The sequence below is a fragment of the Nicotiana attenuata genome, unplaced genomic scaffold, assembly GCF_001879085.1.
Source record: "Nicotiana attenuata strain UT unplaced genomic scaffold, NIATTr2, whole genome shotgun sequence".
In the NCBI taxonomy this organism is placed as follows: Eukaryota; Viridiplantae; Streptophyta; class Magnoliopsida; order Solanales; family Solanaceae; genus Nicotiana; species Nicotiana attenuata.
The window spans coordinates 29343-93829 of NW_017670413.1; the positions used below are offsets into that span (position 1 = coordinate 29343).

Sequence of the window (64487 nt, forward strand, 5' to 3'; positions counted from 1 at the left end):
CCATCCAAAACCTAAGAGCATTGCCACAAAACACTTGTGGAAACCCACCGCTTCATAAGCACCCAAGAACCGATCATATCCATTACCATGCCGATCCAGCTTACTACCAACTTGTCATAATCCTCTGAGTTTCCTTCCGAATTACCTTCAAATTATATGTTTCCTTGCTAGTACACCATTATACTTAACTAAAACTTGCACCACAAACTTTAACGTAAAACCATACCATCTAAGGCTCAAAAGCCACTGAATACTTTCTCAGATATTCCCAAGAGCACCACATTCAAAATACTTTTACTCTGAAGAGACTTCATGCGAATCTAAATCCGTTACCCTTACCTTCCTGATACGGATACATAGAATCCCATAATCAATATAGAAAATACCACAAGTCTTGACATCTTCCAATGAAAACTCAGTTTCTAACCACACATACAACTTTAAAATACCCAATTGTTACATGTAGAATCTCAAACACATTAGAACCATTCTCGATAGTCATTCATTTTATTCAAACTGCAATTATCCTGATCAAACGAACAGAACCACCTATGCCTCATTAGCACTCTGACACCGCAGGATGCGACCTCATCCCAATACAAACAAGCATCTTCCTGCTCTATGCACCGAGCATTCTTTACTAACAACAACTTAAGACATCCTATGATTCTCACACACCTACGAAGCACCATATAACCTTGTCAAAAAATTTCCTTCACTCGAGCCATCCTCGACTTCAATCTCCGTGAGCCATCACTAATTCACCAACACGCCTCAAACTGGAACCAACATAGCACCAACTCGTGCAATCAACTACTCACAGCAGACTCCCCCACTTGGCTCGGAGCCATAGATCAAAATACACTCAATAACTCATAACACTTATTCTCTATTGATGCCACAATACCATAGTGAGATTAAACTCAAATCCCTTTGTAAGCTTGTGAAAACATAGATCATATAGTACTTTAAATCTTTGGCAAATCTCGCATTCACCCTCACAACAGTCAAGCTCACTCTCTAGGCAACCCAATTTAGATTTCAACACATATTCTTCACTTGTAAATGAGATCTTCTAATAGACAACATAACGATTGCACAACCTTAGAACACTCCGCAGGAGATAACCCACCTGCTTTGCCTCCAACTAACATTTCTGTATACCTTCCACCGTCACAAGCGTTACGCAGTTACTTAGTCTTCCTGAGTCTGAACTCATACCGCAACATGAAATTTACTTCCCTCGCAATTGGGAAACATGAAAAGATCATTAACACGCCCATAACTCGGGGTTATACCTCGAATCAAGATGGAATTCCAGCACCTAATAATTCTTCTATCCACCAGCAGGCCTTCCTCGCCACTTCCAAGTTATATAGATATATCTCTCAGTACTAACATACTCATCACATAGTTACCCAACCGTCACTCCCACTAATAGGGACAATACCGAACATATAAGTTCAAAAACACTTGTTCACACAATTAGCACCTCGGTGCTCAAGCCTAGTCAAGGATCCGGCCGCAAGTCCTCCAAACTGGCCCAACATAAACTCACAGAGATTACATATCCCCCCTCGATCGGGGAATCACAAGCCATCAAGGCACATCTGATACTAGGCGCCCATGCGCGCATGCGAATGCGTGGAAGGAATTTCAAGAGTTACTTTTCAAGCTGAACCAAGGACGCACGATAAGATTCCAAGAATGTGAAGTTTTTCCTAAAGGTTCTGCAGCCTCTCGAGGATAAATACAGACGTCTCCGTACCGATCCGCGAGACTCTACTAAACCTGCTCATGACTCGTGAGACCTATGTAACCTAGGCTCTGATACCAACTTGTCACGACCCCAAATCGGCCCGGTCGTGATGGGGCCTCTCGTGAAGACAAGGCCAGCCGACAAAACACTCACATTAACCCCTTAAGCATTAAGAGTCATTTTTTTAATCCTTTAATTAAACAATGTTTCATAATAACTTCTGAAATAACAGTAAGGAAAAAAAACACAAGCCCGACATCGGGGTGTCACTAGTCATGAGCATCTATAAAGGTCTGAATACAAACAGAAGCCCAAAATAATGTACTAAATACAGTAATAGCAATGTGAGGAAGGGAGCAGTGCTGCGAACGTCATGCAGCCACCTGCTAACTCTGATGACTCCGCTTTTGAGCAAATCAACACCCGCTACCGGGTTCCGATATACCTGAATCTGCACACGAGGTGCAGGGAGTAATGTGAGTACTCCAACCTAGTAAGTAATAAGAGTAAATAAAGACTGAGCAGTAGAAAACAATGAATCCACATTCACGTATGCTCAATAAACACAACAGGCTTTCAAATCATAATACGAGTCAACCTTCCCTTTTAAAATCCAGCTTTTAGTAAAAATCATTTTGAAATACTTTCCAGCAGTTTCAATAGGGGTTCAATACCATTTAAAATAATAATAGAGACTAAAGCCATAATCGGCCCCTCGGGCAAAGCATAGTTCGCAAAATAGCCCCTCGGGCAAAACAGTAATCATAAACACTTCATAACTTGAAAATCTCGGTGGAAATAACCAAATGCCAAATCAGTGATTAATTTCTGAGCATCTCATAAACCCCAGTTTAAATAAAAGTTGTTTTAAAACATTTGTTCAACTTTCCGACAGAGGCTCAATATAAAGATGAGTGAAAACAGTCAATAAATCAACATATTCGATAGAAACTCACTTTAAAGAGGAGTGAAATCAATAAATTCATAAACAGGCCTCTCAGGCAAACATCACTCGTATGCATGTATATATATATATATCGCCCCTCGGGCTAGCCTCTCTGTCACTCGTGACTCAACTCTTACCAATCAGTACTCGTACTCAGCATTCACGCTCAATAGGTATCATATAGTAACCGCTGCGGCGTGCAGCCCGATCCATATATCGCTGCGGCGTGCAGCCCGATCCATATACTTTGTCGACGGCGCTCACTTGGGGGTGTGCAGACTCTGGGAGGGGCCCCTTATGGCCCAAGCGCAATATTTCTGCGACGTGCAGCCCGACCCATATAAGTATTGCTGCGGCGTGCAGCCCGATCCGTATCCATATATGTATATATATTGCTGCGGCGTGCAGCCCGATCCATAGATATATAATCCTCACAACTAGGCCCTCGGCCTCTCTCATTCATTAACCTCACCATCAGACTCTCAGTATATCTCAGTCATTAATCTCACAATAACACCCTCGGTCTATCTCAATAAAATAGGGAACTCAGCCCAAAACAGTTTTCACATTTTAAGAATATAGTGATAAAGCCAGATTTGAGTTATAAACAGGTAACACATGACTGAAGACATGCTTTCAAACAATTAGAGTGAGGATAGATAGTAAAAATGCCCTTAAGGGTCTCAACAAGTTGGCACAAGGCCCCAAACATGGCATACAACCCAAAATATAATAACATCAAACAATTAACTATCAAATACGCATTAAAGTACTCGTTCGGGATGGACTAGGTCACAATCCCCAGCGGTGCTCTACCCCACGCTCGTCATCCAGCGTGTAAGTCACCTCAAAGTAACACAACGATGTGTAATCCGGGGTTTCAAACCCTCAAGACAGTATTTACAATCATTACTTACCTCGAACCGGCAAAATCTCTAGCTCGCGACGCTTTTCCCCTCAAATCGGCCTCCACGCGCGTCGAATCTATCCAAAATCAGAGGGAATACATCACAATATGCTAAGGGAACAATGCCCAAGCGAAAGCAATCAATAACGGGCACAAATCCCGAAATTATCAAAACCCGAGCCCCGGGCCCACTTCTCAAAACTCAGAAATTTTTACATCACTAGATTCCTCGTCTTCTCACGAGTTCAACCATACAAATTTTACCAAAACCCGACAACAATTCGGCCTCCAAATCTAGAATTTTCGTTTTTGAAGAGTTTACAAAATTTTCTCCAATTTCTTTCATTTGATTCAATAATACTTGATGAAAATAAATCATTAAATATAATCACTTTTGGATATAGAACACTTACCCCAGTCCATATGGTGAAAATCGCCTCAAAAATCGCTTCAATCCGAGCTCCATAGCTCCAAAAATGAGAAAAATGGCCAAAACCTCGAAATAAAGCTTCTGCCCAGGTATATACTCTTCGCGATCGCGGAAAATGCTTTGCGATCACGAAGCACAACTTTTCTTAGCCCCATATTTTCCCTTCGCGAACGCGGACAACGCTTCGCGATAGCGAAGAACAAGTTCCATCTTTCGGACAACTTCCAGTATAATGGTCATAACTTTTTACACACAACTCCAAATGACAAATGGTTTAATATTATGAAAAATAGACACCAAGGGCTACAATTTGATAGGTTGCTCATTTCCTGAGTCATTAAATATTGCGAGATATAAGCTTACAATAATCAGCCCCGTGCAGCGGAGAGATTTCCCAACTCTCCCCGGACAGCCTGTAGTGTAACTACCATAACTTTGTGTACACAAATCAAAATTCCAATTAATTTATATTTCTGAAAACTAGACACAAAGGGCTACAACTTTTATTTTTGGATCATCTCCAAATTCCTTATAGATTGTGAGATATAAGCTTCCAAAATAGGATAAGTGCAGCAGACTATTTACTCTATGCGATCGCGTGATCGGAAGTGATTTTGGAGGTCCGGTATAGAATTAGGCTTGAATTGGCGAAGTTAGTATTTTGGCGAATTCCGGTTGGTGGGTGAGATTTTGATCCGGGGGTCAGAATGGAATTCTGAGAGTTGCAGTAGTTCCGTTAGGTGATTTTGGATGTGTGTGCAAAATTTCAGGTCATTCGGAGATGTTTTGGTTGGGTTTTTGATCGAATGCGTATTTCGGAAGTTTTTAAGAAACTTAGGCTTGAATCCGATGCGATTTAGGGGTTTTAGCGTTGTTTGATGTGTTCTGAGGATGGGAACAAGTTTGAATGGGGTTTTAGGATGTGTTGGTATTTTTGGTTGAGGTCCCGGGGGCCTCGGGGTGATTTCGGTGATGGTTCATCCGCGATCGCGAAGCACTAATATTTTGTTCGCATTTTACTCACCGTGATCGCGTCCTATTCCCCGCGATCGCGTAGAACACTGCTGTAGCCAAAACCCAGCAGCTAAAAATAGCTTAGAAATGGTCCGGAACCACCCCGAAACTCACCCGAGGCCCTCGGGACCTCAACCAAACACGCCAACATAACCCATAACATTATTCAAACTTGTTCCAACCTTCGGAACACTCAAAACAACATCAAAATATCAAATTCTCATCGAATTCAAGCCTAAGTTTTCTAAAAACTTCCGAAATACGTTTTCGATCAAAAACCCAATCAAACCACGTCCGAATGACCTGAAATTTTGCACACGCCTCCAAATGACATAGCGAAGCTACAGCAACTCTCGGAATTCCATTCCGACCCTCGGATCAAAATCTCACCTATCAACCGGAAATTGCTAAAATACTAACTTCGCCAATTCAAGCCTAATTCTACACCGGACCTCCAAAATCAATTCCGATCACGCTCCTAAGTCAAAAATCACCTAACGAAGCTAACCAAATCATAAAAACTCCGATCCGAGCTCATATACAAATAAGTCAACTCTTGGTCAAACCTTTCAAATTCAATGCTTTCAACTGAGACTGTTCTTTCAAATTCATACCGATTTCCGTGAAAACCAAAACCAACAATCTCCATCAGTCATAACACATTACACGGGGCAAGTCATGCCTGAGAACTGGCGATCAAAGCGCAAAAGCTCAAAACGACCGGTCGGGTCGTTACAGAAGATCAGGTTTGAGGATGTTTAATCAATTGAAGTTTGTTGGAAAGTTTGTCACTAAGGGATGAAAAAATGTCTTGTGACCACGACACACCATGAAGACAGGCATGTTGTCAATGTTGTGATCGCGAAAAGATACCATGTTTGACGTTCTCGAGGTTGGGAGGCCCTTTTTCTGCTATCCAAACACTTTATATCCTTCGCTACCCCCTTTTGAGCCTGTGTTATTTCCTTTGACTACCCTCTTTTGAAATGAAGTTTAGAGTATTAAAAAAAATCCATGTCCCAAGAGTACAAACTGGGACAATTCTTAGAAAGTTCAAAAAAAAAAAGAAAAAATTTGTCAAAAGTCTATGCCCTAAAAAATCGGAGCTGGGGCAACTTGTTTTGAAAACAAAAAGAAAAAGAAAGAAAAAAAAAGAAAAGAAAAGAAAAAGAGAAAAAGATATAGAAAGAAAGATGAAAAAAAAATAGTTAGGTCAGATGTTTGAACTATGTTCGACCTGATTCCTTAAAAATAAGGATACGTAGGCAGCCTCACGGTTCGGTCCAACCAAATAAGAATTCAAAAAAAAAAAAGAAAAAAAAAATCCCCAATAGCTGAAACTGGGACAGAGATTTTATTTCACTTTTGAAAGAGTCGATTCCAAGAGTTGTAAGTCTACAACCCCTAATTTTGAGTCTACTTTGAGCCTTCATGCCGACCCTTCTTTCCAACCCTGTCCAAAAACCTTCCAAATAAAGACCTCCTGATCAGCCTTAAAGAATGTCAAGAGACGCATGCAATGAGCAACGGTTGTCACACGACATAGAACACGGTCAAGTTGCTCACAAAAGAAAATCAAAAAGAGGAAAGAAAAAGAATAAGAAAAATGAGAGAGTCTTACTAGTGAAAACCTTCACAGGCACTGTAAGGCGACGGTAAGTAGAGATAAATAAATGAGAGAGACTCGTTGGTGAAAATCACTCGGGGCACCACTAGTCGAAAGTGAGTTGTGAAGCTGATGCAAAAGATTGGCACGAACAAGCCCGACTTCAAAGGTAATAAGAATGATAAAAGGGAAGATTGGATCAGTTTGATAGATCAGACCGTTGAGTCCAAAATGCATGTCATGACCATTAAGGCTATTTATTGGAAAAAAAAAGGGAAAAAAAACTCTTCCTTCTGTCCTTCCGACAGGGGCATTTTTTTGTTAATACTTGTTTCTTTGCATCATTTGTATCCTTCACTCTGAGTCAGACCTTGTCAAAACAAGCAAGAAAAGATTTTAAAAAATTTGCTACCAGCTTTTCAGTTGCACAAAGTAAATTTGGATAGCACACTCGATTGTTATTGTCAACGTACCTTGAGGACTCATGCAGAGGCTCCCCCAAAAGACTCTTGTCAACCTACTTGGCGCAAGCAAAGACAACTGCTGATTCTCTTTGATAGACAAATTGCTCAAAAGCAGGAAGTCATTCAAGATATCGGAAAAGGTCACCTAAGCAAAGATCTCCAATTGGGATAAGGCTGTTTGAGCTGCAAATACAAATGGTACTAGATGTGAAACAATCAGAGTTGGTGCAGAGCAAAAGTCTCTTGAAACTGACTCCAGCTGATTGAGCAAAAGTCAAGCTGCCCAAGGACAGAAGGCCACGAACCGACCACCACTTTCAAAACTGACAAATTTTTTTTTGTTTGAAACAGGAACAAAGCAGTGCAAGGAAAATGATTCAACAAAAAAAAAAGAAGAAAAAGAAAAACAGAGAAGAGCCGACAAAGGGAAGTTTCTCAAATCTTTGCCTTTATTTGTTTTGCTATTGTGAATTAAATCTTGCCATTGATCTTCACATTTTTTCCCTCCTAGGATAAAAAGTCCTAGTCTGATGGATTTTCCTCCCAATAGAAATCTTAGTCTGATGAATCTTTCTCCTAAGATAACAAAAAAAAGGGACCTAGTCTGATGAATTTTCTCCTAGGATCAAAATCTTGGTCTGATGAATTTTTCTCCTAAGATAGAAAACCTAGTCTGGTGAACTTTCTCCTAGGATAGAAATCTTAGTCTGATGAATCTTTCTCCTAAGATAACAAAAAAAAGGAACCTAGTCTGATGAACTTTTTCCTAGGATCAAAATCTTAGTCTGATGAATCTTTCTCCTAAGATAAGAAACCTAGTCTGACGAATTTTCTCCTAGAATAATTTGAAAAAGAAAAAAAGGGGGATGTCTCGATTAAAAAAAAAAAAAAAAGAGGCGTTGGTGCAATTTGTTTAAAAGAATGATTTTCTCAAAAGAAAAAAAATGAATGATGATTTTTCTAAAGAAAAAAGAAAAAAAGGAAAAAAAAATCATTCTTGGTTCATTTTAGCATAGGTACATAATTCAGTAGTCGCCTCTTGCCAACATAGGGCTCCAATCCCTAGTTGAGATTTTAGACATAGGGCCTCCATTCCCTAGTCGCCGTTTGCCAACATAGGGCTTCAATCCCTGAGTTGAGATTTTTAGACATAGGGCCTCCATTCCCTAGTCGCCTTTTTTTTCCAACATTAGGGCTCCAATCCCTGAGTTGAGAATTTTAGACATAAAGCCTCCATTCCCTAGTCACCTTTTTTGCCAACATTAGGGCTCCAATCCCTGAGTTGAGAATTTTAGACATAGGGCCTCCATTCCCTAGTCGCCTTGTTTGCCAACATTAGTGCTCCAATCCATGAGTTGAGAATTCTAGACATAGGGCCTCCATTCCCTAGTCGCCTTTTTTGCCAACATTAGGGCATCAATCCCTGAGTAGAGATTTTTAGACATCAGGCCTCCATTCCCTAGTCGCTCTTTTTCCTTTTCAAAGACACACCATCCTTATTTTATCGCTTTCGAAAAAAAAAATTAGATCTTACTTACAAATAACTCACGAAATTTTCCTAGTGAAAACTGGGGCATAAAAATTTCGTTCGTTTGTCTGTTTTGGTGTCTGAGCAGGTTTGACCTCGAGGCATAGGGTTCGAGATGACCAAAAGAATGAGTCTCAATCCAGAACAAAGAAAAGAAGAAAAAGAACAAAAAAAAAGAAGTGAACTCAAAGGTTGAAACGGAGAAAGATGCGGACTGCTCAAGATATGATTGAAGTCACAAGCATTGCATGTCCCGCCTTGATCCAAAGATGAAGAAAGAACCAGCACCTACAGCTGACGAGCATCAAGATTCAGATCAGAGTCTACAGCAAGAACCAGCTAAGACTCAAGATCAAGCTTCAAGAGATTTATAGATAGGGATCTTGTAACTCGTAGGTGATAGGTTTTAGCTAGTTTAGCTCTTTTATTTTCCATTTTGGTGTAATAAGGAGTTCAGCAAACAGTAGCAGCAACAGCAACAGTGAAATCACAGCTTTCCGGTAGTCCCAGCTACACAAACTTCCAGAACTATACTGACCTGATTCCTTTATAGCCAAGGATATGTAGGCAACCTTTGAAGCAAGGTTCGGTCAGACTCTTTTCAAAAAAAATGCTTCTCGTGGAGTGTCAAAACGTGGAAAAATCCCTCATAATTGCTCATTTTATCTTTGCCCGAAAACCCTTCGTGTCTCAGAGCAAAGAGGGGCAGCTGTAAGCACGTGATTTTTGCCTCACATGAATTACTCTTACAAAATTCCAAAAAATTAGATTTTTTCTTTTAATTATTTTTTAATTTAGGAATTATTGTAGAATTTTTGCATTTTTTCGTGTGCATGTTTAATCTTGTTTAAATCATGAAAAATACCAAAAATATCACGCATGGCATTTAGACTTTATTTTTACATTTTTAGGATTAATTGGTAGTTATTTGTTTTATAAAATAAAAATCATAAAAAATGCTTCATTTTTACACTTTTTCCTTTTTAGATTATTGACTTTTTTACTTTTAATTTGGTGATTACAACTTGAAATGTGGCTTCAGGTTATAATATATATTTTGCAGCATTATTAATTAAATGTATTAATCTTGGGCATGTTAGATTTGCTTGAGCACGGTTCACCCGAGCAGCAGTCATAAAGGGCTGAAATTTTCTCAACAGTGTTATATTGTCAATTTCATCCTTAAGGACTTCAAAAGATAAGATAAGGTGTTCCAGTAGTCAGCCCCCATTCATTTAATTAGTATTTTTAGTATCAGTTTGTTGGCAAGATATGACTGGTATTTGGGTAGCATTAACTTGTTTATATGTTGCGTTGGGGATGGGGAAAGATCAAGCTCCTTACTATTTAATTCACCTACAACACTTCACAAAATAATTAGTAAGTCATCAATGCACTTGTTTTCTTCAAATTAATCCAAAATCCATGGCCCTCACTTAACTAATTCTAAATCTTTAGAAATCGAGGTGTGCCATTAGTTGAATTTTCCATGGCCCTCGCAAACTTGAAAGTGCGTAGTTGTTTTAGGCGCGCTATTTAAATTAATTTCCTTAAACCCGGGTGTGTATTTCATGTGACCCAACTCCAATTCTCAACAACGTTAGATAAGATGTGTCGTGGACCGCCGGTGCATTTTCATGTGACGTGTTTTAAATAACGTTGAATCTTCCCAAAAATTAATTAAAAGCAGTTTTAATAAGTTAAAATGTACCATAGGCTATAACATGCATTAAAATCAGATAATAGGCTAACTGTAATAGCTTAAGCGACCGTGCTAGAACCACGGAATCCGGGAATGCCTAACACCTTCTCCCAGGTTAACAGAATTCCTTATTCAGAATTTCTGGTTCGCAGACTTTAAAAGGAAAGTCAAAGTTCCTCGATTTGGGATTTAATATAAACCGGTGACTTGGGACACCAAATAAACTATCCCAAGTGGCGACTCTGATTTTAAATAAATAATCCCGATTCGATTGTCACTTAAATTTGAAAAACTCCCTTATACCCTTCCGGGGTAGGAAAAAGGAGGTGTGACAGCTCTGGCGATTCTGCTGGGGAAGCTGCTATTTTCAGTCAAATCTTCAAACCCATCTCCAAGCTCATTGTTGCTCCGATGAACACTAAAATTTACCCGTGCGGGATGACTGAGAAGGTGCTCTAAGAACCATATTTGGAGTATGATGTTACAGCCCTCAAAGAAATCCTTTCCTTCCCGACACTTGGTCAGGGCACGGTAAATATCGGACAATATCATTGGAATGATAGTGACTTCTTTTCCATTGTAGCAGGCGACTCCGAGCATTTCCCAGTTGTTACGGGGCTGCACCAAGGGTCTGCATTCAGCCCTTTCCTATTTGCCTTGGTGATGGATGCCATAACGCATCATATTCAAGGGGAGGTTCCATGGTGCATGCTATTTGCTGATGACATAGTCTCGATTGACGAGACACGACGCGACGTCAACGAGAGGCTAGAAGTTTGGAGACATGCCCTTGAGTCTAAAGGTTTCAGGTTGAGCAGGACGAAAACGGAATACCTCGAGTGCAAATTTGGGGCCGAGCCGACGGAAGCGGGAGTGGAAATGAGGCTTGACTCTCAAGTCATCCCTAAGAGGGGTAGTTTCAGGTACCTTGGGTCAGTTATTCAGGGGATCGGGGAGATCGACGAGGATGTCACACACCGTATAGGGGTGGGGTGGATGAAGTGGAGGTTAGCGACGAGAATTCTGTGTGACAAGAAAGTGCCGCTGTTACTAAAAGGTAAGTTTTATAGAGCAGTGGTTAGGCCTGCCATGTTGTATGAGACCGAGTGTTGGCCGGTTAAGAACTCACACATCCAGAAGATGAAAGTAGCAGAGATGAGGATGTTGAGATGGATGTGCGGGCATACGAGGATGGATAAGATTAGGAATGAAGATATTCGAGAGAAGGTGGGCATGGCCCCCATAGAGGACAAGATGCGGGAAGCAAGACTCAGATGGTTCGGGCACATTCAGAGGAGGAACAAAGCTCGAGTAGCCACCGTCCCCACAGCAAGTGCTTTGAACTTCCAAAAACCGCATAAATAAGAGGAGGAACAAAGCTCGAATCTGCATGCATGCAACTCATACATCTTTTAATCAAAATATTGTTAGTTGTACCTACTTTGAATCAAAAGCCAAGAAAGTCATCAACACATACATGTTTTGGTACGACGCGTCAATATATAGGAAAAAACAATACAATATAATGCTCTTATAAGTAGCTTACAGAGTCCGATGATTGGAGGAACGTTAGCGAGTTTGGCATAGCTTATCCCCTGAGGAATGGCAAGGCTAGCAATAGTGATTCCAGCAAGAAGATCATACTTGAAGAGCTTGAAACTGTACATTGGCAGCCATTCAAAAATTGGAACAAAATATTGAGCCCCCTTCCAAAATCTGCGTGAAATTGGCTCGTTCTTGATTTGATGGAATGGATCATCTGGGAAAAGGGTCTCTTTTAGGTTTAACGTCCCAAAGCTTCGTGGCGCTGCATAGTTCACCCTATGCAAAGACTGGGGAGAGCTGTCACACCTCCTTTGTTATACTAGGTTTAAAACCTGGGTTTATTGTTCTAGACCTGGCTTACCCGAGCGGACAACTCGAGCCGGGGGAGGGGGCAGCGTACCGGGAATACAGAAGCTTCACCGGCTTTGCAACTTGTCCGAACCTCGTTCTAAAATGGGATAAGACTCTAGACAGAAGAGAAGTCACACGAAGTGCACCCTTCTCCATGATTTAGAAGACTCAGGAGAGGAAGGGTTTCATAGCAGAATCTCTAGCGGTGTAGGAAAAATGAGGTGTGACAGCTCTGGCGACTTTGCTGGGGACAAGAACCCAGAATCTCTGGTTCAGGGTTCAAGAATTCAAGCTTGTTTTATGATTTTTACTTGGCTTTATTTATTGTTCATATTACTGTATTTTGTGAACCTCTGTGTTAATTGCTATCTGTTTACTGCTTTAATATTGTTTGAATTGTATATAACTGTCTTCTCACGTCACCCATCTGAGTCTTCTGAAAATGGTGCACACGTTCGCGTGGCCCGCTTTTTCTATAGAAATTATACCAAATAGAACGAGGCTGGGCAAGCGACAAGGCCGGGCAGACTTCAGTGCTCCCGGTACGTCGCCCCCTCTTTGGCCCAGTTGTCCGCTCGGGTACCCCAAGTCTAGAACAAAACCTCAGGATTTAAACATAGAAAAATACAGCCTCATGCCGGATCCCTAATAGGAACGCTTGGTTGCATCATGTGCATTTGACTTAGGGTACTCAACACAGGGGTTGGGTTCGTCTAGGACAGGTGTACACAAAAAATAAAAGACCATCCTGATGCATCCTAATGTGCTACATGTTGCAATCTTCAAGGGTAAAAGAGTCATTTGGCGGAACAATAATAGTTGAGGGCAAATGAAAAAAAAGAAAAATAAGAGGGTGAAGCGTGAAAATAAATCAAGTAGGGCACTTTTTCATCATTTTTCGAAAATAAAAAAAAAATCAAAAAACAGGGAAAAAGAAAATCCAAAAAGAGTTCACATGTTTCATTATTTTTCAAAAAAAAAAGAGACCAAAAAAAATATTTTCTCTAACTTTAGTTGTTTTTTTAATTCTCGCCCGTATCCAATCTGCCCGAGCTACGCATACCTGATTCTCGTCTTTCGGGGCGTGATACGTAAGCAAGCCACATATGGTCCGGTCTTCCTAGTAAATCTTAGGTTTTTGATTTTGCGAGGTCTTAGCCAAATTTGCACTTCTAGCCACATAAGTCATTTTGCAAAAAATAGCCTCAACCATGTCTTGCATGTGTCTAGTAGGAAATGTTATTGTCTCACATAGTGTTGGTTTCAGTTTTCTCGTACAGGTGGATCCACTTACCGGAGCTTGAGCATGACAGATACCCCAGGACCACTGGATTCAGGAGCTGCCTGAGGAGTTTTTTTTTGTTTTTTTTTGTTTTTTTGAGTCTATTGTTCATTTCACTCATTTAGTTGATGTTAGAGTCTGTCATAGTCCAGTTAAGTTTGTCGAGTCTTTTGTTATTATTTCATATTTTGTATTTGAAAAAAAGATGTGTAATAAATAAAAGATCCCCAAAAAAAAAAAAAAAGAGATTTGGCGTTTTTATATTTCTGTTAGATGTTTTCTTTAGAATACTAACTCTATAGGTTCAAAAACATCTTTTGTGGTTTTTCCTTTAGAAAATTAATATCTAGAACTCAAAAAAAATTGCTTTTATATTTCCTTTAGTATACTAGAACTAAAAACTCAAAAAATGGAATTTTTCTCTTTTGATATCTCTTTACGAGTTTTCTTTAAGATATTAATACAAAAACCAAAAAGATTTTCCTTTGAGATTCTTCTTTCTGAAATTAATAGAACAAAAAAAAAATATTCTTTCTATTTTCACTAAAACTTTAGGATATTGTACATAAAAGCGTAAAAACATACTTTATCTTTTGTTTATCTTTAAAGTTTATTCCTTAGGTAATCAAAAAATCGAAATCCAAATTTTTTTTTAGCTTGTTCATTTCTCGTTTCGAAATTTTTCTTTAGGGATATCAAATGAAAATTCAAAATAGTTTTCTTTGGTTTATTGTTTAGATTTCCTTCCTAAAAAAAGAATCAAAAAATATTTTTCTCTTGTAGGAGTTTTTCCTTAATAATTTCCCATAGAGTGTTTGCTTCAAAAAGAAAAAAAGAAAAAAAAATATATATGCTCGTTAAGCTTGAGTTTAGAATAGGCTATAGAACATTGAGTCAAGAAAATTCGAAAAAAAGGATTTACTTCTTTTATTTCTCTTTTCTCATCAGAGTAGTCATTAAGGTAAAAAAGAAAAAAAAAAGAAAAAGAGAACGTCGGTTTGTTTACTTTATTCCCGATCTTCCAGAACTACGCAAAGATCTGATTCATGCGGCGGCATGATACGTAGGCAACCTACATAGGGTTCGATCAAATCATTTTTTTTATTATTAAAAGAAAAAGAAAAAGAAAAAAAAAGAAAAAAAAAGGGTGAAATTATGGGACGTGAGAAATGAGAGGAAAGAAAAGAGTGATAATTAGAAAAAAAAAAGAGGAAGGAAAATGATCAAGCAAGTGCTAGAAAAGCAAAGAAAAGAGAGGATTGAAATGAACAAATTGGGATGATGCCAACTGACCTTCGTACCCTCGAATTCATTTTAGAACCGATAACTGTGGCTAGGTGCATTGCATTAAATGTGATATATTTTTAGCTGTTAAATGCCGTAACACTAACATGATGACTTCATTTGGTTCCTCTTTGTTCTCCTCATATAGCAGAAGGGTGGTTGGTTTGTGGTTCTTAACAGCTTGTTTGGATGGTTGTTACGTATCGTTTCATAATGTATCGTATCGTATTGTATTATATTGTACTGTATCGTTTGATGAATACAATGTTTGGATGAATTGTGTCGTTTTGGCGTCGTTTCATGGTATCACGCACCTGTGATATGGTGAATAAACTTGCAATATTATAAAGAAAAATTATGATACGGTATATAAAAAAGTAGGGTAAATGATAAAATAAAATTATTTAATAATAATGAAGTGTGAGATTGAGAGAAAAACACAAGAAAATGACGCGACCACACCAAATCGGTCGTTACATAAAGTGGCACATTTCATCGTTACGTAACGACGGATTTAACAATACGATACAATAAGATTTAAGTAACAATCAAAACAAACATTGTATTTAAAGTAACAATACGATACGATACGATAGGTAACAACCATCCAAACAAGCTGTAAGGTAACTCATCCATATAACACAAGGTCAAAAGGCAAGATAGCTATGGCTAGCAAAAACTTGGGCACAAGAGTTGTTGACCGGTCAAGGGAGTTTGTGGAGTCTGGATTCTAAGAGGGTGTTTGGATGGGCTTAAAAGCTGGTCAAACCAGCTTTTAAGCACTTTTTTAGTTTTTGGAGTGTTTGGCAACAAAAAAAGCTGCTTAAAAAAAGCTAAAAAGTGCTTAAAAAAAGCCAAAAGCAACAAGTTGGCTGACTCCAACTTTTTTGATTTTGGCTTAAAAGCCATTTTAGTTTGACCAATACAATTACTCTCTTGCCCTTATAAGATTTTATAATACCAAAATTACCCTCTTCTTTCCTCTTCCTCTTCAGTTTTCTGTATTTTTCTTCAAGCAATTGCCCTTATATTTTTGTCTTTTTAATAAGAAAAAGTGCTTACCACCACTTGTTTGCCAAACACTTCAACAGTTTTTTTTAAGCTTCAGCATTTTTATCCAAACATGTAACTGATTATTTATAAAATAAGTTCCAGCACTTAAAAGTTACTTTTAAGCACTCACTTTTTTTAAGGCAATCCAAACGGGCTCTAAATTGAAAGAGGAGGACGCCTAGACCTATACACACAAAAACAAAAAAAAGCTGCGCCGGAAACACCAAAAGGATCCCCTGTCATTCCCTTCTTCAACCAAAAAAGAAACCCAGAGGACTCCCCCGCCTGAACTTCCATCGCCGCCTACCCTTGACCACCCCTAGACACCCCATAAACACGACCTCACCCCTAAGCTACAGCCGCACAACTTAGACCTCTCTTCTTCTTCAACCATCAACTCACCCAAAAGAACACCCCTAAACTTGGAGCAACAGCCAGACCCATCTCCAACCAACCAACGAACCAGGCTGCTCTAGAAGAGAATACCAGAATTGCCACAAAACCCCTAATCTCGTAGAGAAGAACAATCGACCTCCCTTCAATAAAAGAACGGACGCACCCCAGCCCCTCATGTGAAAAATGAAGGTCAAAACAGAAGGGAATTCGGACATGGTTTTAGAGGAGAATCCAGTGTCCTTCAAATTTAAATTTGACTTCAAGTTCGAGTCCGAATTTTCGGTTTAGTCTCGATTCCAGAACACCTAAGCAGCAAAAAAAAAAAAAAATCGAAAAATACAATCAAAAATATTTCTGATTTTCCTTCTTTCCAATCCTGACTTTGGGATTTTAATTATGGAGTTTGCTTGAGATCGGAGTGGTGTTCGTTCGAGTTCGCTGCGATTCGCGGTCCTGTTTGACTCTTGTTGCTGATTTTAGTTGGATTCTGGAGTTAAACGTTGTAGCCGAGTTTTCTATATTCAGTTGTTAAGAAAAGTTCTGGCCAAACAGGTTCCCTTTCCACTTTTCTCCTCTTTATTTGATTACACTCTGAATAATTTTTGATGATTAAGTGTTACTGAGATGAGTAGAATTAGATACAAAAGTTGCTGAAATTTGCTATGATGTTTTATTTGAAATCATATGATATCTGATTGTGCTAAGTTTTCGTAGTAGCCAAACTTGGTAAGTAGAAGGTTTAGATTTGGCTTGATTTGCTCGTTTAAAAACCAGTTTGTCCTAAGTGTTCCAAAGTAATACATTCTTGTAAATAGTCCTTTGAAAATAAGATAGCCTTCTGTTAAATGGATTCGATAGTATTCGCATCCCTTATATAGAGGCTTTTTCCTTCTGAAGTAGTACAAGTTCATTACCTGATTGTATTATATCTTGTACTAATAAGATGTTTTGTTATGATGTTATGTCTTTCTTCTGCAAACTAATTACATTACCAAATAAATCTGCTTTGTTCTTTCCCCTTCTAGATTTCGATGAGATAGAAGTCATGAAAACCTTTTATATCATAAATACTGCATCTAAGTGTTAGTCCCCTGGGTCAAAGTTATTCGCCTTAGTGTTGACCGGCAAGCCTTTGGAGTAGGACAGTAGGAGGCGACTCCGAGCATTTCCCATGGTGCATGCTATTTGCTGATGACATAGTCCTGATTGACGAGACACGACGCGGCGTCAACGAGAGGCTAGAGGTTTGGAGACATGCCCTTGAGTCTAAAGGTTTCAGGTTGAGTAGGACGAAGACAGAATACCTCGAGTGCAAATTTAGGGCCGAGCTGACGGAAGCGGGAGTGGAAGTGAGGCTTGACTCTCAAGTCATCCCTAAGAGGGGTAGTTTCAGGTACCTTGGGTCAGTTATTTAGGGGATCGGGGAGATCGACGAGGATGTCACACACCGTATAGGGGTGAGGTGGATGAAGTGGAGGTTAGGCCTACCATGTTGTATGGGACCGGGTGTTGGCCGGTTAAGAACTCACACATCTAGAAGATGAAAGTAGCAGAGATCAGTATGTTGAGATGGATGTGCGGGCATACGAGGATGGATAAGATTAGGAATGAAGATATTCGAGAGAAGGTGGACGTGGCCCCCATAGAGGACAAGATGCGAGAAGCAAGACTCAGATGGTTCGGGCACATTCAGAGGAGGAGCACTGATGCACCGGTGAGAAGGTGTGAGCGACTGGCTGTGGTGGGCACGAGGAGAGGTGGAGGGAGACCTAGAAGTATTGGGGAGAGGTGATCAGGCAGGACATGTCGCGACTTATGATTACTGAGGACATGGTCCTTGACAGGGAACTGTGGAGGTCGAGCATTAAGGTTGTAGGTTAGGGGAAAGTTGTGGATATTTCTACAGCACACTAGTGTGAGACTAGCCTGTTAGGAGTTAGTCTCAGGATGCTACTATCATCTACTGATGTAGGGCTTTATCTGTTGGATATTACTATACCTCCCATCTTTTTCGTATTTCCTATATTTCTTATATTGCTGTTATTTGTTATTTTATGTTATGTTATGTATCTTATGTTATTTTATTATGAGCTATTGATAGTACTAATATATCGTCTCTCGTTGCTTCTTGAGCCGAGGGTCTCCTGGAAACAGCCTCTCTGCCCCTCGGGGTAGGGGTAAGGTCTGCGTACATATTACCCTCCCCAGACCCCACTTGTGGGATTATACTGGGTTGTTGTTTGTTTTCACTATCCATTAGTACTCTTATTAAAGCTTTGGTATTCTCCTTTTGATGACAAGAAAATCCCACAATGCTTTTTTGGGTTTGTGATGCTCTAACGTGGAATGTTTTTCAGTACCTTCAAAGGCAAAAAGACTTCAGAAATTTGAATCTAAATATAATTTTTGTTGTTGGATTTATTTATTTTTAATTCAAGAAAAATACGAAAATAAAGTTTTATAAATATCTACTTATGAAATTATCAGTTTGTAAGCGATGTTCTTGTGTAGTTTAATTCTCATATTTCTCATCCATCATTCTTTGAGATAAGTTTAAGTTCCTTTTTTTTTTGTGTGAATAAGTTGAAGTATTAGTATTTTGAAATACAACATAAGTATTAGTTCCAATTTCTTTTTCTCCAAAAACAAGTGCATTATCTGCTGCAATAAGGGGGATTCGGATGGAGGTGGGTAAAGAAGTTGGGTCGGGTCTGCAGGTTATTTTAATGCAACCAGGGCGTGGCACATGTCGTTTTTGAGAGGGATTTAACGGGTGAGGGGTATTTTGAACCCACAAGTATTTTGAACCATCTTTTTCTTTTTCTTCTTTGTTTCAATTTCCCTCCTTTCTTCTACTGCTATTGCTATTGTATTTCCTGTCAGTGACCTAATTGGAGCGAAAAATACATAAAAGATCTTTCTCTTGTTTTTATCTTTTCTTTAGCTCGTAAGTCCCAGTTTTAAAAAGGTATAGACAAAATCTTCTGATGCCTGTTGTCTCTCTTTCCGATTTTATAAAGTTCCAATATTTTTCTCTCTAACTTTACAAAGCTACTGTGTTTTCCTATTGCAGTGCTAATACTGATTGAGTTCAGACAAATTTTGTTCCCGCTCAAGCTCATTGTCCTCCAGAGACGATAAGAATGGAGAGAACTCCATCGGCTTGTGCGATGCAGTGGAGCATTGACCTTGAAAAGGGCCTCCGTTCTAATAAACCTGGTGAGTAATAATATTGTTAATTAAATTAAGAGTTCCTTCTGCTTAGTTGCTTAAAAGTAGCTTTTAAGCACCAAGTGCTGCAAATTACTTTTTAACTGTTAGTAGGTGGTTTTTGTATATATATAAGACAGGTTTGGATATAAGTGTTAAAAGCTGAATATAAGGAGTTGATGTGTGTTCTTAAAACTGTTAACACTAAAAGTTGCTTATTATTACGAAAATTTTAATCCTAAAGTTATAGATAAGTTATGATGTCTTGATTTCCATGAAAATATTATATCACAGGCATATAATTATAGACTTTTGAAAATAATTAATATCCTGGGTAATCCTAGTTGAAGTATATGTTTATGCTATTGCATTATAGAAAATCTCTCTGCTTTACAATTTAATCTTCTTAAATACAGTTGAATTGCACAATTCACTGATTTTGGAGGACGACAAAGCTTTAAACCACTATCACACAGGAAAAAGTATAATACAAAGCCCACTTTGTCCAAATGTATGCCTAAATTAAAAATTATAATACAAAATGTGTCTAAAATTCGAAGAAAAGAGCACGTTAAGATACAATATATTAGTTGATTTATCTCCACCATTCGATCAATATAGGATATGATATAACGTAATGCAATGGATATGCAAATCCATTTGAGTTTTGCAGTTGTCATTAGGGAGCCTTGCAAATTTCATATCTAATATCGACACGGTTAAAAATCTGTTTCAAACTGGATGTTTGGTCAAATGGCAAGATGATATTTGTAGATAATGGTAATACTTATTATAAGGGATGGAATTATCACTTACGTGTTGGCCTTTGAAGAGAAAGAAAACTACAGCTTCTCCGGAACAGAAAAACAAAAATAAATAAGAGTGTGAAATGAAGGGTATTTTGGAGATTATAAGAAAATTCAAGGGATAACATAGTAAAATAATTGGTCAAACTCAAAGAGCTTGTAAACTGAAAAGCATAAGTGAGGGGTGAACAACTTATGGCTTCTTTTGGCTTAAAAGCACCTTTGGTGTTTACCAAACACCAAAATAAGCCACAAAATGCTTAACAGCTTTTAAGCCACCCAAACACCCTCTTTGTCGTTTTCTATAAGAACGTCTTTTGCTCTTATAATTTTCAATGATGATTCCAGTTTGATTGTCAATGTCTCTTAAATGTTGTGAAGAATCATTGTTTGGTTTAATCCATTTTGCAATAACTTTATCATTTCTGAGTGATACTTGTGTATTCTTTCTCTTGATGGTTAGGTAAATCTGCAGAAGCCATACTAGATATTGGGCCAAAACTTGAGTGGTGGAGTAGAGAGTCAAATCTTAGTGTTGCTGAGTACAAAGTATTCGGCTTAATTCCTGGGGAGGATAAGCTATTTGCAAATACTATCCTCCTTAGGCTTGCAGATGCATTTAAGTCAGGGGACAAACATATGAAGCTTTGCATTTTGAATATTTTCTTGTCCGAGCTCAAGCAGAGGAGTCGATTGAGGAGCAAGGGGAGAAAAGATAAGGGGATCCTTTCGAAGGATAAAATAGATAGCTATAGAGAACTTCTAAGTAGAATAAAGATAGTATTCGACACCGGAGACGTTGAAGAGAGAGCATTGGCTTTAGCTCTATTTGGTTGCTGGGCTCATATTGCAAAAGATAGTGCTGATGTAAGATACCTCATCCTTTCAAGCTTGGTGTCTATGCATGTTCTGGAGGTAAGACGTGCTCATATTACTCAGCACTACATATTATTTTGACATTATTTACCCAATATTCATATTATTTGTGCATAATATTGGCATGAGATGAGTTTAGATGGAGTAATGTGGTCAGCGATTCATATAGCCGACCCCAACTTGTTTGGGACTAAGGTATAGTTGTTATTGTTGTATTAACCCAATATTGCTGACTCTTTTTGAAAATGTTGGTTTATGTTTAGTCAACATTGGCATGCCAATTGGAAGAGTTGGTGGAAAGAGTTGGTATGAATGCTAGGAGGAAGCTTCCTCCTTTGATGTCACCCATGACATCAAGAGGAGCCTTTGATGTCACCCATGACATCAAGAGGAGGTAGTTTGACCCATGACATCAAGAGGAGGTAGTTTGATGTTACCAATGACATCAAGAGGAGGACTTTACCTCTATAAAGAGATGCCCTCCTTCATTTGTAGAGATCATCTCAAAAATAATACAATACATTATAGTGAGTAGAGAGTTAAGAGAGAAATTCTCTTAAGTGTAATTGGGAAATCTCCCCTTCCTTTGTTAATAATAAAAGTCAATTGTTCTCTGGTGGACGTAGGATTATTTTGATCCTAACCACGTTAAATCTTGTGTTCTTTCTTTTACGTTTCCGCTAATAATTGGTATCAGAGCGACTTGATTCCTTAACGATCCAAGGAGGAAGAACAAGCAAAGATGAGTTCCATGAAGTTTGAAATCGATAGATTCAGTGGACGCAACAACTTCAATATCTGGAAGATCCGGATGATGGTGTTACTGCGGAGGGAAGGTTCAATCCATGCTATTGACGGAAAGTATCCTAAGGATATATCAGCTCCCGACAAGGAGAAGATTGAAGGGGATGCATTGAGTGCAATACAACTATCCCTTGCACCTAACGTGCTTTGTGAAGTGAGTACGGGTACCGAAGAGACGGCCAAACTTATGGGAAAAGCCAGAAGGGCTATACCAAGACCGATCAGTGACAACAAGGATCTCGTTACAACGGCGTCTTCACACATTTAAGATGGGGTCAGGTACTTCGTTACAAGATCATTTAGATGCGTTCAATAAACATGTCATGGACTTACAGATTGCAGGAATTAAAAGGGAGGAGGAGACGCTTGCATGTGCTTTGCTATTTTCATTGACTTTAGGATATCGTGATATTGAGAATTCAATGATGTATAGCAAGGAGCCTATCAAGCTTGAGCAAGTGCGGCAGGCACTTAACTCTAGTGGTGTGCGGAGGTACATTGAAGGAGGCAGAGATGACCAGGCAAGTGGGCTCTTTGTGAGAGGCCGGACTAGCCAACAGGGAAAGAGCAAATCAAAGCACAGATCAAAGTCTCGTGTGAACAAGAAGAATACAGAGTGTTGGGGTTGTGGCAAGAAGGGGCACTTTAAACGAGATTGCCCAATGTCAAAGTCCAAGGAAAAGGCGAGTGCATCTACAGTTGAACAGGTACATGATTTTGATAATGATTATGTACTAACAACATCGTGTAATAGTAGTAGTTATGGAAACAAATGGGTGTTAGACTCTGCTTGTACTCTGCATATGACGTTCCGAAAAGACTAGTTTAGCAGCTATGAGAAAAGTGGAGGAACCGTAGTAATGGGCAATAATGCAACTTGTGCAATAGTTGGCATTTGCTCAGTTCGAGTTCGCTGCCATGATGGAGTCGTGAGGACTATTACACAAGTCCGTCATGTTCCTGATCTGAAGAAGAATTTGATCTCCTTGGGTACTCTGGATGAACAAGGCTACAAGTACATGAGCGAAGCAAGAACTATAAAGGTGACTAAAGGTTCTTTAATCATGCTGAAAGGCAAGCTGGAGAACGGCCTTTACACATTGGCCGGAAGCACCATTGTTGGCTCTGCAAATGCATCTACAGTGCAATTATCTAATGATGACAATGCAAGACTATGGCACATGAGACTGGGTCATATGAGCGCACGTGGACTGGAGATGTTGAGCAATCGTAACCTTTTGCAAGGTGAGAAGATCAGCGCGCTTGACTTCTATGAGCATTGCGTTCTAGGGAAGCAGAAGGCCAGCTTCAGCACTGGCAAACACAAGACAAGAGGAGTGCTAGACTACATCCATTCAGATTTATGGGGTCCCTCTAAACTTCCATCGAAGGGCGGAAAGAGGTATCTTCTCACTTTTATTGATGATTTCTCACGAAAGGTTTGGGTGCATTTTTTGAAGGCAAAAAGTGATGCTTTTGAAGCATTTAAAGAGTGGAAGATTTTGGTTGAAAATCAAATGGAGCGAAAAATCAAGTATCTTCGCACAGACAATGGCTTGGAGTTTTGCAATGAAGAGTTTAATGAATTCTGCAAGGTTCATGGGATCTCAAGACATAGGACTTTCAGGCATACCCCACGGCAGAATGGAGTTGCCGAGAGAATGAACAGAACTCTTCTTGAAAAGGCTCGTTGTATGCTCATACAAGCCAAAATGTCCCAAGTATTTTGGGCTGAAGCAGTTCACACTGTTGCTCATATTGTCAATCGATCTCCAGCATCGGCAATTGACTTTAAGACTCCGAATGAGGTATGGTCAGGTAAACCCTCTAACTATTCATACTTACGAGTATTTGGGCGTCCATCTTATTATCACATTAATGAAGGAAAGCTTGAACCAAGGGCTAAGAAGGCCATATTCGTAGGGTATGTGGGTGGAGTAAAAGGGTACAAACTTTGGTGTTTGTCTTTACTCAAATTTATAGTTAGTAGGGATGTCACCTTCGATGAGTCCTCTATATTTGATCCCCGTAAAGTTTCCGTGGAGTTTTCAGGAAACAAGAACAACGAGCAGGTGGAGCTTCCGGTGGAGCTTGCCAAGGAAAAGGATCAAGAGACTCAGGTTAAAGATGAGTCAGAAGATGTAGACCTTGAAGAACTTGCTGTCAATGAACCATACACAATTGCGAAGGGGAGGGAGAAGAGGCAGACACGAGAACCGGAACGCCTTATAAATCAAGCGAACTTGATTGCATATGCGTTCGTAGCTGCACAAGAAGAGATTAAGGATCTGGAGCCCTCCTTGTATATTGAAGCAACTTCTTGCAAGGATACTGCACAATGGCGGTTAGCCATGACTGAAGAGATGGAGTCTCTTCAAAAGAATCAGACATGGGTCTTAGTGAAAAGACAAAAGGGGAAGAGGACAGTTGGATGCAAGTGGGTCTACCGAAAGAAAGAGGGAATTCCTGAAGTGGAAGATGCTAGGCTCAAGGCAAGATTGGTTGCAAAAGGTTTCAGTCAGAAGGAGGGAATTGACTACAATGAGATTTTCTCTCCCGTCATGAAGCATAGCTCAATTCGCGTGCTACTAGCATTGGTTGCACAATTTGACTTGGAGCTTCAACAGCTTGATGTCAAAACTGCTTTCTTACACGGTGATCTAGAAGAGACAATCTATATGGATCAGCCTGAAGGTTTCCTAGCTGAGGGAAAAAAAGATCATGTATGCCAACTAAAGAAGTCTTTGTATGGATTGAAGCAATCCCCTAGACAGTGGTACAAGAGGTTTGACGCATTCATGACTACACATGAATTCTAAGGAGTGCATTTGATAACTGTGTGTATCACAAGAAGATGTCTGGTAACTCAATGATTTATTTACTGTTGTATGTTGATGATATGCTTATTGCTGCTAACAACATTACAGAGATAAATGCTTTGAAGAAATTGTTGAGTAAGGAATTTGACATGAAGGATTTAGGAGCTGCAAAGAAAATCCTTGGTATGGATATTTCAAGAGAAGACGGTGTTGTACATCTTTCTCATAAGAGGTATATTGAAAGGATTCTCGAGAGATTCAATATGCATACGTGCAAGCCTGTAAGTACACCATTAGCTCCTCATTTTAAACTTTCAGAGTTACAAATGCCTCAGTCTGAGGATGAGGTGGAGCATATGTCAAAGATTCCTTATGCCAGTGCCGTTGGTAGCATTATGTATGCTATGGTATGCACACGTCCAGATATTGCTCAATCTGTAAGTGTGGTAAGTAGATACATGTCCAGCCCAGGAAAGAGGCATTGGGAAGTTGTCAAGTGGATATTGAGATATCTTAAGGGAGCTTCTGGTGTTGGTCTGACCTTTCGAAAAAGTGGTGGAGGTATTTCAATTCTCGGTTATGTGGATTCTGACTATGCAGGAGATCTTGACAGAAGAAGGTCCACAACCGGATACATCTTTACCCTCGTTGGCAGTGCCGTTAGTTGGAAGTCGACTCTGCAGTCGATTGTCGCTTTGTCTACGACAGAAGCAGAATACATGGCAGCAGCGGAGGCGGTGAAGGAAGCTATCTGGTTGAAAGGTTTAGTAGCGGAATTGAGTTTGGTTCAGCTGGAATCAACTCTTAGATGTGATAGGTGCTATTCATCCAATGAAAAATCAGAGATTTCATGAGCGCACTAAACACACTGATGTCAGATTTCATTTTATTCGAGATGTTGTTGAAGAGGGAACTATCAAGGTCGTGAAGGTTATCACAGACGATAATGCTGCAGACATGTTGACCAAGATAGTCCCGCTCGCTAAGTTTGCACACTGCAAGGACTTGGCGGGGGTGTGCATCAACTGATGCAACTCCGAAGAGAACAATTGTTAGGTGGAGGTGGTATGTTCAACCATGGTTTGATTCTTCTTGTTTCTTACAACGGGATTGCCCAGTAAGCTTAGAAGTTTTGGCCAGAGTTGTTCACACGCACGCTCGAAACGCAAACCAAGGTGGAGATTGAAAATGTTGGTTTATGTTTAGTCAACATTGGCATGCCAATTGGAAGAGTTGGTGGAAAGAGTTGGTATGAATGCTAGGAGGAAGCTTCCTCCTTTGATGTCACCCATGACATCAAGAGGAAGTAGTTTGATGTACATCAAGAGGAGGACTTTACCTCTATAAATAGATGCACTCCTTCATTTGTAGAGATCATCCCAAAAATAATACAATACATTGTAGTGAGTAGAGAGTTAAGAGAGAAATTCTCCCAAGTGTAATTGGGAAATCTCCCCTTCCTTTGTTAATAATAAAAGGCAATTGTTCTCTGGTGGACGTAGGATCATTTTGATCCGAACCACGTTAAATCTTGTGTTCTTTCTTTTACGTTTCCGCTAATACTTTTTTCCCAGTAAACGACTTTACAGTCCATATGGGGCTTGTATGAGAGAATTTCATCACAACAGATTATCCACTGCTTGTTAAGATTCAGTTTAGGGAAGACTTTATTAAGGTGTTGGAGTACAAGATGTTTCACCCTGTCCATAACATGTTTGGTTGGAAAATCTGCTTGCTCTTCCATGCTTCCCAGTTCCGAATACACTATTATGGGGATGATTTGGAGCAAGTGTGCTGAAGAGCATTGTAGGATATGAATGATCAAGATCCTGCCATTTTACCCCAAATAGGTTTCAGAATAGTTTCCAGATTTTGGCAGCTAGCTCAGCAGTCATAAATAAGTTCTCCATGGTACTGTGGAACGTGTACCATGCTCACGCATTATGCCAAAAAATCTGAAATCTGAATGGTACCATGTTTAACTTTACAAAAGCCTCCACATGAAAAAGTAGACTTTGGAAGAAGCACCTTGTTCCAAATCTGGTTCTAGGTGTCGAGAAATAAAATCAAAACTTTTTCTCAATCTGTGAGGCAGTCCTCTCAAATTTTCTTCTGGGAAAAATATAAAATTAAAGTCTCCCTCTATGTGCCGTGGACCTGAATTTTCCGCTAAGGCTCTAGTCTGCTCCCTTAGAGCTAACTCCTAGCTGTGCATTTGTGATAAATGCAACTATGCAAGTAACACAAACTGGAGAGTTTTATATTCAGAGTGTTTTAGCTGAATACTAACATGCTGTTTGTTTGATCTTCAATGATCTGATAGTCAAAATAGGAGTCCAAAAATATTCACAGTTTCCCGTTTATGTTATGAAAACAATGGCAAAACCACGTTCTTTCCTAAATCCTTCAATCTTGTCTTTACTAACCAAAGGCTCTTAAGACAGACAAAAGATAGGTGATTAGTAGATCTAAAAAAATTTAAGTCTTGAAAAAACATTAGGGATTTAATCCCTTTAACCACATTATGGATTAGGGGTGTGCATTCGATTTATCGATTCGATTTTGACCCTTATCGATAATTACTTATCGATTATCGATTTGTACATATGCTTATCGTTATCGTTTCAATAAGGTTTCGATTTTTTCGATTTCGATTTATCGATTTTTGGGGCTTATCGATTCGGTTATCGATTACACCAATAAGAAAATTTGCGGGATTCCACGGAAAGTATATCGCTGAACACGCCTAACTAATCTATACTATATTAAAAGCACGAAAGCCCTTAGCGAAATGTAGTTCGCCTTTTTTACCCTTTAAAATTTAATTTTACATTAGACGAAACGGTCATTTAATAGGTTCTAATATTTGGGAATAAATATTTAATTAGTTTCCTTATATTTAAGAATAGATAATTAATTATTTTCCTAATATTTAGAATTTTCTCCATTCCTTTTAGGTTTTGAAGTCCTTTTTTCCTTTCATAGTTTGACATGTTTATGCATTCCTTTTTCTTATTAAATTTTAACGGATTACATGTAAGCATGCCCACTTTTAATTTTTATTTTATTTTATGATTTGCAGACCTTTTTCTCTCCTTGTTGTAGCATGAGAAAAAATTTCGCCAGTGTAGCTATCTAAATACAAGAGATATGCAATTATGCATACTATGTTATTTCCTTGCCATAAATAATTATCTCTCTATTTTTTTTTTTTGATTTGCACCGGGTGTCCGAGTCTCTTAGAGCCCCGACTAATTCCGGGGGTGCACAGGCCCTCGGCAAGGAGTTTCCCGCAAGTGCACCACGGTTAATTCAGGTTTTACCCAGTCCGATGGCCCTCAGAAATTGTTTGCACCCAGTAGGTTTCGAACTTGAGACCTTGAAAGGGAGCAAACCCCAAGGCTCAAGTCAATTGCCACCAGGCCAATCCCTGAGGGTTAAATAATTATCTCTCTATTATAATTGTATCATTAAATTTGAATAATATATCGTATATAGCATGAACACGAACACATCATATTCTTTTTTGGTAATTAACAATTTTCATTTACCAGGGAAAATATTTACAAGCAAAGCAATAACCCTTTACATATATCCTAAGCCTTTCTGTACTACTTCCCCCCTTGACTACCTTTCTATAGCTATATCTTTTGAACTAATTACATTGAATACCAGTCTAATCTACATAGTGCTTTCTCTACTTGTTTGTTGCTTCGACAGTGTAACTCCTGTATAATCCGTTTGTCCAGTATCTCCCATTTCCTGGCCTTCTCTTTGAATATCCTGGCATTTCTTTCCTGCCATACATGGTATACGCATGCTGCCAGTGCCATCTTGAACAGCTCAGTGTTTGCATTTTGTCTCTTCACCCATTTTTCAGCCCATGCTAACTCCTCAGTCCATCCATATACTGCTCTCCTTATACCTTGCCATTGTAACAGATTGCCCCACAATTTAGCTGCATAGGAACACTCAAAGAATAGGTGTTGAATAGTTTCATGCTCTTTTGTATACAGTACACACTCCTGGTCAACTTGCATTCCCCATTTACTCGACCTATCTGTAGTAATCTTTGAATGCTCTTCTCCTTTCTTTTTTCAGTTATTTTTTTTGGTAATTAAAAACTTTTATTACCATTGAAATTATAAACAACTCACAAACAAAATAAAAACAAAATCTACGCACGGGACGGTAGCCCCGGTGCTATAGAATAACAATCAACTTTCCTTGCTACCATACAACTGCTACTTAACTTGGATAAAAGTTCAATTCCTATATTTTCCTAACCGATCTGGTTCGCGTCCCCGTTTTCAATATAGTTTAAAATATTAAAATATTCTTTTAATTAAATTAGACTTACTTTTAAAAAGTCCCAATTTAAATGAAAATTGATTATACAGACACAACAAAAATAAAAAAACCAAATTCATGAGACTTGGTTGAAAGAATAAATTATAGACACTTCAAAGCCAAATAGACACATTCAATTCTAATTTTAGTCATTGGTGTAAATTTTAAGTTGAATTATTAACTGATAATTGAGTATTTATGTTGGATTCTTTCATTATAGATTTAATTATACACGATCATATTAATTCTTTTTAGGAACTTATACTTTTATTAATTTTATAACTCAAAGATAAATTTTAAATAAGTTTTTACTTTTGAGATAGGGTCACGCGCAAAGCGCGTACACTAACACTAGTATGGACAAAAAGAAGCTAAAATAAGACGAACACCGTTTATAACATAAAAATTGTGTCAACAAGCACATGCAACGAAACTAAAGTAAGGGATCAAATGCATGCCACCAACACTCCAACGGTATAAGAAAAAATAAAAATACATCATCACGGCTAATTCTATTTTCCATTAATTTGAACTTCATTCCCTTGAGCTTTAAATATGATCATTCCTTAAATTTGGTAGATGAAATAATAGGGTTAGGGACTTAGGGTAAAGGAAAGGGTATTATAGAATAAGGGTTTTAGTATATCTTATCGGTTTATCGATAAACCGATAACCGAAGAGGACAAAATCGAAATCGATAACTCGATAAGGAAAATTTCGAATCAAAATCGATAAATCGATAAACCGATATCGATAAACCGATAACAAATAATCGATTCGATTTATCGATAAACCGATTCAAATGCACACCCCTATTATGGATGGATCATTGGGCAACTGCAAGAATTTTATGTTTGGCATTGTTTTTTATGACCCTGGGAAAGGTCTGATCATCTTACCTCCTATGAAAAATTATGCTCCGAGGCAATAATCTCCCTCTAACAATTAAACTAACTGTGGAAGTTTCAGCATGATCAAAATTCTAAGGGGCAGAAGGAGTTTAATCAAGCGTTCGACGATCTCATCCTCTGTGGACCCTGTCCCTCCCGTGGTTCCTTTCTTCGCTATCGTCCCTACTGCCCTCCTCATCTGTCTGATATTCCTAATCAATGTGATAGGGGTATCACTGATCATTGTCTCCTTTGTCCGTAGAGAACTTCACTTTTTCATTTTGTCGCCAATACTTGACCATCTTATTTTGCGTTGCTCTTCTTTTCGTTTTTAGTCCAGAGATTGAGGTAACACTAACTACATAGTACATATTGTTTCTGTTTGCGTCTAGCTTTTGGCATGAATGATAACTGATACAAACATTTTGCTTCTATCTACAGGCAAAGGCTTCTTTGTTTGCAGCTGGATGCTTTTCTGAATTGGCGAACGACTTTGCTTATGTATTTCTGGAAATGCTTGGAGGTCTTTTGATGTCATCTGAAACATCAAGGGTTATAAGGTTAGCAGGAGGACGTGCTTTTGCTAAAATGTGGTGCTCACTTTTACTAGTGGATAGAGCTCATAAGGTTTAGTATTTCTCTTCAATACGTGTTTCTGCCACCAAGCACATGCAGGCGTTCTGATTACACTTTTTGGCGCATTACACAGGCCCCTTATCCTTCTTTCCCTTTTCGTTTTGCTCTAAAAGTGCTTGCTTTTCGAACAAAACATTTTTCAGAAACCATACTGTTAAACAGTCATAAAGATGACAACCTTATGCATGGTGAATGCAATGTTTTTCCTTTGTATGCATGAAACGCTAGCTATAATCTATTAATGACTATTTCAATAGTTTCTTGTTGCAACTTACAACTTCAATAAAATATGTTTTTAACGATACCAGGTACACCTGTATTTTCTAACCACTTGCCTACATGCAGAAGTGAGTTCAAATTTCTATTGCAGTGCTAAAGTGGACCTTTCTGATATTGCAGACTGGTATGAAGCTTATCCTAGAATCTTCAGAAGAAGACTTCTCGTTGGTGATGCTAGTTTCACTTTCCAAAATTGCTTCTAAATGGACATCTTTAATTCCTATACAGGTATATAATTGTACTCATTTATTTTGATTTTCATTGTCTCTAATGCCAGCAAACGTACAAAGAGAGAGGCAAGAACTACAAAAATGATAAGGAAAATAAGAAAAGAAATGGAAGCTAAGTGTTGTTTCAAAGTCCTAAATCATTAATGGTAAAGAACTGCAATGATGATAAAGGAAATAGAAAAATAAGATGGAGTCAAATTAATTTTCTTGAAATGAAACTTAAGACCCAAAAAGCACAAAACAGCAAACTACCATATTTTAAGGTTTTATGTAATCTTACAAGATGAATATGTTGGTAAACGGTGTGTATAGCTGGTGTTAGGAATTTATGATATTAATTTGAGGTTAATTATACAATGTCATAAGTCTTGAAAAATGATAAAAATCAGTACATAACCGGAAACGTGAGAAGGTTGCCTAAGATGGTTTCACCATCTCCTATGTGGACCTCCAAATATTTCATTTTAGGCATGAAGCTGGTTTTAGAGAAGCTTCTGCCAGAGTAAGCATAAGTGCTAAGTATAGGGAATCTCTAGCTTTAGAGAACCCCTAATTTAAAAGACCAATTCTTTACCAATATTAGAATGAAATAGGCCTGAATAAAGCACAATGTATAGAGAAGAATCATATTTACTTAGGCTAACTAGGTTGGGATTTAGGTACAGTTGATTGATTGGTTTAATATGTAAGGCATGCGATATTACTATATTAATCATGACTGAGGTGGTCTCTGCAAACTAGTTGAATCATAGACTATATAATATCAAAATCAGGGACATCTATTGTACGTTCTACCTGATTTTTTGCGTATTTATTACTGGATTTTGGTAACAGATGAAATTGCTTTTCTTTACCAGATGGAACTACTTTTCTCATTTATGGCAAAGGACAGAGGTTTGAGCCTGCAAGCTTTGGCATTAAAATGCCTCCACTTCATTTTAGCCAAAGGAATTTATCACTTCCATGCCAGTTCAAATGTGACTCTAAAGTAGTTTGGTATCATAAATCAGTCTGATTTTCCACCAGCTTTACAGTTTGAAGCTCTAAGAGCTTTATACAAGGTATTTCTTTCGTTATGTCAAACTTATGGTATTGGCATCACACGCCTACTGTTTACGTTCTCTTACTTTGCAGATGCTGCTGCTCAACCTGGAGACAATTCCATGCACAGAGATCCTCACTAGTTTCTCCAAGTTCTTACAAATTGTTGAGTTCAAACTACATTCTTCAATTATCTCAGAGAGGCTTTTCTCTGTTCATGTATTAGCTAGTATTTTTGACAAGCTTTTGGGAATACCGAAAGATGCAGCTGGTGGAATTGGTTCAATTGTTACATCTCGCATGATTACTTTCACCATCGATCGTATCTCCCAACTAATAAAGTTAGTGGTTGATGATCCTCATCCAAACAAAGAGGCGGAGCAGGAGGTAACGAGTTTACTCTTTATTTTAGTTAATCTGGTTGAAAGGCATCGAGATCTCTCTGGTATTGTATTGGATAAGATCTGTATAGTTATCGAACATCTGGTCCGCATGCTCAATGAAGTTACCAGCATGGAGAATTCAGGCTCAGAAGATCATCATATGATAGAGCTCGACAAAGAGAACCATACATCAACTGCATCGAGAGTTTTGGTTTGTTTATCCCAGATTCTGATAACTTGCTTTGAAATGCTGGAAGTTTCCACTGCTGGTGCCACCCAAGTCTTTAACAGAATGGAGCATTTGGTTGAGCATGTGCACCGGTGCAGCTTACTTCCTGTTTACATCCGCCTAATATATCACCTTTTATTGCACTTCCATGCTGGATATCACTGTATGTGGCTGAAGATAGGGGAAGATACGGTTTCTAATAGAAATTTTCGTTTATCTCGTTGTAGTTCTCTCTCAGCTTATGGTTCCCTATCCCAGAATGAAAGTCTCATTATTGACTGTGTGAAGGAAATTTTGGATAAAAAAGACTACTGGTCGTCTTATAAGCTTGGAAAATATGCGGCATGTCATGGTGCATGGTTGGTAGCTGCTTACATATTTGGGGATCTAATTCCTATGGTTCGATCTGATATCTGTTGTTTGTGGTTGAAATCCTTATCCCATCTTTCAGAATTAGAAAGGCAAGTCCAGTTGTTCAGGCTCACTCTTTCTGGAAATACTGCCGGGGACACTACGACAGTTAATCAAATTGAAAATGTTGTCGGGGCCTCCAACAAACTTTGTTCTTTAGAGGAAGCTTTTGGTACCTCTGTTTCTGGTCGTGCTTTTAGTTTCCAGAGATGGTTTATTACTATAAGATCAAAGGTTGTTGGAACGGTAGCAGATGTACTTAAATTATTGAGCACAAATTCGTTTTCAGCAGAAGCCTCCAGAAGTACTGAACGACTAGGGGAAAGGATTTTGGTTCAGCAGTTGGAATCTTCACAAGGACTCAGCTCTTTGTTGCAATTGCTTGCCCACGCTTCTTCTCAGCTCATGAGGCTAGCAAGAGAATTTGATCTCTTAGTAGCGTCATTCATTGGCATGGACAGAAAAAGTATGAAGATAGTTTCTGATCTTGGATTAGGTTGTTCACTATTAGCCTTTAGTACTGGATTAACATTTCTTTTTGTCAGTTCCCATGGTAAACAAGATTGTAGTATTTATGGTCTTGAAACCTCAGAGGAGCAATTTCATACTCTGCTGGTTCATGACTTATTAAGGAGACTGGGCTATATAGACTTAGAGACTAGCAAAAATTTACGGCAACTTTTGGATTTCCGTCGAAGTTCTAGGAGCTGTTCCATGCAAGAATTCCAAAATGAAATTTCTTCCACTAGTGTTGAAGCAAGAGATGTTGCTAAACTTTGTAGATATTCTGTTCAGAGATTTCTTAGTTTGCAAGCGAGTACTGTACATGTCAATACTGGTATATCCCAGATTCCCCGTGATGCTTTGCAGTTGCTGTTCAACATTATTTTCTCGTGGATACAGATCCCTTTCCGCAGTCCCAAACACTTTTTTCGATTGAGGTAACTGAAGTTTCCTACGTGGACTTTGCAATTATTGGAAATATTTTGATATTCTACTGCTTGTAGTCTGTTTTATATTTCATATGGTAGCCAACTCAAGCTCGGATGCCATTTTCCCCTTTTTATCTAAAATTGTCTCCAGTGGGAATATATAGCAACAGATCATCTAAAATAATAGTGGATTCTTCTTTAAAATATAAGGATTCTAGAGTTTTGCCTTCTTTAATTTTGATAGTATTCTAATTATGAACCGTGAAATGGCAGGCCTCCCATTTCTGCTGAGCTTTTCATAACAAATGAAGCTGGTAAAAGGATAAATAATATATCTGTCTTGTCAGGCTTTCAGCTCCCTCTAACTCTGTGCATTCAACTAAGAAATATATCGCCAGATCAGCTGTCTCGGGCGTCGAATAGAGGATGGATTCTGTACTTAGATTTGGTGGCGATTTCCAAATGTAGAAGGGCTTGCCTGAAACTGTTGAGAAAGTGTATCAGTGAGAAGTTTAGCAAAAGATCCAGGAGAGTAACGTTTGCTAGAGTCATAAAATGTAGGTTTAAGATAGTTGTTGGTGTAGCCATTACTGCCTATGGAGACGAAAAATGACAGGTCACTTGAGAACTCAATTGGCTGTAAAAAATCAATTCGCTCACATAGACTTTCCCTGCAAACACAAATTAAAAGCTAGCCCATGGTTTGGTTAATATAATGGCAGTAGGGTCACTCATTTTCCTTGTGATACTGATGCTTCTTTTCCAGAGAATTTTGGGTGATGCACTGAACTTTTTTTGCAGTTGGCAAATCCTGCTGCTTTTCCTCGTAATAGCTGGAGCTTGGTTGGGAAGGAGAGCCTTGGAGCAATGGTAAAGTTCTCTCCGTATGACCTATAGGTCACGGGTTCGAACCGTGGAAGCATCCACTAATGCTTGCATTAGGGTAGACTGTTTACATCACATGCCTTCGAGTGCGGCCCTTCCCTGGGCCCTGCGTGACTGAGGGATGATTTGTGCACCGGGCTGCCCTTTTTTAGCTGGAACTTGGTTGCGGTTTTGGGTTGTTCACAAACTTGTACTTTTTGATGAAGTAATTTCATTACTGGCATCAAGAAGATGCATAAATTACAAAAGAGTGTAGTAATTGTTAGCTCCTTACAAATGTTTATACTAGTACTAGGGAGCTACAAAATTAAAAAAACTATCAAGGGAGTCTACAGGGGATAGATGAGCCCAGCTATACAAATACATGAGGCATCTAGCTTTGAGTTTGTGGGGAGAGGTTGATACTCCATCAAAACACCTGCTGTTTCTCTCATTCCAATTGCTCCAAAAAATAGCTGCAGGTATCATCTTCCATACTTTCCTAATGGTGCTATCAACTTTCCAGTAACTCCAAGGCTCAAAAGCATCCCTGATATTATGTGGCATGACCCATCTAAGTCCAAAGAGTGATATAAACATACTCCATAAATCTGTTGCAACAAGGCATTGAAGAAAAAGATGGTTGTGAGTTTCTGCCTCCCTCTGGCACATGTAGCATCTATTCACGTTCGCAAACTTGTACTTGCAGAAGATGGATCCATTGACATCGAAGTATCTCAATATGTCGGTTGGTCCATTCGAGTTTTTTGCTTCGGGATTGATTATTCAGGTTTTCATTATGGCTAGGAATACTTTTTTTTTTCCCACCTATACATTTGATCCTCCTAAATTCTCACACTTTTGGTAGTCTGTAGCGCTTACCGGAGTTAATTGGGTAGATACGTAGCTTTATTTTTTCTTCAGAGTTCTCCGGATCTTTTATTGGTTTTGGAGGCACTGATATGTGGAGTTCTGATTTCGCTAGTCTTGACGAGATTATTCCGTCCCAAATATGTTTTGCGCTTTTGCAAGTGAGTCTGCCTTTATTTTTATTGTTTTAGCTCTTTTCTCCCAATAATCTTTTGTTGATGCTTATGTAGTCTAGATAACACAATTTACCCACAAAAATGTGACAAAAAATACAAAAGAAATTGACGGTTTGATTTCACATTTCTTTCTATAAAGATTGGGAACTCATTGCAAAGAAGATTGCTTATATAAGCAATGTGAGAGCACCTTCTGAAGTTAGAACTACTCTACAGCAATATAACTTCTGAGAACATTTCTTTGTAGTAAGTTTCTAGTATGGTTTTCTAGTGTTTGTACCTGGATAGCTAGTTATATTTGACTTAGTAAGTTTCTAGTATGGTTTTCTAGTGTTTGTACCTGGATAGCTAGTTATTTTGACTAAGCTATGGATTTGTAAATGATTACTGGTGATTAATTAAAAAATTTAATTACCCAAAAAAATGTTGATTGTAGTTTGACTTGGTAATTAGACAAATTATAAGAAAAACAAACCCATAAAAAATGGTTGAGTTGGTCGGGTTGGAAATGACCCATTGTTTAGGGTAAATTAAACCCACACCAACTTTGGGCATATTGCCTCATGACTTCATTGAAATTTGATCCAATTTGCCCATTTAACATCCCTAAAGAAGAGTCTTCTGCCTGCGCAGCAACAGGGCCGAAAATGTTCAAGCCAGGGAGCTTGATATTGAGGAAAGCAGATCATCAGAACTACCCTGTTGATAACTTCGGAATTTCAACTGACCACCCTCATCCATCAACATTGTAATAAAGCTTTCTGATATAACATCCTAACTCACAAAAACAAAGAAAAGAGAGATCGAGAAAACAGACAATACCTTTTATCTTCCCCGCTCGAGCAAGTTTGTACAATCCCTTAGGATCCCTTGCCTCACATACATGCAGAGGAACATCCATGAACACCTAAAAAAGTTATCCAACTCAATCAGCTAATAATATGTGCCAATCAGCAACGGCTCAGTGGAGAAGCTAATCCTTTGAGAACCATTTCCCATCACAAACCTCAATGAAATCCCCTTCGCCAGTAAAGCGCGACAGGCATCTCGCTCTTTCCTTGTTTTTGTCCATTACCAATATCACGACATTAAAACTAAAGAGATTGAGACTAATCAAAATGGATTTAAGTTTAATATGTATAGTATAACAGTTCTATAGAATAATTATCTAATTGACCTCAGCTATTTCGAGATTGAGATGTAATTGACTGACTGAATAAAAAGAATTCAAAGACTCTAGCAAAGGTGGCTTACCATAATGCGGGTGAAGTTTGAACAACCGGCATTTTCGATCTTCATGCTGCAGCAGAAGTGACAAAGACTAATCAGAAAAAGTAGTTCTAAGAAAAATAATTTTTTTCAATTTTGGGCTATGAAAATTTTCCATATGGAATAGAACTAAATAGATTTCAAAGGTCATAAAGTTTTGAAAGGAAATTCTTCTACAAATACCGGACATTTTGAGATTTTTGGTACAACTTTTCCTTTCTAGTTAAAATACTTTATGGACAATTATCAAACATTCCGACATTTTGTTTACATCTCCGGCAGCAGATCCGTCCAAATTTTCCTTTTCCGCTACTCCTTTTTCGTCTTTGCTTTTGGTAGAACAAATGGAGGAGTGGAAGGCTCTGACACTTTAGTCCGTTAGACCGCAGGACATTTTCAGAAAAGTTCAACTGAAATAATTGAAACTAAAGTCGTCAAAGTATAAGAACGCAATTTATGAATATTTCGTCAAAGATTAAAGAATCACATAAATAATCTTTTTTTTAAAAGAAAAAATATACGTCTCCATGTTTCATTATAATGGTAAAAGAGTTATGTGTACAAAAGATTAGAGAACTGCTGGACCAAATGCGTTTAATGAATCAAGCACATAAACAGAAGTTGATAATCAAAGGTAAACCCCCACAAGCACTCTTTACTCATAAGACCCCGTGTTGTTTGTTTCCCCAAGACTACTGCGATACAGGCACTTGACGCCAAAGAAACTGCTGTGTGCCAGCACACAATCGGACTGGAGAGATACTGTATTCCCAAAAAAAATAAGAACCCCAACAATTTTCAAACTCTGTGAAACTTCTTTATCTGGAAAGAATTGAACAGAAAATGGAGGTCAGCACCCACGATTCATCTAGCAAAATTTGGCTCTTCATTTGTGTCATATGCAAGCTGCATCCTTCATTCTTTTTTTATAGAAATCGTCCATAGGAGGTCAGATTCAGATTGCACTGTTACTATGTTCTCTTTCACGATATTAGATGTACTGACTAAACCACCAAACCTCATTTCTGTCTTGTCCAAATTCCATTTGAGACCTGTGGTTGTGGTTCTTCCAGCAGCCGTTCCAATGGGTATGAGTCCGCAGTGTGGGCCCTCAACAGAGGACTGGATATGAATCTTGTGATGATGTGTACTCGGAAGAAGTTGGATGAGGCAGTCATCAGAGAGAAGAATAATCGGCATGGACGGGAAACGGCATATGACATTAATATTTCCCATCTCATGGTCAAACCTTCCACCAAGTGCTCCGGTGGCTAGAATACACAAATTTGGATGTTCTGGGTTTAGTAATTCACGAATATATGCAACACATTTATGAAGATCTGTGGTATCTTGATCATGAGATTCATCAATTATCTTGGTCCCCAGGCCTCTATAAAAGTCAAGAACATCGGTTCTGATTGAATCCATATCTCCTTTTATAGCATATGGCTTGTACCTCTTACGAATATCAGAAGGGTCGTCATGAGGAAAAAAGCGGGGCAATTCATCAAACACCCTATTCGCTCCACCGTCAGCGCAAACATGAACCTGTGCGTGCTCCCAGAGCAAAGGAGTGAATCGAGGGAGGCGTTGGTTAAGGATAACAAGCGCATACGTTAGAGCAGGTCCGTTGTCGGTAGGAAGATCTGGGAGGAGGAAAGTAGATGAATGAGACATCGTCCCCATCTTTGCTAACTTGCGCCCCTCAAAATCACCCCGCTGTTTCAGTTTTTTTCAATTATCACATAAATAATCTTAAGAATAGCCAAAAGAAGCAAATTTGATTGCAACAATTAACCTAAAATCAAGAATGGAAATAGAGTATATTGGATATAATTCACAGAAAATACCAGGAAAAGATGAAAGAAAACCCAAAAATCTCAGACATAGAGAAAGGGGATTTACCTGTGTTGAAGTAAGTAAAGACGAGAAATAGGCCGCTGAAAGCGTTTCAATGGAAGAGGAAGAGGAGTGGAACGGTGTATTGCCGTATTGGAACAAATAAGAGGAAGAGACGCAATTAAGAGAGGCAATTTTCCTTTTTTTTTTTTTTTTAGTATTGCACATAAATAGGTAAAATAGGGGAAAAACCCCCCCAAAATTTGTGAAAAAGGAAAAATATGTATACTGATCGATAAGAGGTGCCACGTCAGGATTTTTGGGCCCTGCTTTATATATTTACTAATCCCTCCTTTTCATGAACCTATTTCCTTTTTAGCCCGTGCTAAAAAGAATGACCACTTTCCCTATTTAGAAATATTTACCTTTATGCAATGATTTATAGCCACATAAAATATATGTGCTTCATTTTACACCACAAGTTCAAAAGTCTTCTCTCTTTTCTTAAACTCCGTGCCCAGTCAAATGTATTCACATAAATTGAAACGGAGGGAGTAGTTAATATATCCGCGTAAGAAAAATATGTTTAAATTTATTAAACCCTCCTTTCTATGATAATGGAAGTGCTTATAAACAATATACTTTGGGGTTAATTCATAAATTTGAGTTTAGAGCAGATCATACTATATATGTAACTATGAGCTTTTTAACTTTTTTCTAATTAAGAAAAATGAGTACTAAAATATAGACAAGAGGGGTTGCTCTGATGGTAAGCAACCTTCACTTCCAACCTAGAGGTTGTTAGTTCAAGTCTCCCCAAGAGCAATGTGGAAAGTTCTTGGAGGGAAGGATGCCGGCTCCCTATTTGAAAACAGGGGTGAGGTCTGCATACACACTACCTAATGTTATCTTAAAAAATTTACGATCTGTCAATTTAGTAGGCGTTTGGACATAAGAATTGTAAAATTCGAAAAAAATTGTGAATTTTTTTTTTCAAATGATAATGGCATTTGAAATTTAGAGTTGTGTTTGGACATAAATTTCAGTTTGGGTTGTTTTTGAAATTTTGTGAATGATTTGAGTGACAATTTTGAAAAACAGTTTTTTGCAGTTTTTCAAATTTTTGAAAATTTCCAAAATGCATCTTCAAGTAAAGTTTTATGAACTGATTTCGAAAACAAATGAATTTTTTTTGGAAAAATCTTCCATTAAATTTTATGTCCAAACGAAAGTATTGTGTTAGGTCATAAGCATTAGCTGTTGATAACGTCCCTTTCGTTCATGCTTCAATTCAAAACTTTCATCTTCAAATTTTAGCTCACAGATATATTCACTTCCATTAGATCAAATGAGCAATGAAGGTCACAATGACTTCATAGCTACAAGAAAAGAGATATTATCCCAAAAACCACATTCAACCTCATGTATAAAAAGTAATTAAGACTCTATATTTATTGTGAAAAATACTGAATAATACAGTATAAAAATCTATCAAGGCACCAATACACAAGCAATTTACTAAAATATACCTTCTATTTTTCTTTAGCCATTTCCATAAACATATTCCAACTTCTATTTGTGGCATCATATATTCCATCCTGCATACCAAACAATATAGTTATTTTAAAGATTAGAAAAACTGATACCCATAAAAGCCAGAGAACATTTTAATTACCTGGCCACCTTCGTACAGACATGCTAAAACTTAGTGCAACAGGAAAGATTTTTTTTTTTTTCCCCAGGAAAGTGTTGAAACTATATCTCTTTTTCCTATATGAAGCGTTAGTTATCCTTCTTGCTCAACATAGAAGCAATCAAGTTGTAAAAGGTTAATACATAGACCAAAAATTACCATTACCGAGACCATTTTTTTCATGAAAAAGGAGGTCATATTATACATAATGCAGTTTAGAATCAACCAAGAGAAAAGAAAATCCAACAGTAAGAAAACGAATGAAGGAAGAAAATTAAACATTATACTGCCAGCACAGAACTACATACACTATCAATGTTGTTGCTTTTGCCTCTATAAACTATCTTGTTTTCATTTTATTATATGCTTCAATGTAATTACTTTGTACTCTTCTCCATAGTCCAGCCTTTGCTGTATTGTCTCCAACTGGACACTACCCTCGTCTCGTCACATAAAAGTTTAAAAATAAAAGTCTTTGCTGCGCTTCATGACACTGCAAAAAAACAATGTAAAAGGGATTCATCAACTGTAGATAATTTACAGAAATTTTCCAATAATGTTAATTACTAGTAATAAGCATGCAAGCACCATAATTAAGAGCCTAGGAAAACACATAAAGCTTGAGCCTAGATTCTAATGAAGTAACCGAGAAGTAATATGTTCTTGCTATAATTTTTTATGGAATTCTTTTGCAAATTAAGCATTCTATGACGTATCTGCAAAGAAGCAAAATTTGATGAAATTTTCACCCATGGAAAAGTTAATATATCAAAATCAGAAGATTAAATCAACAACAATCCTGCCAAAAAAAAAAAAAAAATTTGTTAATATATTTGACAAAGATTCAACAATAATTTACTATAGTACCAAAATAACCATTGCGAGATGTCGCAGAAGGGTGTGAAACGGGCAAGTTCAACTTGAATAAAGAAATTTGGGCTTTCAGACATATTTAAGAGGCATTAGTGAAGAGATAAAAGAAAACGGGCAAGCAAATTGTTATTTGTAGCGTTGCAAGCAAACGGTTTGGAAAAGACGTTCTAGTTTGGATTTTTAAGGCTATCATAATTGGTTTCTTAATGAGAAAGAGAGAAGGACGTGACTTTTGGTTAGGGGTGTTCAAAACCGATCCGAAATCGAAAATCGAATCGAACCGAACCGAACCGAAGCTTAATGGCTTACTGGTAACGGCTTAACGGACGGGGAACGGATTGAATTTTTTTTTTATTAACGGCTTATCGGTTTGGGCCGGATTATTCAATTTTCTTAACGGATAATCCGTTAACCCGTGAAGAATATAAATATANAACCCGTGAAGAATATAAATATATATATATAATTTATTTTTATTTATATATATTAAATATAAAAAAACTAAAACCCTTAAAAATGAATAAGTATAACAAAATTACAAAAACAAACAACAACCATACCCCCCCCCCCCCCCCCCGTATGTTCTGTCTCCAAACTGTCTAACCCATTCCTAAATCCTAATTCCTAATTCTAGAGAAAGTGAGAAACCCTAACGCTTAAAGCAACAGCCACCGCCCACCACCCACCGGCCACCAGTCCTCTCCTCGTCGTCGTCTACTTCCACCAGCCGCCGGTCTCCCTCTCGCCGTCTCGTCTCTCCAGGTACTCTTCTTATCCAGGTATTCTTACTTATGAATAAGATTTTTTGATTTTTGCTGGGACTTTAAAGAGGAGTATTTCTCACAAATTTCAACTACAGTAGAGGTGTAATATGGGGCAACTCAAGTTTTTGCTGAGCTTTGCTGGGTATTGTATGGTTTGGTAGAACATTGTTGATATAGATTGACGATGTTTGATGGCACTTCTTTTTACAATTTGTAATGTTCCTTTTTCTTGTTATGTTTAGGTTGTTTGGACAATGTTATTATTCCGTAGCTCATTGTACTTTTATACTTTTATCTTGATTATATGAATGTTGTTATACTTGTATCAGTAGTTCTTATGTAAAAAAAAAGTCAGTTTTGTTTCCCCTAAATTTTCTGCGATCCAATCTTCTTTGTTCGCATATGAGTTCTTGGCTTTAAATATTATCACTTGCCGGATGGAATTTATGTCCGTTTCTCCGGTGGAGAAATTGTTAAAGATAGCCAAGAAACAATGCTTTCTCATTTCAACACTTTGACACTTTTGTGTCTTTACTTGCTTTAATTTATTGATATATATACTAATTATGGAATTATCCAAGCTCTCATTCGATATGTCCAACCCAATTGCTAAAATGCTGGATTTATGACATTATTAGTAGAGTTTGATTTCACAATTTTACAAATATCAAGGTTGTTTAATTTCAATCTGATCATTGTAGCTTTTCTCCTCAGTATGGAGAGCATGGGATTCTACGCTTACTTCATCTGTATTTCTTGGTGTAATCTGACTTTGTAATACATGATGATGAAAATGATTTGCATTGATGTCAACATGAAAGAGAAAGGATCTCTAGGCTAATACAATATTACTTCATTTCGAACCAATAGCCATTCACTAAATATCATCGTTTGGCTTTTTATATGTGTGTGGGTTTCAATTAGGGCACTCTGTTGAATAACCAAGTATGTTGTATTTGCTATATTCTGAAGATTCCCAACAGCCAAAAGGACTGGTAATCTTTATGTATTAACGATACCATTAACACCCAACAATCATGTTTGATGTAAATCTAAGTTTTCCTGACTTCTGAGCCTTATCTTCCAATCCCTTTTAGGTGTTATGTTTCAAGCAACTTGAACTTGTGTGTATAGTCGTTTTACTTGCTGTTTGTGCCTGACACGCTTTTGCTTCTTAATGGTTTTTGTGATGTAGGAGGACCTTTTGGAGTTGCAAGACGAGAAGCTTGCTTCAACTATGAGAGAACAGCAACAACGGGAATGGAAGTTGCTGTTGAAGGTTGCCCCAAGTTGATTGGGAAGTTGCTTTAAAATCTTTGTTCTTTGACAGTATTGATAATTTCATAATGTTCCTGGACTCATTTTGGAGACTTCTATCCAACTTTTAAGTTTAGATTGGCTTCAAGTTGTTGGTTCTCCTTAGCTTGTAATTCTTTTTGATGATGCTGAAATGTTTACATTGCAAATTCAGTGAATGAAGCAGATAGCTTCACTAAATATTGATGATTGCTACTCTATTACCTCTTTACATATTTAGCAGTCTGCCAAATACCAACAGATTCAGAATTTGACGTTGTTATCTCCTTACCAACAGCTTTTGACTCACCTAACACAGGATCAACTATTCAGTTTTTAATACATATTATAGCTGAAGAAGTCAGTAGAGGGAGATATTTAGTGAATATGTATGTTAGGCCGATAAACCGCCCGATAACCGCCCGATAAGAGCTAAACCGATACCAATCCGCCCGATATCTTATCGGGTGGCTAACGGATTAATACATTTAAAAGCCGATAACCGTTAAGCCAAACCGTTAAGAGTAAAAAGCCGCCCAATCCGCCCGATAAGCAGCCCTACTTTTGATTTTTGAACAAGTGACGTTTGGATTTGTAAAAATAGGCAAATTAATAGGAAAAAGTAGGATAAAAGCCAAATAATTCACAAAAAAGATAATTGGGTTTCCTGCTCAATGAGGCTTGCCACATCACAGGGCTATGTCCCACAATTATAGATAGATAGATAGATTGGAGCCAACAGTTTTAGCAAGTCAAACTAATTTAAATATATAAGTACTTTGTTCTGTCCCATGTATTAATTGTTTACAAAAATGAATTTGTTTTTAAATATCAAGACAATAAGTTGTTTGTTACTTTTTGTTACCCTTATTATTTTGAATTAGTGGCTTATTAAGGGAGACGTTTAGATAAACATAAAAGGTAAATTAAACAAATACTCTTATGCTTGAGGCTATCAAATTTTTTTATCAAGAACGTGCAAAGACTTTTCCAAAACAAATTATACGGACTGGCTACAACAATTTCTAAAAGTTGTCGCATTAATTGTGAAACACGTGTACATGAAATTAATTTTTAAATTTTGGCGTATCAAATGTCTTTAAGTTACAACTTGAATATACGGTTTTGAATATAAGTTCCCCACGACCGACACCTCCAAAAATATTATTATTGCCATTTGCATGGTTCACATCGTTTTCAATCGCCTTCGCTGCTCAAGTTTTTCTGAGATTTTTTTGTATTTGGCTTGCAACTGCTCAAATAGCTATCTGGATTTTCCTTACAATGAGATAAGATGAATGTTTAACCAAAAGATAATTTTTGCGGTTAAAGTCAATATTAAAGAAAATCGAGTTTCTAATAATTAAGTTTATTCCACTTTGCCAAAAAATAGAGAATAAAATAAGCAATTGAAATGATAAGCGAAGAAATCTTATTGATGATCGTTGTTTTCTCCCCAGAATTGTGAACAAGAATCCTCAATCATGTAAGATATAAAAGATTGATTGCGTATATTCGTGAGTATTCTCATGATCGTACAAAATAAGGTAAGGACCTTTATATAAGGGTACAAATATGTAACGGGTTTCCCTCACTTAACTCTTACCCGTTATCAACATTATCTGCATTAATTGCTTGTTACTGAATTACTCGTAATAATTATGGTAATAATAAGCGATCGCGCATAATCAGGGATGGTGATGATTCTCTTTCCATATTCGTTACTGTTCATAAATCTTCCCCTTTTTATGGCCTTCATGCATCTCGTGCCTATTTCCTCCTTCCCAGTTGTCAGATATGATACGCTCTTCTGTAAATCCCGTGAATATTTTAACTGTGCTTCATCGTTCTTCTTTATTAGTCTGGTACAAATGTCACTTGTCACCATATAGTCAATTCATGTATCATGCCTATTTTCTACTAATACAATGAACTAATATAATAAAAAGATATTGAAACATGAATATCGCATCACTATGCAGCTAATTTAAAAAATTACTTTCTCATGTATATAAATAACTAATATCCATTTTGAGAAGAAATTAGATACTATAGCACATCATTATAAATAATTTTAATACTACGACAATAAACTATACTTTGGAGAAAGCAGGGATGATAGGACGAACTGATGTAGGGATAATCTTTCTCTATTCAAAAACTATATCATAGAATAACAAATAATTTCACAGAAGTGCCGTTATTAAACTGTATTTATAAACTAATTCTGAAAAAAAATAGAATAACATATAAATAGAAAATGTAAACAAAATAAAAGTCAATCCGAGCCCAATGAATTTTAAGTGTTTCCTTGAGGAATTTAATCCCCTCCTAGTACTCAAGGTTATAGATTATTTCCTCCTAGGATAGAACGAATTATACACTGGTGTAGTCGTACTGGAAACCCCAGTGTTTCAGTGAACACAAAGTTCGGTTGCAATCACACTTGCTGTGTTGCTTTCTTTGAAGATAAAACAACAACAACAACAACCCAGTAAAATCCCACTAGTGGGGTCTGGGGAGGGTAGTGTGTACGCAGACCTTACCCCTACCCCGAAAGAGTAAAGAGGCTGTTTCCAAAAGACCCTCGGCTCAAGAAGACAAAAAGAGGCAATATCAGTAACACCATATAAATCATAGGAAAATTAGGAACAACATGAAATCTAGAAGAAATATACAAAGCAAAAGCAAAGAGTCCCTACCAAACTAGTCTCACAAAGTTATGACGTAAGGCAAGACTGGACTACCTCCTAACCTACAACCCTAATACTCGACCTCCACATGTTCCTATCAAGTGTCATGTCCTCAGAAATCTGAAGCATCGCCATATCCTGCCTGATCACCTACCCCCAATACTTCTTAGGCCGCCCTCTACTTCTTCTCGTGCCCTCCATTACTAACTGTTCGCACCTCCTTACTAGAGCATCTGGGCTTCTCCTCTGAACATGCCTGAACCATCTGAGCCTCGCTTCCTGCATCTTGTCATCAATGGGAGTCACGCTCACCTTCTCCCGAATATCATCATTCCTAATCTTATCCAGCCTAGTATGCCCGCACATCCGCCTCAACATCTTTATTTATGCTACCTTCATTTTCTGGATGTGTGAGTTCTTAACAGGCCGACACTCAGCCCCTTACATCATGGCCGGTCTAACCACCGCTTTATAGAACTTACCTTTGAGTATCAGTGGCACTCTCTTGTCACACAATACTCCAGATGCTAACCTCAACTTCATCCATCCTACCCAATACGATGTGTGACATCCTCGTCAATCTCCCCTCCCCCCTGGATAACCGACCCAAGGTACTTGAAGCTGCCTCTACTCGGGATGACATGAGATTCAAGCCTCACATCCACGCCCAATTCCCCCTGATCATCGCTGAACTTACACTCCAGGTATTCTGTCTTAGTCCCGCTAAGCTTGAAACCCTTAGATTCAAGAGCCTGTCTCTAAACCTCCAGTCTCTCGTCAACACCGGCTCGCAACTCATCAATCAAAACTATGCATCGGCGAATAGCATGCACCATGGCACAACCCCTTGAATGTGGTGTGTTAACTAGTCCATCACCAGGGCGAATAAGAACGAACTGAGTGCAGAACCTTGGTGTAATCCCATAACAACCGGAAAATCCTCAAAGTCGCCTCCTACTGTCCTAACCTGAGTCTTAGCCCCATCATACATGTCTTTAATCGCCATAATGTAGGGAACCGACACGCTTTTTGCCTCCAAGCTTCTTCAGAGAACTTCTCTAGGAACATTGTCAGCCACACTTTCTCTCCCTCAAAACAATGCTCTGAACATGAAATTGTGCAGTTCCACCCCCTTCTCCCATGCTGAGTCACAGGCAGCGCCTCGGAAAGCACGGACGAGCCACATGCAGGAAAACTTGCACGTGTGGTTCTGGCCGGGGACCCCGGTATACTGTACTAATATGTGTAGCTTCTCGTAATTCGAGTGAGATTGTCATGGCGCAAAAGCAGATATGGTCCGGTATTCCTTTGTTCCCTGTATTGGTTATGTTCTTTATATCTCGTCTAGCAGAAACTAATCGAGCTCCGTTTGATCTCCCAGAAGCGGAAGCTGAATCAGTTGCAGGCTATAATGTAGAATATGCGCCGGATGCGATCCTTAATAGTTCACTGTTGGCGGAAGCCAATGTCCCGGGGTCTTGGGGACTCATTCTGACTGAAACAAGGGGCGGGTCTTTACCAACTTCCAAATATTCTATTTTAGGAAAGCCAAAAAAGGTGAGCGCCTAGCGCGAAAGGTTGCTTCACTAAGTAAGATAAGGCAAGAAGCAAGGGCGCAGCAGCTGCACGAAGTTGCTTCTTAGCACATCCGTTTTCTTGCTCGCTAGCGCTTGACTAATAAGATAGAAAGAGCCTTTCTTGCTTGTTTAGTAAAGTCTCGCTTTTTGATAGGAGTAGGTGCTTGCTAGGGCAGGGCACTTTTCATTCTTCATTCGAAACTAACAAGTGTCGGGTCGGGGATTTCTGCCTTGTTATCAAAAAGAGAGTTGGGTAAAGCAAACTCTCTCGTTGGAGGAGCACGGGCTTAGTCAAGTAGAACCGGGTTGCGCTGCTTGATGCTCCGATCGAAAACAAATCAGTGGGGCCATGCCGGTACGACTGAATATGCGTTAGAAAGGTCAATCCCTCCCCTACGACACCAAAAAAACCGGGCCGAACTTCTAAACTGCCCGCTTCCATAGAACAACATCGTGGCAACGTAGACCTATGTCGTCATATTGGATCCTTGGGAACCATCACAAGTACGGCCGACCTATATATATTTGAACGAAAATGCCGTGTCGTCCAGTGGAGCCTAGAAGAAGGTGACTCGCGCAGACAGCTGACTCATTTTCAATAGAAAAGAATAGCCAAACTAACCCAGCTGGCTGGTCAATCTCAAAGATCTTATCGGCCGGCAAATCGGAGACGGACGACCACGGTCCCGGCCTTACCAGCACCGGAGGTGTACTAATCAATGAACCCATGAAACCAACTTTCTTTTATGACAAAATAAACCAAGCCTAAGCGGTCACGACATCTTGTTGATATTGATTGAGGAGTTTGATGGAGTTTAGCTGACTGAATCCATCCATAAACTTAGACCGCGGTAACCTTCGTAACCAAAGCGTCACGACAACATCCAAAGGTGACCTTTGGATTCTTAAGTAGGGGGCAAGGAGGAGCACGTAGGAATGCCGACCACTACATAAGCCACTAGTGGATGAGAGAAAGCGAGTAGCACCTTGTATAGGTTGGGCGGAGCTTAAAGAAGCAAGCCCCTATCAGAGAAAGTCATTGCGCGCTAGCCTAGCTAGCTAACGTTTTTCAACTGGCTGCTATGTTAGTTGTAGCGCGCCTTCCCTCCTTCTCTCACTTTGGAATGATTTTTCAGTATTTTCTTATGATGACCTGGTCGAGAGAGTACGATACATCGCTGTAAAAGATTTCCTTTTTTCTGTGAGCTTGGTTTACTTGACCGAAGGGTGCAGTAGAACCTGAAGGAGAGGAATAAATACCTGGTCTATAATTTTGACAAAAGGAGGATCGCTATTGGGAAATATCTTCCTCCTCTTGGTCATCATCAAAGAAGTTGATGTCCGGGGCTTCCTCTTTCCCTTTAAAATAAAACCGGTGAAGTCCATCCTAAATTTCAAAATCTACATCCAACACCAGAGGTTCCTGATGAGAACAAATTGTAAGGCGTTGAAAGAAACCCTTAAGAAAGATGTCCCTCGCTGCAAAACATATTTTCGCTAGATGGCAAGCCCCTCTTTGACTTTGATATAGAACACATAAAGGGGGAGAGTCACAGTCTCCCTTATTTCCTAACAATAAAATTCATTTTTTGAAAGGCCAGTAACAATGGGATATTCCATAGATAAGCAAGAAACTGAAGCCTCTCTTTTTATTTATGATGTACCGGCTTGAATTAACTTTCACTTTATGAAAGGATTTCTTTCTCCTCAAAGTAGGTGTTCGCTCCGCAGCACGAACAGGTCGAGATGCGACGTCGATTACATCGGGTGGGGCCATTCTCCCAGAGCAGAGCTTGAAGCAAGGGTCAGAACTTTAGGTGGGGGCCTCTGTCGATAGAGCTAAAACAGTCATTCATTAATCCACCCTCGACATACTAAGGAAAACGACTAATCCAATTACAGAACAAATACAGACATAAACATCAAATATACCGCACAGAGCGCCCACTCTAAAAAGCTGCCCTCCAGCATTCGTCCTTCAAACTACCCATCAATCATCCAACACAACCCACTATTCACAAAAGAGAAATGAATTAAAGAAATCAGTGAATGAAATAAGGCGATAAAAAAGAAGAAGAAAAGACCTAGGAACGAGCAAGGAGGATTGGTTTCCCCACTTTAAAGTACCGAGCATTTTAGGGGTCTAGCTCGCTGATATAAAAAAGCGGAAGATTCAATCCAGTCCTAAGCGTCCCTGGATTGAATCCTTAGTTAGAGAGAGGGGCTAAGCCTACGTAACGCTATGGGAACAGCCTTTTTTTTCCGCTTTCAGCTATGCTATATAGATGGGCAACCTATGAAATAAAACATCATATGTAAGTAAGTAGCATCTAGAATAGAATCCAGAGCAGCTAAGAAAAAAAATCGAGTAGCTTGCGGGCCGATCGTCATTGCACACTAGCTGGTCAGTGGGGGTAAGAGAGTGTTCCGTTGGTATTCTCAGTCTCAGTGCGACCTTGCTTGGTCAATAAGGGGATCAAAATGAGCGAGTTCTCATCCCATACTCAAGTCTGACTTCGATCATCGTCTCCCGTATGCACAAGATGGATTCGGCTTCGGTGATTCACCATTTGAAAGACGAGAGAACACTATCGGCACAGAACCAACAAAGTCCGGTTCTGTTTCAATCGTAAGTATTAGTGAATGAATAAAGAAAGTAGGTATATGTGAATAAATTCATTAAGTCTTAATGCCAATGTCGGCCAATAGGCTTAAAAACAAAAAGAAAATGGAAATGAATGTTGGAGTCTCCTTACTTCTCAGCCCTAAGCTAAGTCTTCCTCAATGACCGATCACTTTTCAGCATATTCCGGTAAAGCCTTAAAGGCAAGGAAAGCTTTCAAGCTAATAAGCTACTTAAGAAAGAAACTAAAGAAATAAAAGAATTGAAAAGAAAGAAAGGAAAGAGTACAAAGAGAGATACGAAAAGGTTGAAAAGCAGGGGATAGGACAGTAATAAGATGGCATTTCCCGTATGAATGGATTAGGTATAGGTGGAAGGAGATGAAAGCTGGCGCATAAGTAATGTAATGATGGCTAAGGAAGAGTGTGCCATGGTGAAATGCAACACAGAACAGAAAGCAAGGAAGGTGAAACGGCGTTGGCAAAATCCAATACAGAATGTCCCGAGGGGGCATTGTTGAATGAATTGACTTCGATTTGATTTCCTGAAACACAAGCGGATCGGAACAATAGAACTAATAATAGAATAAACAGAGAATAAAGAAAATATTTGAGAACTCGGGAAAGGAGAATAAGCCTCTCTAAGGGAAGAAGACCTAGCCCAGCTTTCTTTCCGAGCCATCAATAACTGCCGGCTATCAACGGGTCCGGCTATCCTTTCACCAGTCGGTCAGTTATGGAAGACTCTGCTGGGTAGAAGCCCGAATATCATTAAGAATATCTTAACATTTTTTATTTTTGTGTTTTTTTAAAATAATGGAAGGTAATATATGAATAAGAACAGATAGCATTCTGCTAGAGAGAGAGCGCTAGCCCGGGTACATAAGTATAAGGTCCACCAGTGCACACAATTATTCTGTTATTATCTCCTGCCCGTTTAACTACTCCTCGAGACATTTCTGCTGATGGGCCCTTGAATTATAGCAGGAGCAACCTTAATTGCCGTACCCGGGCGCCGGTCTCTAGAAGCTTCTGGAATGTTCAATTTGTATGGCCTCAGTGATGAGAATATTTTGTGTGCCACTTCTGATGATGCATGCATTGGGCACAAGTATATGTCAGTTCCGTAGATCAAGGCTTTCAAGGACTCCTGAGTTGGTGATTTGTCACCAGGCAGGACATTACACATTAGCAGATGGATGCTATAAATTCCTCCGAAAAATCATAAAATACTGTGCGGCCATACAATATACTCTAAATTCTTGTTGTCGAGGGAAGTGAATCAACAAATGCATGCAAGGAGGGATGTAATTCAGGAGGTGTAGTTCATCTAAACATTCATCTATAACAAGAACAATAGATGCAGACATTCTGGAATCAGAAACTGGAAAAAAAACCAGGTCTCTTGTTTCCAGTTTTTTTTCTTAATCAACCATAGGTGATGACAGTTCTGGCAAATTTCAAGGAAGCATGGCTCGCTTGTTAGGCTTTATGTATTTTCTTTTCTATGACTTAGGCACGGTGACCCTACCCTATAAAGTGAAACAACAGAAAAGCAGTAATTAGACTCTTCGCCTGGTTTTATGCTCATTAAAATAAACTTCAAAGGAGAATTCTTTTTATTGGCCATTGTTTTGTTTTCTAATGGTCAATTTCAGCCTTCTAAATTGGAACTTGCAGAAAGGCTGAGATATATTGGAACAATGATCCAAATAATCTTGAATGTTTTGAATTATAAAATGCCGCCAACCAGATTGTGTCAACATCATAGCATTAGGGACACTTTGTATAATCTGATGTCTTTTCTTCAAATGGCCGAACTCTCACAAATAATGCAATACTTAGGGGTGACAGTAGTGGAAGTAGCTAGTATGAAATTTCTTGGGCACTTACCCGCATGATTTGGCCCATCTTTCTTTCCTCCATGAGAAAACACTGCTCAGTGAGACAATGTAGTCAAGTCAATAGCAGCCAGAGCAAAAGATTGATATATAATGACAGTTCACCTTCTTGTGCCAACATCTCCATACTAAATAGATTTTGAAATTCTGCCGCAAGTGGTTGAAGAGCTGTTTGGGTGCACCCAAACAGCTCTTCTCGGGCAATGTATAGCTTAAGTTGAGCTCGCACCAAACAAAAAAGGAATAAGTTTCTAATTTCCAGGAAATCGTTCTTTAGCTAATACCTATTAGAATTAAGTTTTTCTTTTTCTTTTCATTTCTTGCAATTTATAATGCATTAAGGGACAAACCAAAACTCTTCGCTGAATGTGGCTCATAACCGGTACCGGTGCAGTGAGGTATTCCAGTTGAGATTCCCGAACTTTGATGATTATCTCGTCGTATCTAAACCAGTGAGACATCAAAGTTTGACGCATACATTCTTTTCTAGCCGGAGATAGAGGAAAATAGAAAGATATGGACTTTCAATCAAGATTTTCCTTGCAAGCCGATTCCCCAGCTCCTGAATAGGTGCTGCAAATCTTAATGTATAGAACCTGCGATATATTGAGGAGTAAGGAAAGGGCTCCCTGACAATGAGGTCATTTGCATGGGCTTGGACTTGCTTTGATGATGGATAGGCTTGTTGTGCTTTGGCCCTTCTGTGGGCTTTTATCGAGGAAGCAGGCTTGATAGGGCCAAGTCTTCATTTGTAGGACTTTGATGGTTCATGTCATTCATGTAGGCTTGGGTCTTTCATTCGGGCCCTATTGGGGCACCTTGTTGGCCAGGCGTATAAGCTTGGGCTTTCTTAACGTGGCTCATTTGACGACTCAGTACATGGTATGTACATCTATTGGCTAGAATATGGAATCTTTACGTAAGCTGGTTGTGCAAAGTTTGTTTGTTCATAAGGCAGGTGTATTTGGGATCTTTTGTTTGCTCCGCAAGGTAGTCAGAGCCAGCCAGTTTTTTTAAACAGGCATGATAGTCTTCAACTGCACAAAAGTTGTGCGGAGAACTAGTAAGAATTGTGCCTGCCATCCAATTCTTGACGCATGGCGAGATTACTCTACCACTCTATAAATGGAGGCTCGATAAGTGTCTTCACTTCATCAAATTCTTTTCAAAGAAATTGAGTACTAGCACGTATGGCTATGGATACTGCAAACAGGCTTTCTGCAATTGCTGCCGAAAGGGGCACTCTGCAAAATTAAATTCAAGAGCACCGTAGAGTGCTAAACTTCCTTTTGAGAAGTGTTAGAACAATGGATCCTGCAAGGAAAGAAGCGCGCATTCGCGCTACCAGAGAGCGCATAGAGGGTTTGGAGGAGAGGCAGCAAGCGCTGCGGGCGGAGCAGGAAGCGCTCATTGTTCATGGAGCACTCGTCGCCTGGCAGACTAGAAAAAATGAACAAAAAGTAGTTAAGTCACCTTCAGGCTTTCTTATTCCAGGAAAGTATGTAGTTGCAAAAATAAAATAGTAGTTCTAAAATGTTGGCCCTATTAGTTGTTGTGGGTCACGAGCATGTAACTTGTTTTGAATTTCTCTTTATTTTATATAAGCCCTTTCTTTGAGGAATTTTTGAATTGTGTCCACTGCAGTACTCTAACTCTCTTATAGTGTACTACATTACATGAAACGTAGTTCATGATTTCCCCTTCGCTCTCTTTAGCATTTTGGTTTAACACCACGCAGGCAGCTGGTACCTTCCCAGCTTCTTCATCAGGTAACCTGCCAATTCAACACATTGTCAGCGGCATTTTGCCTGTAAAAATTCATTAATGAATCAGTATCTCCTTTACTTGAACACGGGTTTCGACTTCCACTAGAGACCCGGTTAGAGATATATCGTCCTCGCTTCGCTTACCGCCTTCGTCTTTCGCCAGGGCTTATACTTCATCAATGTCCTTACTGCGTTTCACGTTTTCAGGACCTCGATCCAAGCCCTCAGTCTCAAAAACTTCAGCATGGATGGATAGATGCCATACGGCCGTTAGCTATTAGTATTTCGTATATAGCAGGACTGTGACCCTCCTCTAACCCAATCCCTTACTTGACCCTCAAACTCACTATCGAGTTGTAACCGAAGTAGATCAAGAGAGGGGACGATGCCCAGACGACAGATTTGACCCAATGTCAAACAGGCCAAAGGCTCAGAATGAGACGAGTCAGGGATCCAGAATAACTTCATTGACTGATCACCGAGCAAGAAAGCGCTTTACGCAGCATTTCAGGTCGGAAAACTCTATAAGCGTGTCATCAAGTTGTTAGGCCAACCTCGGAACTAGATGTGTCACCTTTCTGATCTAACACCCAAGGCGATGGCCAGGGATCATCCTCTCAATAGGACAGAAAGAAGGAATCTTCCTAGGAAGAACCTAGACGGTTTCTGGAAGCATCCTTTACTTTGTTGTTCACAGTAGCAGCTTGCCAAGTGGGAGAATGAGGACCGTCGGATCGAGGGCATGAAGGCTATAACATAGAGTTGGAGGCCTTATTTATGGGACATCCATAAAAGCCATCCCATTCAAGAAGCCCCTACTTATACCCCTGTTCCCTTCTATCCTTGATGGATCAATTGAAGAACTTTACAGATCAAAATGGAATTCCGAACCGCTATAGAAGCGAACGACTTGATCGCGAACTATAGTCTTTGTTTGTTCGACTGACCGATTCGAATCGATTGGGCTTCGTTCCGGGTAGTGTTTAGTCATAAGCCTGTCTCTTTTGGTCTTCACTTGTCTGCTTTCGTTCCACTCCTTTCCAACTCATTTCTCCGGTTCAACAATTTCAACACCGCGCCCCTCTCCAGGGCGGAGATGGGTCTAGAGAACCGAACTGTCTCACGATTTCAATCCGGTTAGAAAAACTTCTCCTGAGCAATTCACGTATCACTTGAGTAGTAGTACGAAACCTTAAGAAAAGGCGATCTACTAGTTGAAAAAAGGAGGATCCGTTGAAGAGTTTATGTTGTCTCGGTAGGAAATGTTCCAATCTTTCCAGAACCGGTGCAATATGAAAGAGCCCTTTAGAATTCCTTAGAATACGAATGAGATCAAAAAGGCTCTGCCGAGGCTCGAGTAGAAGAAGGGGTACTTGAACAAAGGGCCGTCTCAGATCAGTGAAGATCGGAATTGAGCTGCTTAAGATTCTAATTCAAGTAAGGAAGATTGTCATTAGTCTAGATATTCTAAATATAAAATACCATTAGCGCCCAAGCTAACCATCTCGACTGATTGATCGGAATGAAACCGATTAATATGGAACTGCTAAAGATGGAAAAAATGCAAGGAACGAAGTTGTGAGAAAGTCCCATGACATCCACGTTTGATTTTCGAAATGAAAGATTGAGCAGCTGCTGAAGATGAAGCTGCAGAGGGTAGTTCCGGTAAGAGAGAGAAAGTTTGATTGATAAGGGCATTTTGTGAATGGAGGAATTGGCACAAATCTGATCTGAAGTAATGTGTTGCCGCGAATCGGCTGAAAGAGTTTCAATAGGCCAGGAAACCATTTCCGCTAAAGAGTTCTCTATTGCAATGTTTTTTGGCGGGTCGCTTTCTTTTGAAAAGAGAGGTTTCGCCCTTTCCGGCTCTTCTCCTCCATGCTTCAGTTGCCGAGTATGATTTGGTATAGTTTCAAAGTTTTAAGCTGGAGCCTCACGTCACGGAACGAATGTTTTGTTTTCAAATCAGCTTCGAAGAATGGCCGGGAATCGTCTTCCTAAAAAGAAGAGTCTTCGTTTGAAAAAATATAGTTTTCAATTGGCTCGGCTTTCTTAGGTAATCAAATCATGTTTCAAGCCGGTCAGGTCAATCGTTTCAAAGGAAGAAAATAAAGGCCGAAATCAAGATGAATGTCGACCCGGTAAATCACCTAACTTTGTATAGCTGAATGTTGCCAAATCGGTTGAAAGAATTGAAAGGAATGCTGGAAAATGAGCTTCAAAGCTTGAACTTCCACTTTCAATAGTCAGAAGAAGCGCGGATGGCACCAGTCCTGATTGATTGTTTTGAAGTGAAGGGCTTTTTCCTACTAATGAGTACAGATATGCGGCCTTAGTATTAGAAAAAGAATTAGCAGGGGTACGTGCGAAGTCTTCAATGAATACCGGGGAATTGGCCAAGTATTACTTCACTTCCTCTTAGTTCAAGCTATTCCTTAGCGATTGTTCATCTTCCACTGCCCGAGGCCTCCAGAAAGAAGGCGTTCTTTTGCATTGCACTTCTTCATGTCTTGGTTCACCGTCGTTCTGAATAAGTCAGATAGTTGATCGAGAAAGCACCGCCCAAAGGTGCTCATTGAGCCGGTCCCCGGTGGCTAAAATCATCTCAAAGCTGAAGTGAAGAAAAAAGCCAAGTTATTGCAAAACAGCAGAATTAAATTCTATAAGGTAGGGCTTTAGTTTTTCACTAGAAGCTCAGCCTAGAGTTGATCGACAGGTTAACCCCGAAATGAGTTGATAGACCGGTTACCCCCCGTAATTGACCCTTAAGCTCGGTGGAATCGGAAACTATTGTATCTTTTCTAAAACGACACTCTCCCTTGATTTCCACAATAATGTTTGCTTATTAAACCCTTTTCACATGGTTCTGGTCTCTTTTCGATTGCTTGACAAAGGGGAACAAAAAGAGAAGCCCTATACACCAAAAGTCAAAAGGGGAAATCCCTTGATCAGGTCTTGAATAAGAACGAAGGTAAGGAGACCCCCCCAATGAAAAAAGGGCTAAAAAAAGGACGAAGTAATTTCATATATAAAGATATGGGTTTCCGGATTTAGATCAAAATTACATCCCCGAAAACCAGGGCTGGAGTATTAGACTTGTTCTGCTTCGATAGAGGCACTGTAACCGTAAGTGGAATAACAATCATTCGGCTGATTGCTCTTACTCTTATCCTTCTTTCGCTGACACAGAAGAGAGAGAGCACTCCCCAAGCCAAGGATGAGTGCCAAAGAGAAGATGCGCAAGCTAGTCTATCAGAAGGAGAAAGCGAGGGAGTGAGATTTTAGGTTTCATTAGGGTAGACTGAAGACCAAGCCAATCTCGATTAAAAAAAGAAAACTTATTGCAACTACGAACGTGAACAGATGCTTTCTCATTAGACTATTTGAACCGATTGTTTATGTTGACCCTACGCTACGATTCTTCTTCTCTTATGAAATTTCTAGTTTGATGAACACTGCTCTGCTGCATGATGGAGTGATCTTTCCCTCTTATGAAAGCCGGTATCTCACTTTTGAAAGAGAGTCTCAACGTGGCGGTGTAGACCTAGCTCCATAGCTGGGCTAGTCACTGGCTAGAGGGCGACCGACCTACCGAACCGGAGGCAGCCGAGAATGTTATGTAAAAAGGACAAGGAGGATCCTATCCTAAAGGAGAAGGAGGAGGAATAGGAGCTAGCTTTAGGGGCGGAATCGAAGCGAAGAAATTAGTTCATGCCACGACGATATATATGGAAGGGAAGTTTTGGAAGATATGGCACTTTAACTTTAGTTCAAATGCTTTTTTGGATGAAACTTTCTTATTTACTATCCCGAGTAGTAAGATTTTTAATACATATTTTAATACGGATACTCTATCTGCTACTAATTTCTTACTTATTAAGAAAGGGTCATGGTCATATAGACATTTTGCTCTTTTTTCGCATTTTTTTGACTCCCCTTCCTCAAGTGGAGAAACGGATTCGTCCAATTCTTCTACTACTATAATTTTAGGATCATCCCATACAAATTCACTTCCAGTTAGGCAGGATAATCCAGCGCCCCCCTTCTCTCCAATTCTCATTTTCTTTGGGGTCGTCAGTTCCCAGAGCTTGAGGATCTGGAGATAGACCTCTATGCTCGAATCCGTCTCTTAGAAGCACGCCTAATCGACCAATTACCTCCTCAACTTAACGCTGGGGGATACGAAGAGTTAGTGAGAAGCTTTTTAAATGAAACCCGAACTCCGATTGAATTTCTATCAGCGGTAAATAATGAGCTGTTCGATATCAAAGTTTGTTAAAAGTGAATCTTCAGGATCTACTTTTTAATCTGTTTCTCAATGAACCGGACAACGAATTTCTTCCGATTTTACACGAATCCCCTTTTAGGGAACAATGCTTAAGGCCAGAAATCCTAGAGTATATAATTCTGCAGTTAGACAGAGCCCGTCTGACCGATCCGCATCCCCCCGATCCTGTAATGAAGACAGTACTCGAAGAATTTCTTCGGAGAATGCTACTTCAACTACAACAGCAAGCGCGAAATAGCCCCGTCTGTCATGACTTTCTCCGCTATTTTTGGAATGGGGGAGACTAGGTGAGGGGTGAACCTTCTGTCTGATTCAATCTGATGCTTTCAAATCCGCTTAAAGAGTACTTTTGTGTCACTTAGTATAGGGAAGTGTCCCTTTTTGTTGTCTTCGTCCATATTTTTTTCTCCCATGCTTTCCGTTGGTCAACAACCAACCAAAGTGCTCTATACTTCTTCACTACTCGTACAGGCTTGACGGAGTTAAGCTGTATTGAGGGTCTCAATCAATCAAGAATGCCTCAACTGGATAAATTCACTTATTTCACACAATTTTTCTGGTCATGCCTTTTCCTCTTTACTTTCTATATTCCTATATGCAATGATGGAGATGGATTACTTGGGATCAGCAAAATTCTAAAACTACGGAACCAACTGGTTTCACACCGGGAGAACAAGATCCGGAGCAACGACCCCAACAGTTTGGAAGATATCTTGAGAAAAGGTTTTAGCACTGGTGAATCCTATATGTACTCAAGTTTATTCGAAGTATCCCAATGGTGTAACGCCGTCGACTTCTTGGGAAAAAGGAGGAAGATGACTTTAATCTCTTGTTTCGGAGAAATAAGTGGCTCACGAGGAATGGAAAGAAACATATTATATTTGATCTCTAAGTCCGTACATAGCAATCCTGGGTGGGCCATCACTTGTAGGAATGACATAATGCTAATCCATGTTCCACACGGCCAAGGAAGCATCGGTTTTTAATCTCATTATGACTTGGTCGTTCGGAAGAGCAATTAATTCGATCAGAATAGTGGAATGGAAGGCAGTAAAAGAATTAAATACTCCTTTCTTTTCCAATCGCCCCGCGAAGACAGACGTTCGGAAAGGTTCTCGAGATTCTCAATCGCTCTTTTTAGTGGGGAGGAATAGTGCGGGAAGGGAGCGAGACCAAGCCGAGCCACTAGTAGAGTAAGCCCTTCCCACGTGTCAAGTTGAATATGAATAAATGAATGCAGCCTCAACCAGAGAGATCAACCTGCGCCTTTGAGTTGAGGCCGCTGGCGGCGCAGAACGAACTAATCCGCGACCAGCAAGTTTTCCGAAAGCGAACTGAATGGAATTGTTACTTTCAAAAAATCTTGCTTCAAATCAAAGAAAGAAGGTCTATTTTCCCACGTAGTTCGTCGGTCAAACCAACGATTCTCTTCTCAAAGTAATAGAGAGAGTCTTTTTCTAGTTAGACTTCTATCAATGGAATGAAAGAACCATCCCTTCCTATTTCTTTGTTTGTCCTGTCAGATAGAAAGAAAATTAGACCCCAAAGAGCCCTTCTTTACTTTACTACTTTAGGGGGTGGGGGTGAAGGGGGGGTTTACATAGAACCGAGGCAAAGTGGTTTATGATTGAATCTCAGAGGCATTCTTATCATTTGGTAGATCCAAGTCCATGGCCTATTTCGGGTTCACTCGGAGCTTTGGCAACAACCGTAGGAGGTGTGATGTACATGCACTCATTTCAAGGGGGTGCAACACTTCTCAGTTTGGGCCTCATATTTATCCTATATACCATGTTCGTATGGTGGCGCGATGTTCTACGTGAATCCACGTTCGAAGGACATCATACCAAAGTCGTACAATTAGGACCTCGATATGGTTTTATTCTGTTTATCGTATCGGAGGTTATGTTCTTTTTTGCTCTTTTTCGGGCTTCTTCTCATTCTTCTTTGGCACCTACGGTAGAGATCGGAGGTATTTGGCCCCCAAAAGGGATTGCGGTTTTAGATCCTTGGGAAATCCCTTTTCTTAATACCCTTATTCCCCTTTCATCCGGAGCTGCCGTAACTTGGGCTCATCATGCTATACTCGCGGGGAAGGAAAAACGAGCAGTTTACGCTTTAGTAGCTACCGTTTCACTGGCTCTAGTATTCACAGGCTTTCAAGGAATGGAATATTATCAAGCACCCTTCACTATTTCGGATAGTATTTATGGTTCTACCTTTTTCTTAGCAACTGGCTTTCATGGTTTTCATGTGATTATAGGTACTATTTTCTCGATCATATGTGGTATTCGCCAATATCTTGGTCATCTGACCAAGGAGCATCACGTTGGCTTTGAAGCAGCTGCATGGTACTGGCATTTTGTAGACGTGGTTCGGTTATTCCTATTTGTCTCTATCTATTGGTGGGGAGGTATATGAAGGAAGGAATCAGTGGATTGAGGAATGAAAGCTCGAAGACAAAGAGAACCGGGCTTTTCCAAAGAATTACTGCAGCTTTCCCACTCCCTTTGATTATCATATACAAAAAGGTCTCTTCCACTTTCCTACCAAATCTCTCTCTATTCTGGCACATAAATGAAGGGATCGAAGAGATTATGGCGGATCATGTTCACCAAGAAATGACCCGAAATTGGATCTTGGTCTATTTGAGATTGTTCCTTTTAATCGTAATCAAAGATGTTTTCTTGTCTCTCGTTTCTTTTCTGAAAAAAAAAAGAACCTAATGGATCGAACTTGAACTCCGGGTGACTGGATCGCCCCGGCGGGGTCACTCTGACGCAGAGGGCCCTGAGAAGCGCAGTACTTCCGTAACTGATCTTTTTGTAGGTGATGGGGCATAGCGTACTCCGGTCTCCCTTGGCAATAGTTTCGTTTCTGATGTCTGCCTTGATGAGTGGGAGAGGTAGCCGAATTAGGATATCACTACGGACAAGGGCTGCGCAGGAAATAGCGATCATACTAACTGCACTACCATGAATATCCTTCGTCCCTTATCTCCTCGTCTTCGAGGAAGGGTCTTTTCCCTTCTCATTTTTTTTGGTGTTCTTGGCTTCGCTTCTCTATTACTACAATCTTTTGGTCTAAATTTTGATATCTTATTGGGGCGCTTATACCAACGAATTCTTGTTCACTTGGTTGTTAGTCGGTTCGGGTGGTATTCCGGAGGTTTCCTACTTGCAATGGTTTTTGTGGGTCTTGATCTGGAAAATAAGATGATGATGGCTCCTTCGGGGGCCTCTGGCTCAGGATCAGGTGAGAGCGCTGGAGGAAGGGGCTTCAGGTGGACTGATTTATTTGGAAGCAGTTCCCCTGGTAATTCCGAAGCCAGTCTCAACCAACCGGCCCCGGACTCTCCCAACCCTGGTGAACCCGCAGCGCCTATTGCTGAGGTTTATCATCCGTTACAGGAGGATGGACAGAGGCGTCGGGAGCTCAGTGATCGTCTTAGCATAAATACTATCAAGCGTCCCTTGCCCGAAGATATTTATGGGGCAATAATTGAGACCCAATTCCAAACGGAGCTTAAGATAGAGGAAGCCCTTCGTTCGGACAGGGTTCAAGAAGATTCCATTTTAGAGAAAAGGCACCAGATTAGGGGGGTGCTCTTCTATCCTAAAGGTAGGGCATTCTCATTGGCTACGTACTTGGACCACCTTAAGCAAATAGAGAACCAGGGGACCCACCGGAGACTGCCTTATAAAAGGCTTATGGATGAAATTTCTAAGGAGAAATTAGAACTGGCCTTTGATGGAATAAAAAAAAGGAGAGACTGGTAGAGCTCATCTTTGTCAGCGACATTCTCCCTTCTATATATCTTGAATTGAATTATGGAGGTGCAATTTATTTGGAGGAGGTGCGTTCGAGAAGAAAAGCCATGTACTATTATATGGTGTAATTCTAGATCTCATTCGTATTCCAGTGGTTTGGGCTTAGATGTGGCCTTTCATTCCTTAGGGAGTGAGAGGGTAAAGGGGAAAGGGTGGGTGGCCCCTACAAGTTCTTGAAGTCGGATGGAACGAAAGCGCATATAGAAAACGAAACTCAGACCTGTGGTGCCATATAAGATAAGCATTTCCTGATTGGGTAAAGATTTTGAGATTAGAATTAAGTGAGGGCAGCGGTTCCTCCATAATATCTATGTAAAAGGGTAGTGAAATTTCACCACGAAAGGTAAGGAAGAATTGTGGTTCAACTCCACAGCGTGGTTAGAGCAGCACCACAAGCCAATCAACCAACAAATAGATACGCTTTATAGAAGGAAGAGATAGAATCCAGCTTTTGTTTGTTATCAGAAGTGCAAGTTCCCAACATCGCTCCGGTTGGAATTAGAGAAACTAAGTTCGTTTCGGTATGAGAAAATAACCAATCCTGAATAAGGGATAAGTCAGGCGTGTACAGACTATGGCATAGTTAAGCCCTTTTAATTAAGTGTGAAATGTGTTGTTTCAAAGTAGCTAAGGGAAGTTTGGTCGGAGACCTGATCTTTGGTCATATAGCCGTGTGAGAAGTCTGGTACTCTATTAAGAAGAAAATTCCCTGATCGTCTGTCATATGCGCTGCCCATATCCTGAGCCTGCTTAGAAGGGACTCAATAACGGAGATCTTCTTTGACACGCGGACCTAGTTTCCACCAACCCAGATGTACCCGATTCAGTGATGACACTGACGGTACTATCCCATTTTTTTTGGCTTAGGGCCTGATGCTTAGTTTCCTTCTAACTTAGTACTGATCTTTATTGTCCGATTTGCTTTCTTAGTGCTGACACCCTCGTATGCCGATCAACCAATGAAGCGGCAGAAGAACCTATTTGACAGTAATCTAGAAGGAACTTCAGAAAAAGACTGGAAAGTAAGGAACGAAGTGCTCGACCGAACAAGCAACGGCTGACGAGATAGGGGCGCGCTAGCGCTCAAGCCTATTCTAATAAGGGCGTTAGCGCATCCGTTTTCTTGCTGGGGCGTAGCGGTTTGAAATTTGGAAAATATGGAGAGTCACAGAACGAACATGGTGCGGAGATTGGAGGTGTTGAAAAAAGGAGAATATTGAGATGTTGGAAGATTTTTTAATGAACTTTCCATGATGCAACCGAGTTGCCATATTGATACAGCACAGCTACTTGAACGGTGAAGAAGCAGCTACCAAGTAGAGAAGAAAGAGAAAGAGTGAATGCAGTCCGGGTTCTAGTCTTAAGCAAGACAGAAGTAGGGCTTTCAAGCGGGTAGTGAGTCCTAAGTCAGAGGGGAGCAGGTCGCAAGGGTTCTATCCTATGGTGATCCGTTGGGCCTTTCGAACATTAGCTGCCCTTTCCAAGGTTTAAGCCTTAGCAATCTCAGTTTGCTGCTGCCAATCCTTAGCAAACTTGTAAGCAGAGGGGCTCCTTCCCGTGTAGCCGGCCACAACCGTGTGGGGAGCCAAAGGTTGCTGGCCTATCGCTAACTCGAACAGACAGATGCAGAGCTTTTTTGCAAGTTTTGCAGAATTGTGCTACGTCCAGCAGCTGCACCCGGTTGGCACTCACAAAGTGCCCCCCACGGGACGCGAGCACGGTATCTCCTCCAATAAGGCATTGATCTCTTTCGGCCATCTGCCCCTAACTGAAATGGGATGAGACTCGTGGAGAAGTTTCAGCTTTTGATTTTTACCCTCAATGAGTTGTATTTCTTTGTTTTTGGTGTTGTTTTTGTTGGAAGGATCAAATAGTCATTGGCTGGGACTTCATTGGAAACCAAGAACTTTCGGTTTAGTGTATATTAAAAGAACAGAGAAGGAGCCCTACCTATCCTATATAGTAGAGTAATTAGGCCTAACCTCACAGGAAGAAGACTAAGG

The 64487-nt window shown here is 39.4% G+C and overlaps 3 protein-coding genes across 8 annotated transcripts; 2 read left to right on the top strand and 1 right to left on the bottom strand.

Moving 5' to 3' along the window:
• The first annotated feature begins 16063 nt into the window (after nucleotides 1–16063).
• Nucleotides 16064–36087, top strand: LOC109239074. The gene is made up of 9 exons (XM_019405580.1): nucleotides 16064–16819; nucleotides 19341–19486; nucleotides 20747–21198; nucleotides 30464–30649; nucleotides 31058–31165; nucleotides 32025–32158; nucleotides 32194–32200; nucleotides 32302–34172; nucleotides 34437–36087. Exons 2-9 carry the CDS (start codon nucleotides 19411–19413, stop codon nucleotides 34774–34776), a joined length of 3174 nt encoding a protein of 1057 aa, XP_019261125.1. The 5' UTR covers nucleotides 16064–16819; nucleotides 19341–19410; the 3' UTR covers nucleotides 34777–36087.
• Nucleotides 35225–39438, bottom strand: LOC109239081 (thiamine pyrophosphokinase 1-like). 6 transcript variants are annotated; one of them, XM_019405589.1, is made up of 6 exons: nucleotides 39248–39328; nucleotides 37614–37752; nucleotides 37328–37373; nucleotides 37080–37167; nucleotides 36896–36980; nucleotides 35225–35638 (listed from the first exon to the last, which is right to left on the bottom strand). In XM_019405589.1, the coding sequence occupies exons 3-6, from the start codon at nucleotides 37357–37359 to the stop codon at nucleotides 35340–35342; spliced, it is 504 nt and encodes a 167-aa protein (XP_019261134.1). In that variant the 5' UTR covers nucleotides 37360–37373; nucleotides 37614–37752; nucleotides 39248–39328; the 3' UTR covers nucleotides 35225–35339. The 6 variants fall into 6 exon arrangements, with proteins under 6 accessions (XP_019261134.1, XP_019261133.1, XP_019261136.1 ...); XM_019405588.1 differs by having other exon boundaries at nucleotides 37603–37752; XM_019405591.1 differs by having other exon boundaries at nucleotides 35225–35577; nucleotides 37526–37752.
• Nucleotides 39439–47636: 8198 nt separating this feature from the next.
• On the top strand, nucleotides 47637–51220 carry LOC109239076 (NADH-ubiquinone oxidoreductase chain 1-like). The gene is made up of 2 exons (XM_019405581.1): nucleotides 47637–48057; nucleotides 51071–51220. The coding sequence occupies exons 1-2, from the start codon at nucleotides 47641–47643 to the stop codon at nucleotides 51218–51220; spliced, it is 567 nt and encodes a 188-aa protein (XP_019261126.1). The 5' UTR covers nucleotides 47637–47640.
• Nucleotides 51221–64487: the final 13267 nt, after the last annotated feature.

Coding starts and splice junctions, on each gene's coding strand:
- LOC109239074 (XM_019405580.1), top strand. CDS start 19,411: ATGGAGAGAACTCCATCGGCTTGTGCGATGCAGTGGAGCATTGACCTT. Junction 30,650..31,057: donor TAGTGGATAGAGCTCATAAG/GTTTAGTATTTC, acceptor CTGATATTGCAG/ACTGGTATGAAGCTTATCCT. Junction 31,166..32,024: donor CATCTTTAATTCCTATACAG/GTATATAATTGT, acceptor TTTCTTTACCAG/ATGGAACTACTTTTCTCATT.
- LOC109239081 (XM_019405586.1), bottom strand. CDS start 39,409: ATGTGCAATACTAAAAAAAAAAAAAAAAGGAAAATTGCCTCTCTTAAT. Junction 39,062..39,247: donor CTTTACTTACTTCAACACAG/GTAAATCCCCTT, acceptor AAACTGAAACAG/CGGGGTGATTTTGAGGGGCG.
- LOC109239076 (XM_019405581.1), top strand. CDS start 47,641: ATGCTGAGTCACAGGCAGCGCCTCGGAAAGCACGGACGAGCCACATGC. Junction 48,058..51,070: donor TTTTAGGAAAGCCAAAAAAG/GTGAGCGCCTAG, acceptor GATTAGGTATAG/GTGGAAGGAGATGAAAGCTG.